The sequence below is a fragment of the Impatiens glandulifera genome, chromosome 8 (genome assembly GCF_907164915.1).
Source record: "Impatiens glandulifera chromosome 8, dImpGla2.1, whole genome shotgun sequence".
NCBI lineage: Eukaryota > Viridiplantae > Streptophyta > Magnoliopsida > Ericales > Balsaminaceae > Impatiens > Impatiens glandulifera.
Genome location: NC_061869.1, coordinates 8,458,986 through 8,519,933, shown reverse-complemented (window position 1 = coordinate 8,519,933; position 60,948 = coordinate 8,458,986). Strand labels below are relative to the sequence as shown.

The following is a 60,948-nucleotide window of genomic DNA, read 5'->3' as shown; positions in this document are numbered from 1 at the left end:
CGATTCAAATCGTCACTCACTATCATCAACATCAAACGACACTCTAGCGATTCAAACCATCACTCTTTGTCATCAACTTCCAGCGACACTCCGACGATTCAAACCGTCACTCGTTGTCATCAACATTCAGCGACACTCCGGCGATTCAAACCATCACTTGCAGTCATCAACATCCATCGACACTTCGACGATTCTAACGTCACTCGCTGTCATCAACATCTAGCGACACTCCAACTATTCAAACGTCATTCAATGTCATCAATATTTCATCCCCTCGGCAACATCCTCTCCGTTCTCATAGTTGTCCAAGGCTCTTCCTTTTAAGTGTCTAACATTCCCATCAAAGCTCTTCCCAAGTCGATTTGAGGAAATATGTGGCAAGTTGGACAATCTACATCTATTATCCAACTTGAGAGGGATTGTATAATTATCTCTCAATATTCCTTGGAAGGAAATGCCAAAATTCAGTAACAAATCAATCAGTCTAATTGATTTGCTTATTGACCGAGAACGAAATATTAATCAGTAGCAAATCAATTAGACTAGTTGATTTGCTAATTGATTCAAGATCTGCTGCTGATTGACAAATCAATTATAATTCATATGATTTTATTTGATTCACTGTTTAAATCATTTATTTTCTTGCAAATATAATTTTCACTATTTAGACTTCTTATGTAAACAACACAAGTAATAAAAATTCACTATAATTTTCTCTCTTTTAAATTTCTACAGGTTCACAAATGTCTAATTATCCAGTGGGAATGTAACATTTGAAAGAGAATTTATTCTATATGGAAAAAATTCGTGAGAATTCTAGATTAGTTGTGGGGATGGTTCTTCAATCAGTCTTTAGAACGACATTTGGTGTAATTTCAAAAATATAGTTACAACATATCATGAGCTTTCTTTCATTGTTATATGAAGAAATGCTACAGTTAAGGACATGATTGGTCCTCGATTTAGTGATTTCGCTTGCCGAATTAGATATGAAAGGTGATTAAACATTATAGAGAGTTCATCCCATAACATAGTCTTACTTTTGGTAAGACGTAAACGAGTATACCCGTTTAACAAAACGTTATGCATTGGAAAAACATGAATAATTTACATGTGGGGCATTGCTACAAATTATTCACTAAAATTAGTTCATATAACTTTTGTTGGAAGAAACTTTGGAGTTAATATTTCATCCAAGATCTCGTTTTTTTGATGAAACATTATTTACAGTGAAATTTTTACATATGATATATGCATGAAAAATAGTTATATTATGGTTAGTCGTATGTGTCACGAGAAGGTTGAATCAATAGCTCACTTACTTTTGTATTGTCGATGTGTGATTAGTATATGAAGTATTTTGTGCTGTATCACTAGGATTAATTGGGTGATGCCCGAGTCTTTGTGTTGAGAAATTTAGATTGATGCGACTAATACGGCACACCTACATAATTGAGTTATCATCCCAATTATTATTTGGTGAACTATTTATTGGAGAGAAATCGTTGAACTTTCACTGATCGTAGTCGTCCGATGCGTATCATTCATAATGCTATTTTTATGATGTTTTATGAGATTCATTCTAGATAGACAGTAGAGTTTGCCGGGGAGTTAATCATTCTTCTCAAGAACTTAATTACGAATTCGATAACCTATTAAGTTACGTTTTTTTATTTGTTTTCTCTTCATGTCATATATCTGTCGTTGGATTTCATCATTTTTAATATATATCTACATTTTTAAATATATATATATTAAACTTTTAATATATATCTACATTTTTAAATATATATTAAAGAATTATTATTATTTTAAATTTAAATAACCCACCAAAAAAATTAATATTAAACTAATTCTAAAGTTATGTGTGTATATATAATTAAATTATATTTTAAAATACTCATTAAAAAAATTGTTACATTACAATTATTATTATTTAACTATTTTTACATATATTATATATTTCTCACAAGTTTACTCGTAATTCTTATATAAATGCTAAAAATATCATATTACATTTAATTAAAAAAATGTTTTATTGTAATTTTGTTTGTGATATTAGTCATGGTAAGCAAATACACTTACCTATATATTCACAAACTAAACTTCAATTCTTTTTCATTCATTTGTCTACACATTGCAATCGAATCGATTTAAAATTGTGTAATTTAACACCACGATAAAATAAGATACAAAAATATATGAATAAATAATAATCAACACAAGATATAACGAGTTTTGGCCAACAAATGTCTACGTATTCAGAGATTGTCTATTTTATAGATTTTTAATAAAATAATGGTTCAAGTAACTCTAAGTTTACTTATAAAAATATATCAAAAGACATAATTAATAACTACACTTTTAATTCATTATAATATATATAAACTTTAATAAAATATGAACTCAAAATTCAATAAAATTTATCATGGGTAATAAATTAAAGGTAGGTTGGTTCTTAATATAAGAATTCTCTAATTTGAAACTTCAAATATTAAAAAAAATATTTATTTTTATTACTTAAGAATTTAATCGATAAAATCGCGAATACAAAGTGTTTTGTGGTATGGTTATCGACTATTTTTCAACTATAGACATTTGATTTCCACATTTACTATAATATATGAAAATAAAAATAAAATCATTGCCAACTTTTTGCTCAAATTGAATAAGAAAAATGCTACAATATAGAATACAGAATAAGGACTTGCTTGTATTTGTTTAGTATTGCATAATCAAGTATCTATCATTAATCAAAATATAAGGTCTTGGGTTGAGATTGATTTTTTTAAAAAAATTTAGAGGAAAAAAAAATAATAATTGTTAATGATTTTTAGGAAATAATAATTATTTTTGATAAAAAAAATTTAAAAGGTATTGATATATACATAAATAAAATAAAAATAATAATTTAAAATATAAGGTATTTTAGTATTTTTATTAATAAAATGAGTAATGAAATAGTTAAGAAGTAATTGATTAAATATTAATTTTGTTAAAAATTTTAAAGAAAACAAAGTCTTACAAGTAATTATTTTTGTAAAAGTTATTTTACTTGGAAAAATAAAATAAATGATGATAATAGAGACAAATAAGGCCCCCCTCCTGAAGGATGCTTTTGGTACAAGCTTTACGTCATGTCCATCAACAGGGTAGAGACAACTAAGCTACTCCTCCTCTCTACTATGATATCACCTCTTTGTTATCATATATATATATATATATATATATATTATTTTATTTTTTATTTATTTTTTTTTTGTAATGAATTATTTTAATTATAATGGATACCCAAAATGAGATTTATTCTCTGACCGAAACTTCGAACCAGAAAACGCAAATAAAAATTTTCATTTCCTTCTTCGAAACACGCATATATACGTTTTGCATAATTTTTTTTTACATTTCAGTTCTTCAACTTTTATTTAATTAATTTTATATATTAAACTTATTTATATAATTAATTTATATAAGTTATTTATATTTTTTTATTTGTTTATATATTTTATTTTTATCCTATATTTTATATTAAACTTATTTATATAATTTATTTATTAACTTAATTCATATATATATAATATTTTTTATATAACATAAATTTATAATTATATTAAAAAAAATTATAATAATGTTTAAAAAATATTTTAATATTTATATAATAATTATAAATATAATTATAAAAAATACAAAATACAAAATCCAAAATCCAATACAATAATACACAAAAACAAAGTACTTCATTAAATTAAAATAATACACAAACACAACAAAAATAAAAATACATTACAAATTATGAAACAAACAACTAATATTTAATAATTCAACAAATTTATTAATGAATTTTTATAATTAATTTACAATTAAGTTTAAAATAATTGGATGATATTATAATATTATGATGTAATTTATAAATTTTTAAAATATATGGAGTAATATTAAAATGTTATAAAAGTTTATGTAAAGAAGAATATTATAAAAATATTCTTTTAAGTTTGAGAATGATTTTTTAGTTGGAAAAAATCATTGTTTAACATGATATTTACATAAAAATGAGTTTGAAAATGAATTTTTCGATTAGAAATAATCTAATATATGATTAAATTATTAAATGCTTTCTTGCTAGAACAATGAAATAGTAATATATAGATTAAAAGGGATCGAGATAAGTCCGGGTGAGGAAAAACAACACTCACACCTTAAGATCGAGATTATATTTATCTAAGTGCTTCGAATTGCATCAAAAATAAATTTAACAGTTTACGATGTGTCAATCCAGAATATGGTATGGATAACGATTCAGAGATATTTACAAGAACATGACAGGTTTAATAATTTGAATTTGACCTGTAAATTTGTAATTAATTCAATTTTGTTTCGATTTATCTAACCTAACTCACCTAACTCGAACTCGAACTCAATCAAATATAATCTGATGTAATTAATTCACATATTTATATTTCAAATTAAAATAATATTAACACAAAATTAACATAATGAATAATGAAGTTAAATCATAAATTCACTCACATAAAAATTTACAAAAGAAAATGTAAGCACTAAGAATCTATATACCCAATTTATAAAATTCAAATAATTATTTTCATTTATTTTCGAATAAATAAAATCAAAATAATTAATCCAAGGCCAAAACCTAATAAAAACAATTAATTAGATTAATTATTATGATAATTAAAATCTAATTAATTAAGGAAAATGGCCAAAGAAAATAAAATAAAATTATATGAGATAAATGTTGTACTCATTTTATCTTAAAAATAATTTTAGAAAAATTAAAGGATTAAAATAAATAATTTAGGATGAAATGTATCCCTAAAAAATTATTTATTTAACCAAAATATACAGAAAATTAAAATAAATTGGCAAAATATTTGTCATATTTATTTTTAAAATTTTGTGTATTTTAAAACATCAAAATTAAAGTCAAAAAGGTAAAAGAAAAATCAATTTCGAACAATCCTGGAATTCGTAACCGGGTGTAGCCGAAATTATATGAAAATGCTATATTTGAAACTGCATCCATCGGATAAACACTGAATTTTTATCCAACACCTTAAAAGCGCCCACGTCACCCGTTGCAATGGAGGGAACACGCTTCCGCGCCGCACCCGATCAGCTAACGCTCCGTTAGCTGAATCGCAACGGAACGCCCAACGTTGGATGGAGTGCTCCGCGTCCGCGTTTATACTTAAAACAACATCGTTTTGAACCCCAATTGTCTTCTTCCCCGCGATCGCCGAAGGATAAGAACGGGTCACATCTTTGATTTCTCAAAGATGAAACTTTGCCTACAGTTAACCATTTCGGTTGATTCAAAGGCTGAAATGATCACCCTACCACAGTGATTATTTCCCCTTCATATAAGATCATAATCATGACCTATAACAACAAGTTGGATGAAGAACAACCAAAATACCCAAAAAGGTTTTTGGATGATTCAATTCACTTGAGCCCTCAACCGATTTTGAGAGGCTATAAATAGACTCCATCAAAAATTCTGAAGCCAAGAGAATCTATCTCTAGCTTCCAATCAAAAGCTTTCCTAAGGCCTAAGATGTGTTCTTCAATCCTTGTTATATTTCCACTAACTCTTTAATTCATAATTACAGTTTGAAATTGAAATTTTTATATTTCAGTTTTCATAAAGTTTTATGTTGTCTCGTGGTTGAATTTTTTGATTAGAAATCGATCATAGGATCATCTATAAGCTTTCCGTGAAAGTCAAAACTAATCAATCGATCTTAAAAAGAAAAACCCAAATTTGAATTTGGAAAATCTAAAAATCGAATTTTCTCTTATTGGGCTAATCATCAAGAACACCACCTTAAAAGGCTTCACAACATATTTTTAATGATGTTGGACAACTATTTGGATCATTTTTTATCCATTCTAATCAAAATCAAAAATTTAAAAATAATTGAAATTTAGAGTTATTGAATTGGTTCAGACGAAAAGTCAATGTTAATGTTTTGGTACCAATCATGTATATGAAGTATAAGGAAGCTATTGACAAACTCCTTACACTTCAAAACAACTTTAAAACCAAAAACTCGATTTTTGGCCATAAACTGTTTTGAATGAATTGGTCATCACCCAAGTTGATTGATAGATTGAGATGATGTTTTAAATGTTAATGTGAGTTTTGTGAAGCTACTCAGACCCTTGGATCGAATAATTCAATCCTCCACTAAAATTGCAAAACCTATAATTTTGATATTCTTGATGACCGAGAAATATAACCTAGAACCGATAGGTCCGACCGAGGCTTTTCAACCAGGACTGATAGGTCCTTCCGATGTTCTTCAATGAGGACCAAGAGGTCGGACCGATATTTTTACATCCGACCAAAAAATCGAACCTAGGACCGAGGAGTTTCGCACCCGATCGAGAACTCCTAAACCCAGGACCAATGACTTCCACCTATGACCGGGGCGTCTGACCGAGAATTTTAGTACCCAACCGAGAATTCTAGCCAAAGACCGAGAAGCCTTAGCACCCCGACCAAGGACCCATGGCTTTTTATCCCCCGACCGATAAAACAAACATAGGACCTAGGACATCGATCCCAATGTCTGTTTGGTCTCTATTTTCAAATTCCAAATTATTTTTTATAATTTTGGAACCTCAAATCATTTTCTAAAAATCCCGAAAAATTAAAAAATGATTTCAAAATATTTTTGGGTATTTCCACAAAAAATATTTTGACAAAAACTTGTTTATGATTTATTTTTAAATCATAATGCATTTTAAACTAATGTTCTTTAGGCATTTTTCTCCATAGTTATCATCAACAAAATGTACCAACTTTTAATAATTATTGTTACATTTTTTCAATAACACTAAAACCTACGCATGCCTAAGACCAAAAGAATAATTAGTTAAAATAAAACGTTATACAACTAATTTTCAAATGCCAAATTTATAAGTAGAGATCGTTTTAAATGGGTACGGAGGATGAAGCACGAAAGCTCTTTCCCGAATATCACCAAACTCGAACTAAAACGAAATCTGGCTAAAATACGTTTGTACACGTAAGCATTTTTATTGATTTAAAAAAATTGGTGACTTTATTTAAAATAAATAATCTTTTAAATTAATTATTTTAAATTAATTTAAATAACGAATTTCTAAAAAATCAAATTATAATTTGATTACTGCAAATTCAAATATTATTTAAAATTTGAACTCGAATTAATTATTTTTAATTAATTTTAAAAGGGGTTAGGAATTATTTAAAAATTTTTAAATAATATTTTATTTTAAAAAGATTTTTGACACGTAAGTAAATCGATGTTGAAATTTTTGAAAATCGATCTTTTTCAATAATTAAAAGATTTTTCTAGTGGTTAAAAAAATAAGTGGGTGAATAGAAAAGAAACACAAAACTCAACAGAAAGACAATTATATATCAGAGCTAACGAGTTTATTTTGAGTTATTTCCGATCAAACTGATTATAAGTTAAAAATGTGAATTTTATTTTGATTATAACCTGATTAATTATTTTGTGTTTAGTTCATGTAGTGTTTTTAATGTATATTCAAAATTGTTGGCAATAGGTAGCACCTTACCCATGTTACTCATATAATTTCTTTTTATTTATTTTTAATTTTTTTAATAAATATAAAAGTTTTAATATATTGTGTGTAATACTCATTTGTTAAGGTACGAATATAAAGTCTACTTAAAATTATCCCCAAAAGTTAAAAGGTATGGACAAATTTCATTTGGGTCTTTCTTTAATCAATTAATTTATTTTGATTCTTCTTATACTTGTATTTAATTTTGTTTAATTATTTATTTTAAAATTTATTTTATAAATATGCTAGAATTTATGTTTTTAATATATTTAGAAAACATTAAAAAATTGTCCATAGTATATATGCTATTATATCAATATATCAATGTGCAAAAGGCTCCTAGTTTTTCTTTGAGAAGTCTTAAATGGGGTGTGTTAATTTTTTTTAATTTGACTTGGTAATATTTATTATGCATGAATGCTATTTTTTCGTTAATATATTTAAAGTGAATTATTTGTGGGTAATTTGGAATAAGATAATTAAATCATCTATATATTTGGTATAATTTGGAAAATGAAATATATGTATTCGAATAATTGAACTTATAACTGAATAAATGGATGAGTTTAAATATAGAGATGTTTATGGATATTAATATTTGTTAAACTGAATTATTTGTTTGAATACAGATTTTGTTGAAAAATGTCTATCATAAACTGCACAAATTTATATTCTCTGTTTATATATTTGAAATTAATGGTTTGAAGTGAAGTGATAATTCGAACAAATTATAGAGAGAAAAATATATATTTTTTTCTTTGGAAAAATAATCATATTAGAGAGCTTTTTGTATCCAATGTGTAAGAGAGAGATTTTTTTTTTTTTAAGAAAATGACCATATTCTTGAAATTTTTGTCTCCGAAATTTTTTTTATATTTCTCTCTTCTACACTAACAAGTCACATCAGATTCGTCGTTCCAACTATATACAGTCTCTGACTCTCCGTTAATATTGAGGATCTATTTGTAAACATTATATTAGTAAAATGGAATCTTGTTATTTATTAGAAAAATATAAACAAAAATGTTAGTTCATCGAAGTATATATTTTTGCTTGATTCAATTTATTGTTTGCAAATAAGTCGTAATGAAAATAACTTGTTTTGATCAATTAAGCGAATAATAGTTTTAAAAAATGCTGAACCAAATAAGTTTATTTTCTTCTGTCTTATTTAATTTTATCTTTTCCATCACAATTCAGAATCATTAACTGATTATTTTATAATTTTCAGCTTTTTAAATTCATGTCACAAAGTATTATAAATATCACAATTTTCTTTTCACTTTTTCTTTGTAATGTTCAAAAGAAATATCTAGTATTAATAATGTAAAAAAATGTATTATTTAGCTGAAAAAAACCCAAATTTTAATGGTTTGTTCAATGTTGTTATATGTCACCCCAAATCACTCCACAAATTAAATCATTGTTTAAATCATTTAAAATATTTTAAATTTATTTTTTTATAAATAGTATAATAAGACAATTGGATTATTTAATCTAAATAATTTAAATAAAACACCTACCTTTGACATTGTTTAAAAATAATCCAGCAAATGCCTTCTTACTTGAAGGAATAGTTCGAATTCAGGTTATCTTTCTATATATAATGATGCTTAATTTTGAAAGTGTTCAGATTGTCGGGTCGAGAGCTGTTGTTAATTTGGATATACATGTGAGAGTAATTGGATATTTGGGTCGGATTTTAGGTTGACCCGCCCATAAACTTAAAACAGATAAAAATAAAATAAAAAATGCTATATGTATGTTTCAAACTCGCAACCTAACAAAAACAAATACAACTCTTTAACCAACAAGGCTAATAACACTTTATATTTTAAATTCAACACCAAATTTGATGAATGCGGGACGTTGTAATAATATAAGTTCAACTTTTTAACTAACTAATCTATATATATAATGATGCTTAATTTTGAAAGTGTCCGGATTGCCGGGTCGAGAGCTGTGGTTAATTTAGATATATATGTGAGAGTAAATTGATACTTGGATCGGATTCTGGGTTGACCCGCCCATAAACTTAAAATGGTTAAAAATAAAAAAATACTATTTTTCGAACTCGCAATCTAACAAAATAAGTATAAATTTTTAACCAACTAAGCTAATAACACTTTATATTTTAAATTTAACACCAAATTTGATAAACGCGGGACGTTGTAACACTATATTTTTATTCTTGTGTATCGCACAGAGATCTTCCTAGTTTAAATAAACAAACTTATTTAAAAACAATGATTGTGAGTGATTTTGAGAAGATGTAGATGTTTTTGTTAATATTACTGGAAGACTAATATATAATGATAAATAAATTTAGATTTTTTTAAATAGAGAATATTTTAATATTATAATTAATGAATTGAGTGAAATGATGTATTAAATGAAAAATGAAAATGAATTGAATGAAGTGATGTATTAAATGAAAAGTGAAATGAGGTTTGATGTTGGTTAAGTTACTTAAATATAGAGTATTTTAGTATTATAATTAATGAATTGAGTGAAGTGATGAAGTAATGGGAAGTACAACGTTTTATTTTGATTGAGTTATTTAAATAACTCAAACCGAACAAGAACCTAATGATAAATTATAACTTAAAAAAAAATCTCTTGAGAAAGATGAGATTTTTAAATTTTTTTTTTTTTTGCATTTAACCACAAAATAAAACAATTTAAATCGAACAAAAGATGTGGGCATGCGTGGGTTTGTAGCCCACTAGGAACCATCAATCTAAATGACAAGATCTCTCATGGAACCTATAATTTATATTGCCTTCCATTTCGTATGTGATTGGACTATCAAAGATACTCCTTAGAAGCAAGTTTAAAATGGACTTCTCGATGAATGTTGTTTTAATCTATTGTATGAAAACAACATTTTAACATGTAAAAATGGTTAATTTATAGAGAAAAATGCATCATTTTACTCTACTTGTTTTTCTTATTTGATCTTCTATACTATATAGTATATATTTTAGTTTTAATTTTGTTTAAAATCATCATTTCACTTCCTAGGTCAATATGTTTTACTTGATCTTTGAAAGATTATTATTTTTTCTCAATGTTATCTTCTTGTTTGGATCCAAATGATATCTAGATCTGGATGGACGGTAAAATAGGCAGTTTAAATTATTTAAATAACCTAAACTCAAAAAACATTTTTGACTCTTCTATCTAACATCAAACAAAATATTAAAATACTGTTTATTTTAAATTATTATTTTTTATTTTATTATTATATATTAATACTCATTATTTTTAAATAATTATAACAATAATCCCAATTATTTTTAAATAATTATAACAATAATCCTAATCTGAACCAGCCCATAGTTTCAATTGGTTGGATTGTTATTGGAAAATTAAAAACTCTCTATTACTTGACAACCAATGAGGAATTTATCTACAAGTACACATATTTTGTTTTTTTTTTTGTTTTTTTTTTTAATTTTATAAGACTAATTAAAAATATTTTAAATAATATAATTGATGTACTGGGTATTTAAATTGTTGAAAAGAAATCCAAAAATCAACATCTAACAAGCTCATGTTGAATCATAATTAAGTTATAAAATTTTAAGATAAATGATAAACTAAGTTTTGAATCGGATAAGATTATATAATATGTTTTAGTGTAATGAAAAGAAAGTTAACTTTCTTCCTAATTTGATTAGTGGGTTGAATTAGGTCTAAGTTGAGATGATGGAACCTGGGTGGTTCATGTTCAAATTGTTTTCTTGATGGAACTTTAGTTATATGTTGTTCGAATGGCATAAAGTTGTCTCAAAGTGATTGATTTATATGATTAGACATTTGTGGGAAGCACATGCAATGCCATGGATGGATGGACGAACCCTAGAAAGATAGAGAGAGATCATAAGATCGATGAAACATAATCTTTAGGATGGTGACACAAATCTGGACTTCTTTGGCCGACAAACCATCTCTTCATGCAGTCTAATCCAATGGTGTGGTCCGAGTGGAGTGGAGCCACTTTATAATTTCAATCGGACGATTGGTATCAACTGTTCAACCCTAAGCCTAAGCTTAAAAGATCCCCAAAATCAAATCCAACCAAGCAAAAGTACTATACTCAAATTCCCTCTCATCTACCTTCATAGATGGATATTAAAAAGATTTTTTAAGTTTTCATATATTAGAGTTTTTATTATTTTGGGTTTTTATATAGGGTCATGGGTGTGGCCCATTTCAAAAACAAGAACAATAAAAGACAAGAAAAATAAGAATGTAGCCATAAGCCATGCACTTTGTATACTATAAAAAAATATCTTGGATGTTATAGTTTATTATTTTGGGTTTTGGTTCTTAGGCCCATTTATTTAACTAGTTCATTTTAAATTTAAATTGATCATGATCTGACAAAATATTGTATAACTCATCATTAGTAATACAATGTAGTAATTTGCCTTACTTATTTTTAATTGACTAATTTATTTGTATGTTCTTTAACAATTAACACCATATTTTCACTAGTTTAAAAAATGAGTTGCAAGACTATATTAGAATATTAAGTTTATGTTATAGTTTATTATTTTGGGTTTTTGTTCTTAAGCCCATTTATTTAACTTAGTTAAGTTTCAAGTTAAACTGATCCGCTGGTAAGGCGTAAGTCAATTCCGATAAAGAACTTTGATTTTTTTTTTTTTTTTGTTTTGTTAAAAGTGTACTTAAGTTTGAAGGGAGAAATATTGTAAAAATTATTCTTAATAATACACGATGTATCTTATTTTTTAATTTAGAAAATTATATATAACGCAAAAGTTGGACCATTTCCAAAGAAGGGGTTTTCGACTCGATAGTCGTGCCCGTAATTTTTCTTCCTCTCGAATTCTGAGTGAGACGAAAACTAAAATGATAAGTATGCATATAGTGCATTTAAAATTATCTATTTAGACTAATTCTGATTTTTTTTGAGTCGTCATTAATTTAATTCCCTATAAATTAGGAAAAAAATATCACCAACTTTAGAGATTATGATATTAGTTCATGGCTCACATGTTCATCAAGTGATTGTTTTTTTTTATTTATTTTAGTAGATATGATCTCTAACAACTTGTTTATTATGATAATTTTTTTAAGAAAATTTCTTTCATCTTATTGATACGAAGTTTCAATATTTAGTTTGAACCGAATATCTGACCGAATTCATATTCATTCAAATCAGTTCGATTTTCAAATTTGCTTAAAAAAATAAAAATTCGAAGATTCAAAACCGAAAACTTGAATAACTCGAAAATCTAACCGATGAAACCCCTAACAAAAACCTTTAATACTCAATAACAAAACCTACAAACGAATTTTGAAAATTTAAAATTTAAAAATTGAAATTTTCATTTTCTATTCGTTTCAATCATTAAACTAATCTATAAAGATCAAATAATGCATATAGAACTGAGTCATAAACATGAGACTAAATAATGGACAACTAGAATGCTATTATCTTCTAATCGATTATTCAGCTTTGATTTTTTTTTTAAAAAGCCTAAAACTATTTGTCTATAATAATTCAAATTCAAATGATCAATCACCTCATCATATTGGTACGAGGTTTTAATATTTAGTCTGAATCGAATATCCGACCGAATTCGTATTCATTTAAATCGGTTTGATTTTCAAATTTGATTAAAAAAAATAAAAATTCGAAGAATCAAAACCAAAAACTCGAATAACTCAAAAACCCAATCGATGAAACCCCTAACAAAAACCTTTAATACTCAATAACAAAACCTACACAAACGAAATTTGGAAATTTCAAAATGGAAATTTTCATTTTCAATTTGTTTGAATAGTTAAACTAATCTATAAAGAACAAATGCTTATAGAACTGAGTCATAACATGAGACTAAACAATGGACAGCTAGAAAACTAGAATGCTATAAAGAACAAATGCTTATAGAACTGAGTCATAACATGAGACTAAACAATGGACAGCTAGAAAACTAGAATGCTATTATCTTCTAATCCGTCAATATCGATTAAGATAAAAAATGATTGGGGTGAGAGAGGCTCGAACTCTCGACCTCAGGATTACTCTAGCTATGAGACCTACGCGCTAGCCAACTGCGCCACCACCCCTTTGTGTTTTTCACAATAAAATCAAAACTGAAAACTTGAATAACTCGATACCCGAACCATAACAAAACCTACACAAACGAAATTTGGAAATTTCAAAATTGCATTTTTCGTTTTCAATTCGTTTATATCGTCAAACTAATCTTTAAAGATCAAATAATGCATATAGAATTGAACCATAACGACGAGACTAAACAATGGACAACTAGAAAACTAGAATGCTATTTATCTTTCAATCGATTTTTCAAGTTGTGAAAAAAAACATTGCTAAAAAACCCTAGAACTATCTGTCCATTATAATCCAAATTCAAATGATCAATCACTTCACTTATTTGCTAACATCGATTAAGATAAAAATTGATTGGTGGCCACCACCCCTGTGTTGTTTTGACGATAAAATCAAAACCGAAAACTCGAATAACTAAAAAATCGAACTGATGAACACCCCAACAAAAATATTTAGTACTTAGTAACAAAACCTAAATTAACGAATTTTGGAAATTTTAAAATTTTCAATTTTAATTCGTTTCTATCATCAAACTTATCTATAAAGATCAAATAATGCATGTAGAACTAAACCATAACATGAGACTAAACAATGGACAACTAGAAAACTAGAATGTTATTTATCTTCTAATCGATTTTTCAAGTTGTGAAAAAAAAACATTGCAAAAGTACCCTAGAACTATCTGTCCATAATAACTCGAATTCAAATTATCAATCACCTCACTTATCCGCCAATATCGATTAGATAAGAATTATTGGGGTCTACGCTGAAACTCTCGACTTCAGATGACTCTAGCTAGCTATTAGACCTACGCGTCACCACCCCTTTGTACCTCTTTGTATTTTTTATATTTATTATGTGGATTGATTTTTGTTGTAGTATTACTATCTAAATTTCCAGAAAAAAATAATATAATAATTAAAATAACATTTAATTTTCTTTTATCCTGAATAATAGATGAATTAAAGTAGTACCCAAAGAAATTGGATTGGCCCTTGATGTGCCCATTATAAGCACCATTTTGCATTCTTTGTTCCAATTTAAAATGCTTATTTAACCATTTCAATAAGCATTTTATCTTCTATTTGGTTCATCTAGATATAATATTCTATTTTTGGTTTATTGATTTAATGTGTAATCGAAGTTACTCTTTATAATTTTTAGTTTTTAAAAATAATATAAAAATATAATATTTTAATATTAAGATTAATAAAAACAACTTAACTTAGTTATTGTTTTTTTTTTGTACAAGTTAAGTGATTTAAGTGAAAAATTCAAATTTTGATAAAAACAATATTTAAATTATTTATACATGACCCTATGAGAGGAGTGTACCTATGTCTTTGCATGAGTATATTTAAATTATTTTTTCTTAAACTAATAAAACAGGACAATTTAAACAAAGTATACTTATAGAATCAAACCAAACAATTTATTAATTTGGCATCTCACCAATAATGTTTCCAACGTAACCATATGCTTCCATTATTAGAGAATAAGCTAAAAGTGCATATATAATAAATATGTTGAGCGTTACTACAACTTACAAAAATGAAGCCAACTTCAAAAACAAACAAAACCTATGTTCAGAAGCTTCATCGTCATTTTTAGTACGTAAATTGACCATCTTATCTTTCTCATACACTCAGATACATATGTATTATGTTCCGTACACGGTGAGATATTTGACTAGTGAAAACTCAAATTCTAACACCGCATTGAGATGTATATGAAGATCATTTAATTGTTCCACAATTACAATTGTTTAAATAGACGATTAAAATAACAAAAATAAAAGTAAAAATAACACAAATTAGTAATTAAACTAAAACCTTAGCGAGTTTGAGAGCCCTTTGGACTACAAAGTTTTCAAATTCTTGTTGCACAACTATAATGAGTTTCTTAGAATCTTGCAAAAGATCATCTTCCACAGAAAGTAAAACTTTTGAAGAATGAATTTGATATTGCTCTACCAGATCGCTGCAGTACTTTGTCACGCTAACGTAACATAATATCCTCGTAGACACACGAACACATAGACATTTGAAGATGCATGTGTCTTCAAATTGTAATAACATGTTTAAATAATGTTTCTATTATATAAGAAAAGAAAAGAAGAAAAACAAGATGAATCATTTATTTGTTTATCTTTAAATGATATTTTTTTTAATACAAAAAAAAATGTCACATCTACCCATAATAACCATGAGCGAGGAATGACGAATCATCGATGATTCGATGTAGAATTAATATTTTTAAAGAGGTTTCCATAATCATAAGACAATCATTGATTGATATGCATCTATCTCGAGTAGTTGCAATTTGAGAAAAAATATTTAGTGTAGCTTTCAACAAAACTTAATAACAATCATAAATTTGTTGGTGATAAGAAACATTAATAGTCAACCCATTCGTTGTAAAAGAGGCCGACAAAAGAGGTACCTCGATTGATTGATCAACAAAATGTGCGAAACACGAAATGTGCGAAACAAAAAACAAGCGTGGATATATAACAAATTTTCAATTTGAACGAGTCATCAATTTGACCCACCTTTCGGAAATAGTAGAGTGATTTCAGATAGAGTATGAGTGATGAACTTGGAAGAATCAAATTTTTTAACCAGTTTTATAAGTCTCAAAAGTGATAATGATCCTTCAAATAAAAAAATAAGACGTCAAAACCAATTTAACTAATATTTAATTTTATTAGCCATAACGATTGTGATATCAGTAATTATTACTCGTGTCGTGTCCCAAATTGATCACAATATGTTTTAACTAAGTGAGTTCGCAATTTTTAATTAGTTTGAAGTAAAGCGCCACCATTCATAAGTTTATTGGTAGAGTAAAAAGACAATCCAACATTGTTTTCGTTAAATTGGATTATTATCAAGAAGATTATGTATGTATTCAGACGAGATTAAATCAGGTTGTGGTGCCAGAGCCAGAGCCAGAACATCCATCATTAATGTGGTAGAAATGTGGTTATTATACCATTCATCGTATAATTGTATGGAGGTTAATCTTAAACCATGATTATTCAAGTTTATTAATGAATGCGAATGTAGTACGCCTAAAGTTAATGAGAACATAAAACCAACATGTAATTATGATAGCCGATTAGTGATTTGCATTCAAGAGTACCTTAACTAAGAAAATAATTATACATGATATTTTTAATGTTTAATGACTCATTTGATACTAGACTACAAAATTAGGGTATTTTGTTAGTGTTCATGAAACTTTGCTACCCATTTTTTTAATTTCAAATCTATAAAACTTTAATTAACACTTTATTTTCTTTTTACTTTTTCGTATATATTACTGCCATTTTATTCCAGTCAATGGAATATTTAATTCAGCTAATATATATTTTTAAATATTAATATAAGATAACTATTCTTAATTTTTAATTATCAATGTTTTCTAAAATTTGTTCAGAAAATCGATAGACGGAAAGTTAATCATTTTTCTTTACTTAATAACCTATGTAATAAATTGTTTGTATATTTTTTTTAATGTCATGTTTTATGTTTTATCATTGAATTTAAACAATTCTTTTTAATATAAATTATCATTAAAACAAAACTTAATAAATTAAAATATCTAAAATTTTAAGTCCTAGGTATCTAAATTAATTTAATAAAATGAAAAATTAATGTACAAAAAAAAGTACTTAATAGTAATTTTAATTCTTAGATTATTGAGTTTTATTCACATCTTAATTCTTAACCAGCTACATAAGCTTAATTTGAATGGAATCTATTATATAACAGTTATTAAACTTAATTAAAAAGAAAGACACTTCATCATTCATATTTAAGGCAAAGTTCCATAAAACGGTAGTTATACAACATAATTCAGATTTAAGGCAAAGTTTCATAAAACTATATATAGTTATGCAACAACATAACCGCAACAAGGAAATCCACCAAAATGTCGTTTTTGCAATAAAAGCTGAAAGCTACTTCAAGCTGATTGTTAAGATTAAACCGTAATGATCGCTGGGAAAGACAGGCAGCTCAAATTCATATACTGTCCCTTTAATTCTCTTCACTTGAAAATAAGTCAAACCGGGTATTGCCTCCAAGCCGATCATTTCGATTCCACTAACTTCAAAATTCTTAAGGCAGCATACAAAACGATCCAACCGCTTCTGAAGGGTACTCCTATTACCCGACAACATCTTGTTCGATTTAGTATCGTAAGTCCATCCATTTTCACATGGCCTTAGCATTTCCCAAGCATCAAACCATCCATCATTTGGAAAAGGAAAACGACCATCCAACTCATCTTCCCAGTTCATGTCTCCACAGAAAATGGCATTAGGATATTCTTTAAGGATGTGCATGGCTTCTTTCGCCTGTTGAACTCTTTCCTTGCTATACATTTGATCCCATTTAGATGGTCCAGGGCCAGGGCTTTTCAGATGAGAGGTGGCAATCAGTAAAGACAAATCAGGCTTGATCTCGAGCTCGGCTATGCAAAGTTCTCGACCCCTTTTGGAATTAAGAAATGGATATTTTCTGTAGGATATCGGTGTCAGTTTGCTCATCTGCCACCATTTGATGACAAGAAAAACATCATGCATATGCTATTACAAAAAAAAATGACATTTTTGTTTTGTTTTGAATCTCACCTGCATACAGAAATAGCGTTTTTTCATTGCCATTTCAAGTGAAACAGAGCAGCTATAAGCTTTCCACCAGTTGAACTTCTGAAAAATCTTATATATATTGGGGGTAATCTCCTGCAAATTTACAAAAGCACGTACCAGTAGTGGTAAAAGTTGATATATCCTAAAGATGATAAAAAAACCTAGAAGAAGACCTGGAAACATATGACATCTGGAGAATGATGACGAATGAGGCTTCCAAGGGCTCTCATCCTATTTTCAAGTTCCAAGTCTTCTCGAAACCAGACATTATAGCTCATAATCTTCAAGGGTTTTGAATCAGTGCTTGGTAATTTTGAATATTTGCTAGCTGTAAACCAAATCATATGTTTTTCTTTAAATCAAAATGTTACTAAACCAAACTATTTAGCAGTAATGAATTAATTGAATAACTATTTATTAATTATAGTATATTTATACAGAATTAATTATTATAATAATGTCAAAGACATATTAGATGGAGTAAAAAACAAATTAAACTAACCGAAAATATCTAATGTGTCACAAGTGTGTTAATGGGGTCAAAACGTGTTAAACATGTCAAAATCGTGTTAAACGTGCCAAAATATGTCAAACGTGCCAAAACGTGTCAAAAATATGTTAAACTTGTCAAAAATGTGTTAAACGTACAAAACGTATTAAACGTGCCAAAAAAACATGTTAAACATGTCAAAATTGTGTTAAACGTGCTGAAACATGTCAAAAATTTGTTAAAAGTGCCAAAATATGTTAAGCGTGCAAAAAAGTGTTAAACGTGCCAAAAATGTATGAAATTGATTAAAACAAGTTAAAATTTGTTAAAACTAAAAACGTACTAAGAGAGTCAAAACATGTCAAACTAATCAAATATTAGTTAAATCATTTAAAAATGTGTTGAATAAGTCAAAAACGTATTAAATTATGTAAAACTAATTGTTAAACGAATTAAAATGTGTTAATCGGGATAAAAACGTATTAAATATTAAACGAGTAAAAAACATAATAAATATGTTACAAACTACCAATTTAACCCAACTTATATTATTCATTAATATAAGTTGGATAATGAGTTTATCAAATTTAATATGAGTTGAATATGAGTTGGGTTATATGGGCTTGATTTACCATTTGCACATTTCAATTGGTAGTCTATACGTTTTCCCAAAAGAGTAGTCTTTATATAAAAAAGAAGAAGTATATGTTATGTTTTCTAGTCCTTTTCCCAAAATAGCATTCCTTTCAAGGTCCTGCATGCACAAGATATTCGGTTGAAAGAAATTGAATTTCATTAGTTTCTTTTATAAGTTTTGCAACAGACATCACATATTATTTGAAGTCTGGTGCAAAAACATAGCATCTACAAGTTGTAGATTTTCATTTAATAATACTAATCCTACTTCATTGATAAGTTTCTTATTACCATCTGGTAGAAAACATTTAAAGGTGTTTTTATAGAAAAAGGTTATGCATTAAATTTCTATTATTACAAATATGAATAGTAGCTAATTCAAGTTGTATTTAATTTGTGTAAATCATATAGACATAGCTGAAATTCATAACAGAGTTAATCTTTTTTTGAAAACTGTTTATTAGACATTTTGATTTTTGAGATATTCTCATGTGATCAATGAGAAAAATTACCTGAGTTAAAGTTGGAGCTTCTTCCAAAGTTCGGGCTATTGAATCCTTGATTGTCTCTAATGTACATAGCATTGAAGTTCACAGATTGTTCTTCAATGTTAACCTCTCTTTTGGCTTCCCCATATCTTCTTTGTCCATTATTCTTTTCATAACCATCTTTGATTTCAGCCCAGAGTTCTTGTGTAGTGTAGATTCCTCGGAAATATCCTTTCAGTTCTTCAGAGATCGAGTTCATAATCCAAGATCGAACCCTAGCATCTACAATCATCCATCGTCGAGCATCAAAGGGATCAGTTGGCTTAGGACACGATCCATCTAAAAACCCTAACTTATTTTTTGCCAATAAGGCTAACTTGATCGCTTTGCACCAGCCAAAGTAGTTGTCACCTATCAGAATCGTCGAACAGATGATAGAGTTGGGGTTGCCAACTCTATGAAGGGATAATTGATCAAAGTTGTATTTTTTCTTCTGATTCGATGTTGATCCGTCACCCACCACTACAAGTGGGTTCATCATGATGTTAAAACCAGGAATTTTTATCCAAGTGTTCTGATACTATGTGAATAAACCAAGCTATTTAGTAGGAATGAATCAAGTGAAGAAGACTGGAGAACCAGACAGATTAGGGTTTACAAAGAGAATAATAATATGTTTAGTCAACGTGAGGATCACTTCTAATAATAAAGTCCATTAAGGGGATGCTTGTATGTGAGTTTTTTTACTCAGGAATGAGAAAAAGAATAAAATAAAGTTTTTGGTTGATGAGTTTCATTACAATACTCATGAATCATCACTTCCTTTGTAAATTGGGAGGAATGAATCTCATTCCCTTGTAATGTATTTTCTGTCCACTTTCCCACGTTCTCTCTTATAATTATAATTATAATATTATATATATTTTTTCTTTTATAATTATATTAGACGTTTTTTTATAATTAAAAAAATAATTTATTTTAATTTATTTATTGAAATAAATTATTTCAATTATTTAAATAATATTGAGAAATTATTTAAAATAAAATAAAATTAATAAAATAAATATTTTAAAATAGTTATAATAATTAATAATAATAAAATTATTTTTATATAATTAATTTATATATTATATATTAATAATAAAATTATAATAAATTAATTAAAATATAAAAACTTAAAAATAAAATAACAATTTTATATAAAATAAATATTGAAAAAATATTAGAAAAATTAGATATAAAATATTTTAATAAATTTTTTTATTAAAAATATTATACAATGTTACAGTATATATTATTATGTAAAATATTATATTTCATTTGATTAATTATTAATATATAATATTTTAAAAATTTTATCTTTATTAATAGATAATTTTTATTTATAAATAAAAAATATTAAATTATTCAACTATTTTTTATATGTATTTAAAAAAAATATATATTTATAATATTATAATAAAATATTAGATATTTATATTTTATTAAATTAGAACACACTTCAATATTTTATATATTTTAAACAATTATAACATGAAAATAATAATATTTTATATTTTTAATTAAATAAAAAAAATAAAAATATTAATCTAATTCAATTACAAAATAATATTAATAATATATCTTTTATAAATCTAAACGTTGAATAGAAATATCCGAACACTATCAATGGTATTAAGAATGATTAATACTCATAACCAAACACTACACTTTTATCAATTATACTCATTCTCATTCCACACTTCTATCAATCCCATTCATATTCCGATTCCCTTATTTGAACCAAGCGCCCCCTAAGTATATAATAAGAACTTTATGGATGGTAGTTTTTTGTTTTACTATACAAGTAAGTTTGAGCCGATCTTTTGTTTAAAAAATAAAAGAAAAGCACAATTTCGAAATAATGCCATAAAGATCAGCATAACTATATTCAAGGTATGTATTACTGTATTATGATCGCGGTGAAAATCATATAGTTCAAAAAAAATATTATTAAAGAATAATTTCTTAAGTTTAATGTTTTCTAACATGTTAGAATCTTAGTTTAAGACATGATTTAATTTGTAATATATATATATATATATATATATATATATATATATATATATATATATATATATATATATATAGTTCAGTAAATGAAAATGAAGCTAAACAAGTAGAAGATGATGCTTGATAATAATAATAATAATATATTATAGAGTCAAAATTATCAGCAAAGTAATGATCCCTCTCTTAATGATGTTTTTTTGTCTTATTTCAATTAATAGATTATGATGTGATTATATTATTATTATATAATATATTAATGAATTGCCTCATCTTTATAAAGATATACAGTCAATTAAGTTTTTCCGCAGTTTATGAAAAATTAATTATATTTACCTACTGCCTAGTAATATGAACGGTAAAATATTATCACAGTAAGAATTTGTTTGATGATAGATAGAAGGAAATGTTTCATCTTAAATTATTATTAAGGTTTTATTTGAAAAAATAATGTTTATAATATTTTAAATTTTAATGAATATAATTAAGTTGGTTGGTTAATCAAGGTTGATTTGTTAATCACTAAAGTGATCTGATTAGAAAATTTATATTCATTACAAATTATGTTATTTGTTAATAATATACTTATATTATGATTAATTTGTTAGTCACCAAAATGACTAAATTAGAAGATTTATAGATATCAAATTAATCATAAAAAAATATTATATCTCTTTCTTTATTTTCAAATAGAAGACTCTTATAAAAAAGTTTTATAAAGTTTTAAATCTTTTTTTATTAATATGGTTGGTTAGTTATCAAACCTTTGTTTATATATTCATGGTAAATTATGGTATTATTTTAATTTTGATATTTGTAGTATAAATATTTTGTTAATTAGTCATACATGTGACCAAATCATGGAAAGATATATATCCCCAGCACTTTTTATATCAATAATAGAACTGGTTTCTCACTTAAAAATGTCGAATCAAGATCCAAAAACCTCAAGATGAAATTGGATTTATTTATCTTTCATTTTTAGCTTATGTTAGGCTTTGTTTGTTTTTGTAGCCGGCTTCATTTTTGTAAGTTGTAACGCGAGAACGGTCTCTTTCTCGACATATTTATTATATATGCACTTTTAGCTTATCTTATTCGAAGCTAATAATGGAAGCATATGGTTACGTTGGAAACATGATTGGTGAGATGCCAAATTAATAAATTGTTTGGTTTTATTCTATAAGTATATATATATATATTTAAATTGTCCTGTTTTATTAGAGTTAGAAAAAATAATTGAAATGTACTCATGCAAAGACATAGGTACAGTTACACTCCTCTCATAGGGTCGGTCATGTATAAATAATTTAAATATTAATGTTTTTATCAAGATTTGATTTTTTCATAAATCACTAATTAACTTATACAAAAAAAAAACCAATAACTAAGCTAAGTTGTTTTTATTACTTTTAATATTAAAATATTATATATTTTTGTATTATTTTAAAAAATAAAATTTGTAAAGAGTAATTAAATCAAGAAACCAAAAATAGAATATTACTATCTAGATTAACCAAATAGAAAGATAAAATGCTTATTGAAATGGTTAAATAAGCATTTTAAATTGGAACAAAGAATGCAAAATGGTGCTTACAATGGGCACATCAAGGGCCAATCCAAATTCTTTGGATACTACTTCAATTCATCTATTATTCGCGAAAAAATTAAATAAAGTGTTATTTTACATATTATATTACTTTTTTTCGAAATTCAGATATTAATAGTATAACAAAAATCAATCATTATATTAAATAACATAACAACAAAGGGGTGGTGGCGCAGTTGGCTAGCGCGTAGGTCTCATAGCTAGAGTGATCCTGAGGTCGAGAGTTCGAGCCTCTCTCACCCCAATTATTTTTATCTTAATCGAGGTTGACGGATAAGTGAGGTGATTGATAATTTATCATGGACAGAGTTCCAGGGATTTTTAACAATATTTTTAAATAAATTCAATTTCATCTTGAGGTTTTGGATCTTGATTCGACACTTTTAAGTGAGAAATCAGTTCTATTACTTATATAAACAGTGTTGATGATATATATATCTTTCCATAAAGTTTGATAGAGATATAATCAAATCGAGGTTGACGGATAAGTGAGGTGATTGATAATTTATCATGGACAGAGTTCCAGGGATTTTTAAATAAATTCAATTTCAAAAGGTTTTGGATCTTGATTCGACACTTTTAAGTGAGAAATCAGTTCTATTACTTATATAAACAGTGTTGATGATATATATATCTTTCCATAAAGTTTGATAGAGATATAATCAACTCAGCTTAATGTTTATGCGAATGACTATGGAAAGTAACATCAAGTCCACACAAAAAAAACTGAAAGTGCTAAGGAATACATGAAGTTCGTGGAAAAGTGTTCATAGTCTGATTCGGCCAATAAATCACTTGATGGGACACTGATGAGTACTTTAACCACGATTGTTTAGAGTTTAGGGTTATCGTCTTATGCATGAGCATATTATTGATATGACGAATATAGCAGCAAGACTAAAGATCATGGGAATGAATGTTTGACGGTTACCGTCTTATGCATGATCATATTATTGAAATGCTGAATATAACAGCAAACTAAAGATCATAGGAATGAAAGTCAATAATAATTTCTAGGTAACGGTCATTCTCAAGGTAACGGTCATTCTCAATTTCTTACCCTTAGAGTACGATCAATTTCATATGAACTATAATACTCTGAAAGATAAATAGAATGTGCATTATTAAAAACCATGCTAATTCAAGAGAAAGCGAGATTTAAGAAACCAATAATTTATTATGCACATCTCACGAGTAAGACATGAGCTAAAAGGAAACCACTTAAGAAAGACTTGATTGACAAGAATATATTAAAGATAAATGAATCTGTTAGACTATGTTATATTAGTTGATATTCTATTATTATATATGATTAAATGGGCCGAAGATACGGCCCATTAGGTTATAGTATGTTCATGTATATATATACTCTACACAAACCCTATTCAGGGTTAAGAATGAAATTACATTTGACGAGTTTCGATGCGGAGTTGCAGTCTTCCGGCGGCCTGACCACGGAGACGAGATTCGTTCAGCAGCTTGTGACGTTGCTGTAGCAAGCGGCGTTCGATGGAGTTGCTGGTTCGGTTCGTACAGGCGCGACTGGTGGAAGCCAGTCTCCGAAGGACCCATTTTTTTTTAGTAGTATTGATTTGCCCAGTCTCGTTATTACTCCTATTGTTTTGAAGGATAATAATTATGCTGAGTGGTCAAAATCGTTTCGTTTATCTTTGGTGGCTGGTCGTAAGATGGGTTTTTTAAATGGTACTGTGGTGAAACCAGAGAGTGATTTGGCACTATTGAAGGATTGGCATGTTGTTTAGGCAATATTAGTTCAATGGGTATTAAACACCATTGATCTTAAGTTGCGTGGTGAGATTCCTTACTGTGATGAGGTGGGCCCTTTATGGAGTCTACTTGAGGAGCATTAAGCTGTTTCGAATGGAACCCGTCAGAACTCCTTTCTTCGTGAATTGTCTTCTTGTAACCAGTCTGCGAAGATGTCCATCTCTTCTTACTTTGGGGTATTACAATGCCTATGGGAGGAGCAAGTTGTTTTATTTCTTCTTCCGATATGTGAGTGTGGCAGGCCCCCGACACAGTTGTAGAGTTTACGTGATATAGAGCATTATCATCAGTTTTGGGGGGGCTTGAGCTCTGAGTATTCTGCTACTCGTTCTGCATTATTGGCGTAGAAACCCCCACCCACATTGAACAGTGCTTATCAGACGCTTCGTGAAGCTGAGGATGCCCGTAATGCTGATTAGAATGTCGTCTCGCATGAACTCTTTGCTTTATCTTCTCGCCCTTCTAATTTGATTGATAAATCCAAGTTGGTGTGTTCTCACTGTAAGAAACAGGACATGATGTTGCTGACTGTTTTGATAAGCATCGGTTTCCGGAGTGGTTTTTTGAGCGACAGCGTAAAGGGCGAGGTGGTGATCCCAGGCGTAGAGGCGCGACGGTTGGAGGTGCCTCGACTGGAGGTTCGCAGGCTAGAGGTGCGCATGTTCTAGAGTTCTATTCCTATTGAGTATTAGGGGAATGTGTTCTTACTGCATGCTACTTGATAAATAAGACTCCTTCTCGTGTTTTGGGCTATCGTACTCATTGTAAGGTGTTATATGGTACCGCTCTCACTCTGTCTAACATGCGTGTTTTTGGTTGCCTCTATTATGCCTTTGATTTACACTCTCGTCGTGACAAGTTTGCTAGTCGTAGTCATAAGTGTGTGTTTTGGGGTTATCCCCTTGATAAGAAGGGGTGGAGGTTATTGGATTGGGAAACTAAGGAGGTTTTTATGTCTCGTGATGTTGTTTTCTATGAAAATGATTTTCCTTTTGCCCATGTGGATTGTCCTGTCTCTATTCCTCCCACTAGTGTTGTGGAGGAGGCACTAGACCAGGTTTCGGTAGGATAGTTCATGGTGTCTGATGAGCCAGAGAGGGCTTTGGGCGAAGAGGTTGGTGCATAGGATTCAGTGAAGGAGACTAATACACAGGGCTCTACTAAGGAGCCTGGTTCGCCGGTTGTGCAGCAGGCGAGCGAGTATAGCGTTGAACAGCCACAGTCGAGCGTCAAGAAGCCACAGTTGGGCAGAGGTATGAGGACTCGGACTCCTTCTTCTTGGTTGAATGATTATATTACCCCCTTCGACATCATTCATCTGGCTCTAACCCTTCCTCAGGTACTCGGTATCCTCTTGCACATCATTTGAGTTATAATTTATTCTCTATGAGACATTGGAATTTTTTGGCTTCCATTTCTATAGGCGTTGAGCCTAAATCTTACAGACATGCCTCTCGTGATCTTAGATGTCGTGCAACCATGCAGAGTGAGATACGAGCCTTGGAGGACAATGGAACGTGGAGTTTGGAAGATTTATCTCAAGGGAAGAAGGCATTGGGCAGTCTCTGGATCTACAAGATCAAGCACAATTTTAATGGGTCAATTGAGCGCTTGAAGGCACGTCTGGTTGTCTTTGGCAACCATCAACTTGAGGGGATTGACTACTCTAAGACCTTTGCTCCAATTGTCTAAATGAGTACTGTTCGGGCCTTCCTTGCAGTTGCTGCTATTCGGGGTTGGCACTTGCACTAGATGGATGTGCATAATGCATTTCTCCATGGTGATCTGACAGAGGAAGTATACATGCGCCTACCACCAGGTATTGAGTTCGGTCATACCAACAAAGTGTGTCGCCTGTGTAAGTCTCTCTATGGACTGAAACAGGCGCCTCGTTGTTGGTTTGCCAAACTGACAACTGCCTTGCTTTCTTATGGTTTTATTCAGTCTTGTTCGGATCATTCTCTTTTTTCCTTTGTGAGCAGTGATGTTGTCTTACATGTCTTGATATATGTGGATGACATGATAGTATCAGGGAGTGATTTGGGGATACTAAAGGCCTTCAAGCAATATTTATTATCATGTTTTCATATGAAGGACTTAGGAGATCTGAAGGACTTTATGGGGGTTGAGGTTGTCAGGAGTGCTGAGGGCATTTCTTTGTGTCAACGGAAATACGTTCTAGATATTATTTCCGAGTGTGGTTTTCTGGGTTCTAAGCCTGTTGGTTTTCCTATGGAGCATAATCATAGGTTGGAGGAGTTAGTGAGTGCGCGGATGGAGGATCCGGAGAGCTATCGACGGTTGGTGAGGAGATTGATATATTTGTCTTTCACAAGACATGATATAGCTTACTTTGTACATATATTATCTTATGCATGGCCCATTATAGGATCACTATTAGGCAGCATTATGGGTTGTGAGATATCTGAAGAATGCCCCAGGACAGGGTATACTCTTGAGGAGTAATTGTGATATTCGGTTATCTGGATGGTGCGATTCGGACTAGGCATCCTGTCCCAAGTCTCAGAAATCATTTATTGGGTGGTTGATGTTTCTTGGCTATTCTCTCGTGTCCTGGAAGTCCAAGAAACAGCCAATTGTGGCCTTATCTTCCGTTGAGGCTGAGTATCAATCTTTATCATCTTTGATTTGTGAGTTGAAGTGGCTACAAGGGGTCATGGTGTTCCTTTGAGTACCTCAATCGGGTATGCATGTGTACTCAGACAGCCAATCAGCTCTTCATATGGCTCATAATCCAGTGTTTCATGAGCGTAGCAAGCACATTGAAGTGGATTTACATTTCTTACGAGATCATATCCAGAATGGGACTATTGTTGCTTCCCATGTTCCCACGACTTCTCAATTGGCTGATATTCTCACTAAGACTCTTGGGAAACAATTATTCGACCATTTTAGATCCAAGTTGGGCATCTGTGATTTGCATGCTCCAACTTGAGGAGGGGTGTTAGACTATGTTATATTAGTTGATATTCTATTATTATATATGATTAAATGGGCCGGAAATATGGCCCATTAGGTTATAGAATGTTCATGTATATATATACTCTACATAAACCCTATTCAGGGTTAAGAGTGAAATTAAATTTGACAGAATCTTTTGTCGAAATCCACAAGAAGGGCCAGATAAAGACAAATGTCATTTATGCTGAAAGCGAGGGCATTAACAGAAAGATTGCCCGAAACGTAAAGTTTGGTTCGAAAAGAAAGATAAGCTTAAAGCTTATTTTTTGAATACGATGCAGGGATTTCATACAGCTCAACCCATAAAAAAAAAATTGAGAAACACATCTTTATGGGAAATCATGTCAAAGTTTCAATTGAGTCTGTTGGAACTTATCGTTTGGTTTTGGACACGGGTTACCATTTAAATCTTTTTCAAACCTTTTAATTACCTAGTATTTTTGGAAATAGTAATGATAGAGGGAACGAAGAATTTGCAATGAATGTGCACCGAAATGACGTGAAAAGGTGACTAAACTTAATGACTAAACATAATTTCAAATATTTATTTATCTATATCCTATTCATTAATAATTTCTTTCTTTTTTTATTAATAATTTATTTCTATTTTATAATTTGTAAATATATGTTTATATATTTTTTTATTTAACTTATTTATTTATAAAAAAAATTAGAGTAAAACAAAATAATAAATTAAATAAAAATATATATGTTTTAAAATAAATATTATATTTTATCAATATATATTTTAAAGAATAAAAAATTAAATATAAAAATTCTTAATTTTTTTTAATTAATTATTTCTCTCATCTATTAATATATATATATATATATATATATATATATATATTTATTTATTTATTTATTTGCGTTAATAATTTATTTTTGTTTTTAAAATGAGTAATAATAGAAAAAATAAATAATCAAATATATAAAAATATAATTTTTAAAATTATATATATATTTTTTACCCAAACTCTCTCTACTAGTTGTATTATCTTTTTTCACTGTTTTTTTTCCATATTTTATTAATTTTTTGAATGTATTATAAATTCAATCATTTAACTCAAAATGTTATATATTATACTTATATTAGTTAACTTTATTAAAAGTATTTTTTTTTATCTAGGTTGAATACTAATAATCATAATTTATGTTATATTTATCTTGAATATTAGTTTATTAAATATAATATATGAACTAATAATATTCAAGACAAATATAACTTAAATTATGAACTATTAATATTCTAACATATAAAAAAAAAACACTTTAGGATAAGAGGTAACATAATATGATAATATAAGAGAGGATAGTATTTTGAGTGAATTGATTGAATTTATAATATATTTAAGAAAATAAAATATGAAAATAATATTAAATAGAGAAAAGAGATAAACAACTACTGAAGTTTTGAGTAAATTATATATATATATATATATATATATATATATTTAAAACTTATATATTTATATATTTGAATTATTTATTTTTCTTATTATTACTCATTTTAAAAATAAATAAATAAAGTATTAACAAAGAAATAAATAATAAAATTTACTTTAATTTTGCAATATAAATAAATTATTAATGGAGAGGTAAAAATAAATTATTAATAAAAAATAAGAAAGATAAATTATTAATGAATAGGAGAAAGATAAATAAATATTTAAAATTATGCTTAGTCATTAAGTCTAATCACCCTCTTTTTTCAAATTTTGATATCTTTATCAAAACTTTGAGTATAAGAATTGATGTTTTAGTTTGTTTTAGAATAACTTTTTTGTTGGGTCGAGGATCCTTGAGAATGGTTTATACAAATTAAAGTGTTAGATACTCTATTTGTTGAAACGGTTAACCGTGCATTATTATGTAAAAAAATGTGATTTCGTTAATAAATTTTCTACTTCTTTGAGGCATAAACGATTGGTCATATATCCAAATAAATAATTCAAAATTTAGTATTCAATGGTACCCTAACTATGAAAAAAAAATATACATGATATTTTTAATGTTTAATGACTCATTTGATATTAGACTACAAAATTAGGGTATTTTGTTAGTGTTCTTGAGACTTTGCTACCCATTTTTTGAATTTCAAATTCTCTAGAAAACTTTAATGAACACTTTATTTTCCTTTTCCTTTTTCGTATATATTACTGCCTTTTTATTCCAGTCAAAGGAATATTTAATTCAGCTAATATATATTTTTAAATATTAATATAAGATAACTATTCTTATTTTTTTATTACCAATGTTTCATTAACCCTGTAAGAAATTATTACTAAAGAGAAAGAAGAAAATGTAATGCCTAGATCATTAGAACTCACTTATTTTTTTTTACCAAAACCAAATTTTAATAGATAATTATGTCAACATAGATGTTATTTGATATATTTTAAATAAATAATGAAAAAACCAAAGTAATTAAATATTTTTAATTTAAAAAGCTAGTATAACCAAAATAGATGAATTTAAATTTGGATAGATAATTGTCAAAATACATGTTATTTGACATATTTTAATTAAATTATGAAAAAGAAATATAAAGTAATTAATTTTTTTAATTTAGAAAACTAGCATAATCACACAGTAATGATTTTACTTACATTTAAAATCGAACTATGATATTTTTTATAAACTACTATTCTTACTTAACTGTCTTATTTAGTTCATTTGTTTTATTCTAAATGAAACCAATCATGTAATGAATTAATCTATGAAAGAAAAAATATATACATTTAAAAAGTAAAATAAATAAATAAATAGCTATTATGATAAAAAAAAAATGAATTAATTAACTCTTTGGGATTACTTCACTTACAACAATGGCAAATCCCACGTGGCAATTAAAGCTCCAAGATTCAATGGGTCTTTTGATTAGCCATTTGCTAATGTTCTATTAATTTGAGTAATTAAGAAGTCTAATTTAATTATTAGGGCTTGTTTGATTATAAAATATGATGTGTGTTTAGATAGTCAACCATTCCCACAAAATACGGCTTAATCGGGCCATGTTATCGTTTTATTCCCAAAAGTTACTTAAAGGCGTTATTAATTATAATATCAAAATTTTAACATAATTAAGTTTATTAATATTGTCCAAATGAAATAGCACAAAATCTATTATCCAACTCATTTTTAGAGAGATCTAACTATATCAATATCAAAAGTCACATAACAATAAGATTGAATATGTTAATTAATTAAACACAACATAACAATATTTTATCAATTCAGGATTTAAACTTATTCAAACAATCTCAAATAAGTATATTTGAATTTTAAATTTAAAAGTGTAATAATTTTAAATTTTATTTCTGATAAAGTTTATTCTTTAAAACTCTATAGTATTTTAAAAGTATTGCATTTTATTAAATATTTTCTGAATAAAATCAAAGTTATTAAAAAGTATAATATTTCCTGGTCAACTATAATATTCTTGTAATTAATCAAAATATTCTGGAAGCTTGTTTAATATTTTGGGTTTTTCCAAGAATAAAAAACTTTTTTTTTAAAAAATAAAAGTAAAAATCTTCTATGATGTAATCAATTATTTCTGTTAAATATATTAATACTTTGGTTAATAATAATTAATATTCATAAAATAAAAGTATTGGCTATGACTTATATAATAATATGATAGTATTCTCTGAATCCAATTCAAATGAAACGAATTTGATTGGTTTATTTCATTATTTTAAAACAATATTATATAATTAATATTTTTAAAAAGTAAAAAATATTTTAATAGATAAATTACTATAATGCTTAGTTCATTATTTAAAAAGTCCAAATTGGTTGATGTAACATATCAGAAATATATATCTAATTAAAGCTACTTATCCAAAAATTAAAATAGTCCTGTCTCTTTCTCTCTCGTCTTCTATTTTGTCTCATTCTTGTTTTTTTTTTTTTTTAATTCAAAGCTCGAGTCTTTATTTCATGGCGGAGCTGCCGATGAACATTTCAAAACACAACCCATATAATTATAAACCCTAGAATCTCTCTCTCTAACAATCCCTTCTTTCCCATCTCATCAAGATTTGAACTTTGGATTTGGATTTGGATTTGTCCTTAATTCATGGGTATAGGATGTTGTGGGACTACCTGGGGTACCCGAAGACGTCGGACTCGGACCACCATCATCGAAGAAGGTCCTCCACCGATTCAGATCGAACCGGTTGACGTTCGCCGGAGTCATCCTCCTCCTTTCCCGGAGATTCTCTGTAACGGTCAAAATCCGACAAGGACAGTGATGAACTTGGCGGCGGCGTTGGCGGCGGAGCGGCAGATTCGAGCTGGTGAAGAATCGGACGGTGAGGATGGTGTCGAGGAACCTATGACGCCGCCGTCGAGGAGGGTGTCGTTGATGAGACTGATAGAGGAATCGGACGGTGTGGATATGGTGGCGGAGGGTTGTGATTCGGTGTGCTGCGTGTGCATGGGAAGAAAAAAAGGTGCGGCTTTTATACCGTGTGGACATACTTTTTGTAGGGTGTGTTCGAGAGAGTTGTGGGTGAACCGTGGATCTTGTCCGCTTTGTAACCGTTTGATTATGGAGATTCTCGATATATTCTGATCGGACGGTTCCTAGTATATCATTCAAAGGGGTATTTTTTTTTTTGTATGGTTAATGGTTGCCAACTTTCATAAATTGTGATTTTAAAGATTGGATACTCTCTTTATCATAATTGTTTAAAATTGTAAAAATGTTTTTTTTTTTAATTTTTTATTTTTGAATATAAGATTTTTTTTAAGAGGCCATGTATATTAAAAATTAAAAAAATCGTTTAAGCACAAAATTAGAGGATAACACGATAAAAAAAACGGTACTCAATATGTTATCGAGCTCGTAAGTACTCGAAAACTGACTTTCCAGAAATTACATAAAACATTGTAATAATATTATTATGAATAGATAAATAATTGGGAGAGAGAATTTGTGAAAATGAATGATGTGCAATCTAATTTGTTGAAAAAATAATAAATTTTCTCTATATTCTCTCTATTCTCACTCTTTATCCTTTTTCTAGTGACAAGTCCTTCCTCCATTTTCTCTCCTAAATTTCCTCCCCTATCACTTCTTTTATGAATAATACGAATCGAACGACTACGATCATTTAAAGTTCAACGATTTCTCTCAAACTAGATAGTGCACAAAAAAAAATTAGAAAGACAACTCAAATACGATAGATTTTTAATGTCTCAGCATCATATGAAAAATAAAATTTAAAAAGTGTTTTCAAATAAAACATATATATAATTATTTAATTAGTGTATAATATTTAAATATCTTTTAATATATATATATATATAGGGTAATGCTTATGATAGCTTCTTAACATTAAAAATAATAATAATAAATTATCTAAAAATATTTCAATTTTCAAGTAATTAGATATAGACATAAGACTTTCACCAAATCAAACAAACATCTAATACAAATTAAACAGAAAAGGAAAAGAAATTTCATATCTGAAATAAATGTGATACCTCTTCTTATTTACTAGAAAGGGAAAGGAAACATGTTTTTCCCTTTATTTATTGAGACATTTAAATGTGATACCCTTCTAACATGTTCATATGTTATAATCTACTTTCTTTTATCAATATTTTTTACAATTTAATATTTTAGAAAATAATTTAAACATCATCTAAATTAAATAAGACCATTTTTTATAATGATTTGAAATCTGCATCAAAATCCTTAAAATTTTAACAAAGAAATTGGATATTGATTCAACAAAATAACTTCTAGACCCAAAACAATAAAAAAATCATTTCAATTGTGATTATAATATTGAATTTTGCTAATATCTTTGTAACAACTTCTACAATTTACAAAGTTCTAAAAATTATAAATCATATTGAATTTTATTCTCTTTAAAATAAGACATATTAACCACATGAACAAAAACCACGGTAGTGGGATACGATAAAAGGTCCATTTTCACATCGCCCTAAAAACTTACCGAACGATAATATGTTAGGTTCATATAATTAACGCGTTTATTGTGTAGTCTAAGTTGCTGCTAAACACTATCTAATAGTAATATTAATCTACACTGAAATCACATTGTTGGTATGGTTTTCATGACACATCAAGACCATTCCTTTGGTATAGGTTGGAAGAAGACATCGGGTCCATTGACAACCAGTTGACAATGGCTCAATCGAGGGGACAATCATGATAACATTTCCTTGGCGTCTGATCACACCCATTACACTAACGGTGCTCCCTTCGTTAATGTACCCTTCTTCGAGGCGCATCACCCGATCATCACTTGAAAGGTTGCGATCCGCGAGCCAACATAGAAAACTTGGCGATAATTCTCGATTTTCTTCCTTATTCGCATCAAACACCCATTTGTCTTCAACAAGTACAACAACCTTAGCACCAGAACCAGCTTTTACTAAAGCTCTTAACCCGGTTTGGAAATCGGATACATAGAAATCAGTCACGTATCTCTTCAAAATAACATAAAAAAAATTCTCAATTTCATTGCTAGATTGAAATTTCATCAAATATGGATATTGCATTACCTCAACATATCTACATCCCCACGAGAAGGATTTGTGCTTAGGGTTTGCTGACTTCCCATCCTTTCCTTTGTACTCTTTTAATTCTGTCGAAATGTATACGCATCTCGACACCTTTCTAAACGATGTTTCGAGTGGAATATTGCCGCATGTCACTATCTTAACAATCAAACGAGGTTGAACGAACAAATATTTTAAAATTTATTTGAAAATAACTTAACTTATGATAACATTTCTAATAAAATAGACTTGAATTTGTAATAATTAAGTTAACATAGTATATACCAAGATTATTAAATAATTAATAGAGGAAAGAAATTAAGGGATTAATAATTACCCCTGAAATCTTCACATATTGTCCATCAATGGCGCCTCGCAAATCAGAATTTGGGTAATTTTTCAAGAACCCTAATAAACCTTTCTTCTTCCAACAGAAATTCCAAATCAATGCCATTATAACCAAAGCCAAAATTCCCCCAAACCCGGTTAAAAATACGGGTTCATCAAATACCACCATTAAAAAAGCTCCAACCATCAAACCCATCACCATCAATACAACTAAAAAACATATTACCAGTTTAGACACCTTAAACCCAATCTTCATCTCCTCAACCAAGTTCGTCACAGATGAACCGTAAACCGGTTTGCTACTTGACCCGACATTTGAATCGAACTGACCGGGTCGGCAAGTACCCAACGGACTTGACGTGATGAGACCGGTTTTCTGAATTGGTGACAATAGCGGACCTGAGTTCCTGGCAGATTTGGTTCCTCCTGGAGATCCGTAACCGGATCCGTATCCGTTGTCAATTTTTTGGGGAAAAGAGGATGATGGCAGTAATGTTTTCTTAATAGGCGTGAGTTGATCGGAGGAATTGCAGATGTCGAACATTTTGCCAAGTTCTCTAGACTTCTTGATGTCGCCGCCGGTGTACGGAACTTCACGCGCCGCCATTGTTGGCGATCGGGCTTTGAGCTGTTCGGGTTGACCCGATACGTAGAGGCCATTGCTTAGCTGGTGAGAGATGATTTTAGAAGAAACCATTTTGGAGAATCTTGAAAAGATTGTTAATTTAAAATGTGGGTATGGGGAATCAATTGGATCATGTGCAAAGTTTTAGAGAGAGAAAGACGGCGGTGGTTGTGGGCCGGCGGCGGCGGTTACCGGCGGTACCAGTTTAGTTTAAGAGGACGAATATTGATCCATAGTTTTGTGATAATGACATCTATATAAGGGAGACCCGGTTTATGTTTTGTAGACCGGTTTTTGTTTTTTGTTTTTTTGTTTTTTTTAACCCTTATATCTTTATGTAGAAATTTCAATATCTACATAATCTATTGTTTTCTCAAATAAGATTGGTTAGAATCTAAAAGTGGATTTCAAGAACTAGATGTTGTTTTTGAAATTGGGATTTCAATAGTAAAATTTGTGCCTATTTAATTCAAACAAAACAAAATATGAATTATTGTTAAATAATCATAAATTTAGATATGCAATGAAACCTCAAACAAATTAAGAGAATATAATGTTAAAATTTAAACGAAGAAAAGTTAGGCATCTTCTATATCAAAGTGTTTGATTTTATCGAATTTCAGCATCATACAAAATTTAGTCACTGTGATTTTAATATTTACAAGATTTAAGTTAAATATTTTTCATAGAAACACCATTTTAGTAAGTCTTAAAGCATGTCTCACAAATGTTTAAACACTTTGTATTACTCTAAATAAAACTCACAAGTCATCAAAATAGTGCCTTAGGAAAAATAACATTAATTCATATATTATTATATATATATTTATAGTAAAGTGTAGAAATAAAATAAAATTAATTATTTTTGTTTAGTTTTATGTAGTCATTTTCAGAAAATCCGCCACAAAATATTTTCAAATCAGTGACTTTTGATAAATAACATTTAAATTATTTGAAGTTGAGTTAAAGCTCGTCAAAAGACTAGTTTCTGGCCGTGTCACCGGAGACTAGCTAGTTAAATTAATGTTTACTAAAATATACTCTTTAATTTAATTGTTTTTTTTATTGATAATTTGGTCATCTAGATAGTGATCAAAATATATTTAATTTAATTATTTAGTGAGTTTTTAATTAAGTTACTTAGAATTCAAACTTATTTTCCTTTCTCTTGTCAAAGTAATCTTATTTTATTTTAAAACAAATTCAAAAAGTTGTTTTTAATTAAGTTATTTCAAAGCTAGTATTTTATCATGTAGGACATTTTTGTACATGTATCTACAATATTTGTTTTCTCTCTTTATTGGTTTTTATTAATTTTTAATGTCATTCTTTGTTTGATTATATTTGAACGATTCTCATTATTTAATATTTAACGAACATTTTAAAAACTATTTTTTCGTAATCAACATCAAAATCATTTTTTAAAATTATCAAAGTAAAAATTAATTTTGTTTTCATTGCTATTAAAAATATGATTGAATTAGATGATTTTTTTAATGTGTGAGAAGTGAATGATGAATGTGATTTTTTTTTTTATAAATTTTTATATCAAGTTAAAATAAAATTGATTAAATGAAGTCGAAGAGTTCAAATTTCAAATGAAAAAAAAAATTCAAACTTTCTGATTGATGAAGACAATTTTTTTCTTGCAAAAAAAGGATTGATTTTGTTAAAAAAAAATTTAAGAAGTGATAAAGGTGGAAATTTGAAGGAGGAATTGAAGCAGGGAATGATGTGTCACTATATCACTAGTTGAAAAATTAATAAAGGTGAGAGAGAAGATAAATAAATTTTGTTATTTTTTCGGTCGATTGATTGGTCCTATCTTTCCCTCTCTTGAATTTCTCTTCCATCATTTCTCAAAATATTTTTTTAAAGTAAATAATTTATATGGACTTAAATAGATATTAACATGTTAAAGCACTTTATTTACCCTATCTTATTTATTTTTGTCATCATATAGGTTTTTGTGTTTAAGAAGACATTACATTCATGCATACTTAAGTTAGCTTGATTATGCTTACAAGGCGAATAAACTTTAAGATCATGCTACAATTATTTAAGTGATAAGATGCTATCAATATTATTTATCATTGTTTAATTGAATAAGATTTTATATATATATATATATATATATATATATATATATATATATATATATATATAAAAGTAATCATATTTATGAATGTTTAATAAATAAGTTGAATAATCTAATATAAATAAATTAAAATAATTAAGCATTTTTAAACAGACTTAACATTAGTATTTATCTTATAAGTTTGAGTGAATACACGAAATCAAAATAGCCCTAGTCATTGTAAACTAATGATTCCAATATTCCATTATAAGAAGAAATCAATGTGCAAACAAAAAATAAATTTTAAGGTATTTTTCTTAGACTTGATAAATTAAAGTTTTATTTCGTCTGTAAAAAAGGACAAGAAGTGAGTGATTAGGCCCGATTCGATTTTGAGTTATTCAAATAAATAAATAAATAAAAAATCAAACATCACTATATTTCGTTCATCAATCAATCCCTTCATATACTAAAATATCTTGTATTTATTTATATATATATACATCTTTTGAACTTTTTTAACAAAAAAAAAAAAAAAAATCCTCACCAATCAACATTTTTTCTTCTATAGGTTATTTCAATAACCCAAACCGGAGTCATTTTAATTAAAGACTTAAATAGTTAGTTTTAGTTTGATAAATTAGTTTTGTAAAAATATATTGTCAAGCCAAGTATTCTGAAAAACATTGCAAATGCTTAAATGAAATTAAATTTGACCAAGACTATCATTCAGAGTAAAAATAGTTGACTTCAAGAGCTTGTTCGGATCCAATTTTTAAATAACATGGGTGATTTAAAAAACAATGATTTGAGGGATGAAAGATTTTTTTTTTAGTAAAAGGTTTAAAAGTATTAAAATATAATAAAAAAATAAAAATTTTAATTATAAAAATTTTAATTAATAAATTAAATAATATGATTAATAGAGATTAAAAGAATACAATTAAATCTTTTTAAAGTAATATCCGATAAAATAATAACTAAATTTTGTCGGTCCCAACTTGGGCCAATGTTGTAAAATAATATTCTCACTAAAAGAATAAGATAATAAAAAATTAAAAAATAATTAAGAGACCAAGTTATATGTAAAGTATTAAGGATTATATATATATATATATTGTATATGAGTTACAAAATTCGATTCTTTTGAAAATATGAATATATAGTAGCTTGGTTTTTCCAAAATTAACACAATTCTTGACTTTATGTACATAAAAGATAAATAACTCCCGATATATTTTACCGGTTAATGTAACAAGTAATTATTTAAAGGGTTGATTGCTTGAAATGACTACTTTGATAACACGCTTGGGATGACATTGCTATCGTTTTTGTACATAATTTATGTACCATTCTATCGTTTACTATATATAGTTAATCACAAAGTATTATCATTTAATTTTATGTTGTATGATCATGAATTTATATTTTAAAATTACAATAAACTTTAGATGATTGAGTTTCTATACAATGTACACAACACATGTTATACATGTATAACGGTGCAATATTTTATATGCATAAATTTAGTTTTTTAGATATAATTAATCATAACAAAAGTAATTTAGATCAAATACATTGCATATGATTGATTATATTATTTAAACATAATGTGCTGTATTGTAATAGTGTATAAAACTTCAGTAAAGTAATAAAATATTATTATATCGATAAAGTAATAAATTCGGTAAAGTGACCCGGTCCCAAGGGTATATATATATATATATATATATATATATATATATATATATATATATATATATATATATATATATATATATATATATATATATATATATAATATTTAATTTCAAAGTGTTCAGATTGTCGAGTCGAGAGTTATGATTAATTTAGTTATATATGTGAGAGTAAATCAATACTTGGGTCGGATTATTAATTGACCTGCCCATAAATTTAAAACGGTTAAAAATAAAATTAAAAATGTTATACACATGCTTAAAACTTGTAATCTAACCAAATAAATATAATCATTTAACCAACTAAGCTAATAAGACTATGTAACTAACAAAAATGAAAAGAGACTCATGTGTCAAAGGGGAGATTGCGACTTGTACTAAAGTTAGTGCACAAGTGAGATATGAAATTCAAATTTTGATCTCTACTTTGACTATTATTATATAAATAATTTGATAGATTTTTATTATTTTTGTATTATTTTATTATTATATGACACCCACTAGTTGAACTATTTGACCCACCGGTTGAACCAATAACTTAATGATCTAGTCCCTTCACTGGGTTGATAACCGGACAAGGTTTCAAAATTATGCTTGATAGGAAACAAATTATTATTTTTTGGGTTAGGCTTCATCCCAATAAAACTCCTATGTTCTCGAGTAAAATGAGGTTGATAATATCATAATTTTTCCAAATTGACAAAATTTGTGTATTGTTATTCTAGCATATTTCTTTTTTGTTTTTTCTAATTAATTTGTCTAATTTGTAAATGAAATGATATTTACAAACGTTTTGGACATATGTCTTTTAAACTTAGTATTGTTTCGAGATCTAGACATTTTAATTTGTCAAAAGTGGTTTGAATTATTAAAATATATGTAACCTGAAAAAATACTTGAGAAAAATTGAAAAAAATAGATTTAATATTTATTTTTTATAAACTTTGATACACAATAGATTTATATACGTATTTATGTTTTAAATTGAGTATTTCCAATTAAAGAAAAATATTACGATAAAAAAATAAACGTACTTTAAAATTGAAATCTCAAATGTCAAAAATTGTGATAGACATGTCTTATATGATATAATTTAAAATTCAAACTTACTTAATCAAACGTTTCAAATTCAAGTCTTAAATAACAATTTAACCAAAAGTGGAACAAATTCACCAGCTTCTTTACCAATAAAATAAGTTAAAAAATTTCAAATGAGCAAAACCAAACAGAAGTTAGAAAAATTCGAACCTCACCTTCCAAAAGAAAAAAACCATTCATTTCTTTAGATCGGCTAGAAATGGGGAAAAGAGACTGACCCTTTGATTACAACTTTCAAGGACAGCCGAAGAATAGAATCATACAAGGCCGGTCCAATGAGTTGAAATTAGAACAATCTTCTCATTCATAATCGAGCCAGAGAAGAGAAGATCTAAGAAACCATAAATACTTGATCACATGAAACCAATGTTGGGACTAGGTTGTATCAAGAATGCATTCAAGAAAGGCTTAAACAACTACCATGCCAAATACATCATGACCGATTCAATCGTGCCTCTTTATCATGTCTGCTTCGGCGGAATGATCTTCTCCTATCTCGTTGTATTGCCCGAGGAACTTCGCCATCTCGAGCACCAAAAACAACATGCCAAAGAACATTGATATTATTTTAGCATGACACCCTACATCCATGCCAAAAAAACATTGAGATTATTCAAATGTATAAATTCAATTTACTCATTTCATTGCTTTCTATCTGCAATTAAACTTTGAAATTTCAATTAATATTCAGTCTTATGTTATCTGTTACATTTACAAATCTCAATTCAAGATCAAAATTGACAATAACAAAAACAAAATTTGCATCTAAAGATATATTGCAGGACTGTTGAGTGCCAAAGCTAGTTGTCCTACTCTTCCACCACCCAAATTCTTTCTACAATTGCAGTCTTTGAACACAATCAGTGGCACCGGCTCAAATCCATCTGATCTTCGCTTAGTCGCAGGAACTAAATACGACCCTTTTTGTAATGGGGACTCGTTAATGGTTCGCTTAAACGCACTAAACCATTTGGCTTTCATATACCCATTGGTTCGCCAAGGTGGTATTGACATTTCCACACTGTACAAAGAATTCTTCATTGCTTTGCTCATCAATTTCACTATCTTCTTCAAATCATCCGCCTTGATGACCAATATTGAAGGAAAAAGATCCAATAATGAACTGTATGGTTTCGATTGTCGAGCAATTGAGAATTCATTTCCAATGTCGATTTCAACTATGTAGCGATTGTCGGATGTTTTGATGTCTATGTAATCATATGATCCTGATGGGTGTTTTCCTGTTCTTTCCCATTTCGATTTGCAGAGACCTGATTGAAATTAAGTTAATTGCTATTTAAAAGATAGATATTAGAAATAGATTAGTTGCTAAGTTGGGTATACCTGCATCAAATCCTCTGTTACGCAATCTGTTCATCAAAATGCGTTTTCTTTCTGATGAAGAACTTCCAATCAAATCACAAATCTCTGCTTGTATTTCTTCTTTAAATTGATGGTTGTTTCCCAATAAGCTTCTTAATTCCATCTTCATGGCGGAATATGAATGGATTTCTGTCTCTGATTCACTCAATTCTATATCATCTTCATTATTCTCTGCCTCTCTCTCGATGAACGAATTGACCAAATCGGAGAGATTCATCGACCCTTCCGGCGAGTGTTCGCTGCCGCTGCTCTCAGAGACCGTCGACATCCTCTTAAATCTCATCGGAATCCCGTTCGCCATAATTTCTTGAAAAAAAGACAGGTTCTTTATCCTGTTATATACAAATTGTGTGCTGATTTAGTACATGTTTCAAGAAGTGAATTAGGACGAGAATTCGTTCAGATTCATTTACCGTTTCTATTTCTTATGTTTAGTACGTCTCGATTCTACTTGTAACACGTGGGTTATTTTAATTCCTCCTTTGGAAAGGTTAAGACAAAATAAACAAATCTAACATTTTCTTTGAAATTTCATTTTTTTTTTTGTTAGAAAAATCATGAGAATTTAAATTATTTGACTAGTAGATAATGAAATAGCTTGATTTTGAATAAATTATGATTTTCGCATTTTAAGTTAATAACTTGAATAAGTTTAAATAAGTTAATTAATTGATCTATTTAGTATTTAATCAATTGAAAATAGAAGTAGATTAATTCCACTTGAATATACACTCATTTGAATGAAAACTTCAAGAATCTAAGTTAGGATTAGTTTGGAAAATTTTGAAGTGGGCTTAAAAATTAGTGAGAAATTTTTAGATAAAATGAGTTGATAAAAGTAAGTTTTATTATTATTTTAAAAATTAGATAAATAAATAATATAATAAATTTGGAGGTAATGCTATATTTTTATCGTAAAACGAACCCTAATACATCCATGTTATCTATCCATGTTATCTGTTTAATAATATCTCACCTAATATTAATATTAGTTTAAAAAATGTATATATGTTATTATAATGAAATCTACTACATTACAATATATGTCCATGCACAACATGAGAATGTAGTTAAGAATATAAAGACAATAGTAAATGACATTAGAAACATTGCGTGGAAGATTAAACATATTAGTGACATATTTTTATCTTTCTTAAACACTATTTTGCTATGGAGGAAGCACTATTATACCAACTGAATGGAGCGCGCGAAAAGTCTAAAGTCGCATACCAGATTGCTGGGAAAGAGACGTGGAAGTTTTTCTGTATAAATTATGTTCATATAGTAATGCGTATGTTTTTTTATTGAGTCGATATGAAAATGTCTATGTAAGAGTTGTAATAAGTTATATTAGATAATTTATTAAATATGCTAAGATAATTTTAGTTATAGAGTTATTTCTATTTCTTTTAATATTTTAATAGTTTAAGGACTATTTTGTAATATGTAAAAATCTATGGTTTGAGTTAATAAGATCGACAAATAGTCCAGTATGATTCATTACGTTTTTCTCAATTTTTGTTCTCTCTTTCAGAAGCATTACACAATTTTTTTAATTAATTCTGAGAGTTGGTATCAGAGTAGGATGAAGTGTCTTCTTCTTATAGTTCATCAAATACTACGGTGAATTCAGAAGTCACTCAACAACTACAACCCGACAAATGTTAAGATATGGAAGAAAAAGTGTTAGACGAGACAGAGAAAGATAAAAAACATAATAAAAAAAAGAAACATATTATTCAAAGGAAAAGAGAAAACTGAAAAGTGAAAAAAAAAGTCGAGCCAAGAAAGCTGAAAAAGAGTTTCTTTATGTGGGAAGCAACGATCAACCAGGAATGACGATTATGACTACACTCTTTACAAGGAAAAACTATCTTAGTTGAAGCAGCACCAATATTGCGCTTATTGCTAAATTCAAACAAGGGTTTATAGAGGGCTCAATTTCTTGTCATACGATAACGATCAATACAAATAGAATAAAACAGATTCACTTGTTCGCTCTGGGATTCTAAACTCACTACGTGCAAACATTAAGGAGGATTTTATTCATACTAAGACCGCCATTGAGCTATGAGAGACACTTAAAAGGTGATATCAAGTCAAGAATTTTTTTTTTTCAATTGCAGAAAGACATAAACTCACTAAAGCAAGGTGATTCTTCTTTCTCAAAATATTTTTTAACTATGAATAGATGGTGGGATGAGTATTATGTCGTGATCACCTTGTCAATCACGATATTAGTTACACAATAATAGTTGTTTATGAGTAAAAAAGAGAAGACAATGAGAATTACATTCAAAAAAGAAGAGAATAGAACAATTCAAAAAAGATTAAAAAAAAGGGTTACTAGAAGAGTAGAGCTCTAGTACTTAGAAATATATTATATATAAATCAATCCACAAAATACCATACTCCTCTCAATGAGTGTTCTATCCCTATTTAAAGTCTAACAAATTGTAAAATAATTGACTAAAAAATAAAGGCTAGATAACCGTTTTTAGTTATAACCACCACATATAACCAATAATCTCATAAACGCTTCGACCTCAACTCTTCTCCACTACAACAAGTACTTACATAACTACTCTCAACTCAGCATACCTCAACTACGTTACAACTCATTACCTGATCAATAATACATGTAATAGATTCACCATGGTTGTGAATATTAGAGTCACAATATCCTTTCCCCTTAAAATTTCATTGCCCATGTCGAACGTGGCTTCTGCATTGAAACTACTTGCAGAATTCAGGAATTTGAGAATGAAAAAAAGTCCATTCTTTCCACGTGGCATCCTCCCTCGCAGCATTTATCAAATCAACGAATACCTAGGCAACAATTATTCCATTCTTTATGATTAATCATCTCTAATATTGCCTCTAGAACCAACAATATATCACCATCCTCTACTACTAAGGGAAGAGATAAATTGACCATCCACACCTGATCCAATTTGGCCCTCAATAAGGTAACGTGAAAAACAGAATAATTTTTACATCCCTCTGAAAGTTTCAATTTATAGGCCACCTCCCAATTCTTTATTCAAGAAGAATTGAACTCCTTATCACCAGACATTCGAATCTTCTTGCAGGGTACCCTTGCTTTTATAACTTTTTCTCGAAATCAAGACTTACTAGTCCATATTTAGTCATCCAATCAACACCCAAAACTATATCACAACATCCCAACTTGATCGTCCGGAAGTCTAGTAAAAATCACGACTATGCTTTTTTCAATCTAAATTTGTACTTAAAATCGACTAAATATTATGTCGCCTCCTATAATATTCACCCCCATTGGCACTATTTTCTTTATAACTCAACCCAACTTAGATGCAGTACATTCGTCAATAAACGAATGTGTACTACCATTATCGATTAATATAATGATTTTTCTTTTCTTGAGTTGTCAAATAAATTTTAGTGTAACATTGTTAGCACTCCATTAAGAGCGTGCATTGAAATTGAATCCCCATCATTAACCTTTTCAACTTTGGCCTCCTCTTTAGCTTTAAGACATTCATTATCGTCATCGTAGACATATTCGACTTTGACCTCCTCTTTAGCCTTAAACTAGTCGTTTATATCGTCTTCTATTTTCTCAATACTAAATATTTAATTATTATTGGGACAAACGTGATCTTTGGAATATTTTCCATCACACTTGAAACAAATGCTTCTTTTTCTCTCATTTCTACAAACGGAGATCACTTGCTGGTATTTCAGTAGTACTCTTGTTAGTAGTTGGTTTAAACGTACCTTATTGGCTATTACTCCATGGAGGTTTTGGTTGTGTTACATTTGTAGTCTAACTTGAAAATTTGGTGCACAATTTTTTATCTTTATCGCGAGGTTCGAGGAACTCGTCCTTCTCCTTAACTAGTTTTATTGCTCGATCTAATGTCTCTAATCCTGTCATCTTCAAAACCTCATTTAATTCAGGTCGTAAGCCTCTCATGAAAATCTTCACGCAATACTCATCGTTATGTGGAAGACATTTAGCTTCACCCAATGCTCGTAGTTCTCGCCATTGATTGATATAATTTTACAAGGTTCCTGTTTGTCTCAACAAATTAAATTCTATGATCACATCTTGGTGTCTCCCTTCTTGAAATGTCAATATTACCTCTTTGAGAAATTCTTTCCAATTTCAATCAAATAATCACAAAACCAAAAATCAGCCTCACTAGAAAAAAAATAAGAAACATAACTTACCTTTTCTTCTTTAGGCTGAAGTGATCACAGTTCTTATTGACCATTCTAATTCATTCCTTAGAGTTTGAACTATCAAATTTGTCTAGATCCATCCGTGATTATTTATTTGAAATGCCTCCTACTGTCCGTATCAAATTTGGAAATTTGTCTAGATCCATCCGTGATTATTTATTTGAAATGCCTCCTACTGTCCGTATCAAATTTGGACCTGTAACCTGCTTCTGGTTACTAATAAGAGTTTTAGTTTTGCCATAATTTTGTCTTAAGGGTATGCCTATCTAACCTTTTGTAAATATCATCTTTTTCATAAGTTTTTTTTGTGTTCAGATCTCGGTTGTAGTGGAGGTGTATTCGAGCTTCTTCCTCAATTTTTGGTTGATTTATTATTTGTGTTCGAATTCTTAAATTCAATCAATTATAATATTATAGACTTGTACTTCTCAATGCTATCTTTCTAAATACCCTCACAGTGACAAGTGATTTTAATCTGCATTGTTTCAATATTTTGATTCTCCTAGATATTTTCGTCCTAATAATTAGAATTATGTATATATTAATTAAAATTAATTTACAAATTATCATATAAAATAAATATAAACATTTATTTTTATTTTTAATATTCATATAAATTAATAAATATAATATATTATCATAAAATCAAATTAAATAACAATTCAAATAATATCTTTAACAAATATACCGAAATTACAATCTGATTGGATGAAAAATAATAAAATTTCCCTCCTCACACTTAATATTTTTTCAGCTAATAATATTATGTTACTTTATTTTCTCTCCTAATTTCCCTCTATTTATTAAAATTAATTTACAAATTATCATATAAAATAAATATAAAAATGTTGTTTTATTTTTAATGTCCATATAAATTAATAAATATATTATATTCTCTTAAATCAAATTAAATTACAATTGCCCATTTATTTTGTCAAATCAATCTTCCACCTCAGCTACTTGGTCAAAACACAACAATGCTTTCGCCTTTTTTTCTTAATAATTAAAAAGTTATTTTTATTTGATACTATTTTAATTATTATAAAATTACATTTTTAAAATTATTATAAAATTACATTTTAAAAAATAATAAAATATAAAATATTTTTATAATTTAAAATATATTATAATATTAAAAACATTACAAAAGAATAAATTTAAGAATATATAACTAATTTTCCTATATTATAGGAAAATTTTAGAATATATAACTAATATTTTTATATTATAATAAAATATAAAATATTTTTATAATTAAAAATATATTATAATATTAAAAATAATTTTATAATTAAATATACAACTAATATTCCTATATTATAGTATATTATATAAAATTTGAGAAGTTAAGGCTTTAAAAATAAAAAAAAAATATATTTATTAATTAAATATATAACTAATATTCCTATATTATAATTATATTATATAATAATTAAAAAATAGTTGGGCATGCGGCGCTGTCCTCCTTCTACTTTTACATACAAATACAACTCATAAAATTAAAAAAAAATAATGACATGCTCTTTTATATCCAATGCGGACACAGATCATGAGCTGCATATGCTCTAACCTAATTTCACTTTATTAACTCTCCTAATTTCCCTATATTTATTATTTATAATAGGTATATATACATAAATTAAAATTAATTTACAAATTATCATATAAAATAAATATAAAAATATTATTTTATTTTTAATATCCATATAAATTAATAATATACTATATTATCATAAAATCAAATTAAATAACAATTCAAATAATATTTTTAACAAATATATTGAAATTACTGCAAAACATCTGATTAACCGCAAATCACTCCATGTGTCACAATTACATTTAATACAAAATAATAAAATTTCTCTCTTCACACTTATTATTTTTTAACCAATAACATCATGTCATTTTATTTTCTCTCATAATTTCCCTCTATTTATTAAAATTAATTTACAAATTATCATATAAAATAAAAATATAAAAATTTTGTTTTATTTTTAATATCCATATAAATTAATAAATATACTATATTTTATTAAAATCAAATTAAATAACAATTCAAATAATATCTTTAACAAATATACCGAAATTACATCTAACAACATAATGCAAATTACAAAACCACTCAAATTATGTGTCACAGTTATAATCTGATTGAATAAAAAATAAAATTTTTCTTCTCACATTTATTTATTTTCCAGTCAATAACATAATTTCACTTTATTTTTACTCCTATTTTCCCTCTATTTATTATTTATAATAGGTATATATACATTAATTAAAATTAATTTACAAATTATCATATAAAATAAATATAAAAATATTATTTTATTTTTAATATCCATATAAATTAATAAATATACTATATTATCATAAAATTAAATTAAATAACAATTCAAATAATATATTTAACAAATATACCGAAATTACTTGAAAACATCTAACAATATACCGCAAATCACTCCATATGTCACAATTACAATCTAATCTGATTGGATGAAAAATAATAAAATTTTCACTCACATTTATTATTTTTTTCAGCCAATAATATTACGTCACTTTATTTCCTCTTCTAATTTTCTTCTATTTATTAAAATTAATTTACAAATTATCATACAAAATAAATATAAAAATGTTATTTTATTTTTAATATCCATATAAATTAATAAATATACTATACTCTTAAAATCAAATTAAATAACAATTCAAATAATATTTTGAAGAAATATATCGAATTATTGCAAAAATGTCTAACAACATACCGCAAACAACTCCAATGTCAATGGAAAATATATATGTATTATTTCAATGAAAACTAAATATTTATATATATTTTTCCGAAACCATTTCAACTTAGGATTAATTAACCAGTCTCTTGCCTACTTTAAGATATTCAACCTTTAATTAAGGATAAATAAATTATTGTAAGTAAATATAAAAGCAAACAACACTTGAAGTTTCAAACAAACAACGAATATAAATTATATACATAGGTTTAAAACTCCAAATACTACGTTATTTTTATCATTCTATTTCTTCTTTATTCTTGATTCCCTTAGAGAAGAAAACTTTATATTATATTCTACACGGCGAGATCGATATTAATGGCTTTAGATTATGTTAAGAATTTCAGTATTAATGATGATCAGACGTTAAGAAATATGCAATTTGATGAAAACTCTGATCAAGAACCATCAAACTGGATTTCAATTTTATAGACTATCTCGATTCCATTGACGACTGGTCCTTCAATTTAAACAAAAATAATCCAGATCAATTAGGTACGTAACATATATATATATATAGATTTGTTATTTTCAAATAATTTCATATGTTATTTACGCATTCATTAATCAAACTTTTATCGTTATAATTATAAATCATGATCCAGAACGAGATACGGTTCCTATTATACCATGGTCTAGTCCCACAACAATGGTTGCCGCGATTCCTCCATACAACTTTCACCATCGTAGTAATAATAATAATTCTATTGATATGAATCTACCACGAGATATAGCGACGGTTGCTGAAGATCCAACTCAGTCGCAAAGTTTACAAGATCTTTTGGAGATGAGTCCCTTGGCCACATCACAAATTATGATCGAACGACTTTCTGATAATATCCATAACCTTATGAATCTACCACGAGATATAGCGACGGTTGCTGAAGATCCAACTCAGTCGCAAAGTTTACAAGATCTTTTGGAGATGAGTCCCTTGGCCACATCACAAATTATGATCGAACGACTTTCTGATAATATCCATAACCTTATGAATCTACCACGAGATATAGCGACGGTTGCTGAAGATCCAACTCAGTCGCAAAGTTTACAAGATCTTTTGGAGATGAGTCCCTTGGCCACATCACAAATTATGATCGAACGACTTTCTGATAATATCCATAACCTTATGATTACTCAACATGGCCAAAGCTTATTCTTCAAACTGATTGAAAATTGCAACCCTAATCAGCTCAACCAAATTGTGACCAATTTGGGTCAGATGATCCCTAATGTTGCCTTAGAGATATATGGGTAACTAATTAAATAATAACATATTTGTTTAATATAATTAATTGGTTTTAAGTTTTTTAACATTTAATTTTGTTTTATTTGAAGGTCGTCTTCGCTTAAAAGATTAATACTTATGGTTAAGAATTTTAATTGTATCAAGTTCATGATCACTGAGATTATATCTCAAAGAATAGTCGAATTGATGACTCACCCAATAGGCAAAAACTTAATTCTCGAGTGTTTCGCTCACTTTGATTATCGATCAAACCATGTATGTACCTACTTTATCTTCTTTCTTTTTGCGACAAATGTGGAAAGAATAAATTTATTATCTCATTATTGTAGGTTTTGTTTAAAGCCGTAATAGTCAATCTTTATCAAATTGCAACGACTAAATACGGATGTATATCAATCAACCAGTGTCTTAAAATGAGGATGTGTCCATTTAAAAACACTCTTCTTGATCGTATCATCGTCGATTCACCTTATCTTGCCCATAATCATCACGGGTACACTGTTATATTTATGTTTTTATCGAATTGTCAATTAAAAAGAAAAAAAATAAATAAATTATTCGACTTACACTGTTTTTCTTCGTTATTTCTCCCAGAAACTTTGTCATGCAGACTACGGTACAATTTCTAGGTATGGAAGTAGGTGAATATGTATGTGCACGCCTAAAAGGCCAATACGTTGCATTATCGATTACGAAGAATGGTAGTCATTTGGTAGAGAAATGCATCAGATACAATCCTCGAGGGATATTCTATCTTGTTGAAGATCTATTGGAAGATCCTAAAACACTAATGAAAGTTGCTCAACAAGAGTTTGGTAACTTCGTTGTCCAAAGTGCACTTGAACTCACTCAGGTTTTTAGATTAATTTTAATTTTAGTTATTTTTTGACTGTATTGTTATTTATTCCTCTAATTAATTATTTATAATTACAGAATCAACCAGAAAATGAGGTAGAAGATCTTCATATGCGTCTCTATGCAACTCTAGAATATGAGTTTTCACAAGCCATAAACATTACCAAGTACGGGTTATATGTGACTAAGTGTATGAAAAAGATTACGAGAGTCTTTATCTAAAATATAATGAAATTGAAATTAAATTTTTATTTAATTTGTACCTGGTTAGTTAGTCTTTTTCGCGACAACGACAACCCGTTTGTTAGTTTGTATTAAAACATAAATTTATTTTACATTAAAGTTATGACATAATTCTATTTCATTTTTAAGTGTTAGCTGCTGAATGCTATAATTTATTGATAAAAATAATTTGTTATATGTTATAATTAAATGTTAGATTAAATAATTAAAATATTTATTTTAATTTAATTTTAATAAGTATATGTATGTAAGTACTTGGATACACTTTTTTTGCCTTCACATTTTTTTATAATGTTTTTTTTATTTAAATTATTCTTTTAAATAAGATTTTTTTTTCTAAAATAATATATATATATATATATATTAATTTATTCTCTAAATGAATATCATTCAAGATAAGACTTAAGAATCAAATAACATGACCCATTTAGTCTTGGGTAAATTGACTTTTGAGATTATATTTATTTTAAAAGAAATATAGGTTAAAATAATTTAAGTAATGAAACTATTGCTTAAAATATCAAAACCATTTATTAGTATTACATTCACGCTAAAATTCTTAAATCCAAAAAGTGAAAAAATAATCATTGTTATCAAATATCTCATTGATTATAATATACTAATTCTAAAATACTTACCATCAATATTGAATATAGAATAATATTCAATCTTGTAAGTGGTAATAGTTTTTATTTCACTGAAGTAAAATTTTAAAATGTGGCTACAAAACACAAACTCAAATTGAATCGGATGTATATATATTTATATATGTATAAAGATATAGAAAATGAACTCATTAATAAGTATAGAATGTAGTTATTTGTTAATAGCGTTTAAACTGTCAATTCATTAGTTTTGTAATAGTTATTTAAAAGTTATGTATTATATTAAGATTATGACAATGTAATTTTAATATTGATTGGGAAATAATAATAAATTTTTTGTTTCACTTAAAATCAAATTAAACAATAAGATAGGTTAAATATTCAAATATAAATGTCGTGACAATATTATTGCTTTATTTTTTTTTAGTGTATATCGTATTTCATATTCGTACAAAACATATTAAAATTGATTTTCACCTATTCGTTAGAGAATTTTTTTTCGTTAGAGAATTTTTTTTTTAAACAATTACTCATACAATATATCTATACAAAAGATCAACATGTTAATATTCTTACTAAATAACTTACCTCCTATATTTAATCAATTATCTGTTTATTAATTTAGTTAGTTGTTTAACTATTAGTTATCTAGAATTTAGTTGATAAATTATAGTTTAATTAATATTTTTATAATTAACGAAATACAATCAATAATATCTTTTTTTATTTAAACAATTTTTTTTTTTGGAAATTTAATGTGTTTTTAAAAGGAATTTTAGATCATTATTACTTTTAATTCCTAAAGGAATATAATTAGTTGATCCCAATTCTAGGATGTGTTTGGTAATTATAAAGTTAGAATTGGGAGGTCAAATGACCCTAAATATAATCTTAAATATGCTGATGAACCGCGCATAAATTAAATTGCACAAATAACCACTTCAAAATATTCTGATGAAATTATCTCCAATTCATGCGAATGACAGGATCGTCACGTGAAGGGCATGATCGTCACGTGAAGGGACAGAATCGTCACGCGAAAGGGCATAATCGTCATGCGAAGGGGCAAGATCGTCACGCGACGGGCACGATCATTCTGGACTTTTCACATGTCTTACTTTCGCGTGACGATCTTCCCTTCCCGTTACACAATTTAATTTATGCTTATTTAACCCATTTTTTAGAGTTATTTAATCAAATTTCTCAATATATTGGGATCAATTAATTCAAGAAAACAATTAATTCTTTATTTTATTTTATATTAGAGTGAAGACTAATATATTAGTGGTTACCCGTTAAAATATTATTGACATATCATTTATACAAATAATTAAGTTTATTAAAACAAAAGTATAACACTTAGATTACATCTCCCTATTTTTATACTATGGCAAAATTATTTATTGTTACAAAATTTCAATTACAATAAATACCATAATGATACAAAACTCTTAACTAGGTCTAAACAAGGTCAATGCAAATATGAAATAGTAGATTAATCAATCCGACGTCGTTTAAGTTATCCCAATTTCTCTAACCTTTTCTATATCGGCAGCACTCTATTATTTACTTCTCTTCTCTCTCCCAAAAAACAAATCTCGCCGGCGCCGGCCAATTCGTGAAGAGTGAAAGAAAAAGAGAGAATGGCGGAAGATCTAGTTCTTGATACAGCCATCAGAGATTGGGTATTGATACCTCTTTCAGTGGTTATGGTTCTCATCGGGATCCTTCGTTACTTTGTTTCCAAGCTCATGCGTTCTTCTCAGACACCCGATGCCAAAGTCGTAAAAGAAGGGTTCGTTTCTATCACTTTCTACATGTCTATTTGTTTCCAGATGTAAAACTAGAATCTTTTGGCTGATTTTCAGGCAGATCATTGTTAGGGCTAGAAATCTGCGTGCTGCCGCCAATTTCATTCCTGCTAAATCCTTTCGCGCTCGGAAGCTGTACTACAGTAACGAGGTATGTTCTTATGCTTCCTTCCCGTAATTTAGTTTTGATTCTGAATCCATAAAGTGAAGTTATGGTCTGATGGATTTAGTCTACTGAAATTGGATTTAATGAATTGGGTTTGTGCTAAATTATCCAAGGATGCATTTTAATGAATTGGGTTTGTGCTAAATTATCCAAGGATGCATGATTAGCAGAGAGATAAGAGACATACATAACTCTTTTGTTACTACATTAGATGCATCACCTTGAACTCTATATACTGTATCATATTTTTCATTCTTTTTTTGATGAGAATAGTGTAAACTTATTAGTATGTAATGCAAGATAAATTTACAGACATCCAATTCTGATAGAACTGTTTTCCTTTTGATGTATTATTGCAGGAAAACGGGTTGCTTTTTGTCCCCAAAGGCCAGGCACAGAATGCACAGGCACAAATGTTTTCTGACCCAAACATGGCAATGGACATGATGAAGAAGAACCTTTCGATGATTATACCCCAGGTGATCTATTTTCTCCATTACTTGTAATACTTTTTTTTTCCCATCAACTGCTTCAACTTAATTAGTCGACTAGATTAGATCATGATCCCATCTCTCGATGTAATTATTTTAATGCCTTCTTTATCTTGGCCAGACTCTTACTTTTGCTTGGGTCAACTTTTTCTTCTCCGGATTTGTGGCAGGTATGTCACTTTGGTCTTACATTGAACTTACAATCTTGAAAATTCTATTGAGGATATCAGATTAAACTCTTATCCTACATATGTAACTTTATATGATCAGAAGCTTTCTTTAGAATTAGTTCTTGTTCTCTTTTCGAAGTTGAAATCTTAGTTCACTTTGGTGATTGCTTTGGACTAACCCATTTTAATTTGATTGCTTATGTCTGATATCAGCAAAGATACCATTCCCTTTAACTCAAAGATTTAGGTCAATGCTACAAAATGGTATTGACCTGAGCACTGTGAATGTAAGCTATGTTAGCAGCCGATCATGGTATTATTCCTACATTTGACACTTTCTTTTCCTCCTCTTATCTTACTCTGTTTGTTATTTATGTTTTGATCCATTTGGAAACACTTATTGTTTTTGTTTCTGTATCTGGATTTGTTTTCACACACAACTAAATTTAGTCAAACATATTCAAAAAATTGTGTTTTCTAATGGGCCCATTGTGTGAACTTTGCTAAACTTTGTTGTATATTTGACCAGGTATTTCCTCAATCTTTTTGGACTAAGGGGACTGTTTAGTCTCATCTTAGGAGAAGAGAATGGTTAGTATTGTTGCAAAGACTAAACTACTTAGTGTTTCAAAATACTAAAAGATCATATTGATGTCTGCTTGCCAACATGAAGAAATTTACATAATAAGTGTTCTAATGCAGCTATGGATGATACTCAACGAATGATGCAGATGGGTGGATTTGGATTTGATCCCTCAAAGGTATTGTACTTTACCAAGACCAGCTGCATATCTTTTCTTTCATTTGTCATTCCATTTGAGCTTCCTGTTTTGTTCCTCAGTTTCTTGTTAGCCACCTAGTCACTCTGCTAAATGGACAACTTTTCCCAGTTGTTTATGCTCTTTGTTGAATTTATGGCTACCCATAGGTTTCACAGATCATAATGAAAAAGTTGAATTCCGGACTTTGAGTTTATTTTGGTTCTTACTAAGGCCCGTCAGTTCTTATGCCCCTTTCTCTTCTCTTATACAACTCCAAATTCATTGTTTGTTTGATGACTTAACATAAATGGAATTGGAATTGGAATTGTAATTTTAATTTTAATTCCAAGTTTGCTCAAAATTTCCAATTCAATTGAAATGTGAATGATTTTTTAAGTTTCTATTCCATCCATGATACTTCGGAATTGCCATTCCATGATTTTGCCAAACATGAGAAATAAATTGTATTTCAATTCCAATTCTTATAGAATTAGAATTAAAATTCTAGCTCCAATTATGCCCATCCAGCATAGCCTAATTCTTTTTATGGGGCTACCTGAGATGTTGGGCTTGGGATTGTATATACAAAGGCTGCTTCAGTTTCATAACATTTTTCAATAGGATAATAGTATTGAAACTACTCTATAAGGTGGATTCACTTTTTATTTTGTTCAACATGTGAACATCAATGAAGCTTTCTAATGCTAAAGAGTAGACTTGTTTTATAAGTTGAGTTTGTTCTAACTTGTCTCTTCAGAGTTTAAGTGCCGAGAAAGATGGCCTGGACATAGTTCAGCACGAATGGGCTATGCCGAAATTCGAGCAACGAGCTGAAGCAGTTTTGCGGAAACTTGTCAACTGATGATCGAATGGGACCAACGCCTTATAGTTCATTATGAAGATTCTTGAGGTATGCATGAGTTCTTAAGGTGGCTAATGCGCAATACTATTAACAATACGTTTCAGATTATTTTCGGTTACTAAGCATACTAGGAGCCACCACTAAATTGGGTTCTTTGACTATGGTATTTTTTGTGCAAACTAAGACCTATTCTCTCTTTTATATATGCCCAAACGTTATGATGTTAATTTTTTTTTTAATTTTATTACTGAATTAGTTCTATTTTGTTTGTGATATATAAGTTCGGTTTGATGTTTCCATATGAATCCTTGTTAAGAAATATAGCATCTTTTGAGAATGTTACTGTTAAGCCAATTATCCCTCACAGGGGATCCAAAGACTAAAAAAATGGTTGGCCATAGGAGTAACTTCAAATATTCAAACAAAATCTTCTATTCGAATATATTTGTGTTTTATATTAAGTATTTTTTTTTTGAGATATATATACTTTCAAAATTATCAAATTGTGTTTGAATGTCTTAAAAATGTGTAAAAATAATTAAAAAAATTGAAAATAAAAGAATTATTATTTTAAATTCTTAAATGTTAAGTACGAAATTGGCAAAATTATAATAACTAAACATATAGCCGTGCATTTGCAAATGTATGAGTAATATATAATATTACGGTAAAAATGTAATAACATTTTTAATTTAATCTTGCATATATATCCAAATTAATCACAACTCTCGACATGACAATCCGGATATTTTGAAAATTAAACATCATTATATTAGTTAGTTAAAAAATAGAGATTATATTCGGTAATTTAGACACTCCTTTGAAAATTAAGCATCATTAAATATATAGATTAGTTAGTTAAAAAGTTGAATTTAACTATTAAAACGTCTCGCGTTCATCAAATTTTGTATTGAATTTAAAATATAAAGTTTTATTAGTCTAGTTGGTTACAAAGTTATACTTGTTTTTATCAGGTTGCGAGTTTGAAACATACGTATAACATTTTTTTAAACCGTTTTAAGTTTATGAGCGGGTCAACTCACAATCCAACGGGAGTATCTGTTTACTCTCATATATATATATATACTCAAATTAACCATAGCTCTCGAACCGACAATCCGAACACTTTGAAAATTAAGCATCATTAATTATATATATATATATTTGATAGGAGACCCAAATAACAATTGAACCTTCTTTTTAATATCACTTATTAATTATAATTTAATTATATATACAAATAATAACATATAACCAATATTGTTTTAAAATAAATTTTATTATTTGAATATTAGAAGTTACTCTAAAATTTATGATACAAATCACCAACAATTTTTTTATGTGATCGAATTTGTAATTGTGACATGGGGATCATTTCAATATTTTTTTTAAAACTAAAAACTGCAAATTTCTTACTTTAACATTTAACAATTTAAATAATAATTTTGAAAAAAAAAAAAAATTATATTTACACATTCTAAGGCATTCAAAATCGTATTCGATAATTTTGAACGTGTATCTTGAAAAAATATTCAATATAAAACACAAATACATTCAAATTAAAGATGATATACATATAAATATAAAATATATCTTTATTCAAATTTTCTCATTTTCTTAGATAGTTAGATTGCATTTTTTTTAAGTCAATTAAACCAAATTTCGATAAATTAAAATCTATAATTCTTCAAAACAATACTTAATTAAAAAAATAGGTGCATAACATTTTTTAATATAATTTATTTTATAACATGATACATTAATTAGAAAAACGAAAATAATACGTTAAATAAGATTACGGCGACGACGACGAACAACATCAATTGCGATTAACACATAACTGAGTCTAGATTTATATGTTTGCCATATTATATATTTAAAACCATGATATTTGTCAATATAAAGAACATCTTTAACCATAAAATAGTCTAAAGTCATTTATATGTATACAGCCAAACATGCTAGTATTTTCCTTATTTTTTTTTATGATTTAAATTATGATTTTCTAATGTGTGAAAGTGATTACATTCTTTTCATTATGTGTTAACTAATCTGATTATCAATTTGATTTACACTTAATTGTTTTCTTTTTCATCTTGAGTCATTTTTTAATTTGCTAACTAATTATCACTAACCAAATTTTAATGATCTGATCATTATTAGCATGGTGTTAAAATTATAAAGTTTTATGGATGATGACATCCTTTTTTTAATAATTCACATGTTATTCAAAATTATGAAGTTTGGAACTGATAATTATTAGCATGGCAACATTTGTTGTATAGGTTAACAAGGCTCTAGATGTTAACCATGATTTAGCCCAATAAGAGGTGTAAATATAGCTTTTATTTATTTATTTATAAAATGAAGATTTTTTGTGTGATTTTCTTAATCATAGGTTAATTGGTTTTTAAAGCTTAAAGTTGTAGGGATACATTTGATCTATTTTTAGTTTATAATAATATAAAGATTTTAAGTATAATTAGTGATAATTTTATAACTAAGTCTTAATTATTTATTATTTGTCAAATTCAACTTAAATTTGATTTATGTATGATTATAAAGATTATTTATGTTTTTTTACATTAGTTCTGCTGTCACACTCACATGTCTTAATGTCTGTCAACTTCTTAAAACTATTTAAAATCACAGAGAATAACTTTTTATCAAGAGAGAATAACTTTGAAAATTTTTGAAGATAGTAGATACACCCTCATTTTAATTTTGTCTTAAAATTCATATATCAATAAAATTTAAAAAATATTTTAGATAAAAATTGTTAGACTAAGTATAATGAGAGAGATCTGGTGTATGGACTATCTCTTCTATCACAAGTCAAAAAACAATAAAAGTTAAGATTGAGAGAAGATTTTTGCTTATGGTACAGGATATGGTCCATATTATGGTACAACTTCAAGCTCAAAAAATTAATTTTAATAGTAATAAATGTAAAATTATGTAAGATTTTTTTTTAAACTTCATTTGTTAGAAGAATGATAATTAAAATTAAGATACCTATATAATTATAAATAATTTTATGAGATACTAGGATTAAAGTTAGAAACCAACTTAGATTGGGTATAAAATATTTTTAACATAATCTTATAATTATAATTGTAAAACTAATTTATATGTGTAAAGCGGTGTTTGATAACTTGAGTTATCACTTAAGGACTTATTTAAAATGAGTAAGTTTGATAACACATATTTATAATCACTTATTATTATAGACTTAAGTAAAAACACGGTAAAAATAATAAGCTCAAATATGAAGCTTATTTTAAAAGAAAGAAAAAGTTTAACACGGTATTCTAAAAATACCAGTATATCCTTTTAAATTTAATAAAATTATTGTTATATATTAGGATATCCTTTTAAATTTAATAAAATTATTGTTATATATTATAAATTCGTATTACTTTTCCATTTTTTTATTTTAATTCATTTAATTATTTTTTATGAAATTACATTTTCAAACGTTATTCAATAAAAATAGGATTATATTTAAACTAATTATAAAATAAAAAATAAAAAATAAAAATAAGATATATTTCTTATCTCTTATATTTATTTATATATATAAATATAAAGTCGTATTAATTTTCCAATTAATAAATAAACTTCCTTCTTCTTCTGGGATAATTTTTTTTTTATTATCTCTTATATATACATATATTCATTTCTTTTATTTATATATATATATATATATATAAATTATCGAATAAAAATATGATTATATCTAAACTAATTATAAAATAAAAATGAGAGAAATATATATATATATATTATCCCTTATATTTATTTATATATATAAATATTTATATTTATTTATATATATAAATATAAAATCGTATTAATTTTTTAATTTTTTCTTATTACATTAACAAAATATAATTTAATATAGAAAAATGATTGGGAGAAGGAATTTGAGGAAGGGAATGGGGAGGTAATAATGTGGCATAATTTTATTAGCCAAAAAAATAACAAATTTTCTCTCTCTTCTTTCTCCTCACCTTTTATTTTTTTTCCAATCAGTGTAGTGTCCCAGGGAAATTTGATGAAATGGCCCCCATAACAGGGGAAATTCCAAAAAGGGCCCCCGCCTACTAAAGTTGGCAAAAAGGGCCCTTTTGCCCTGCGAAATGTCGGAAATACCCCCTCGGCGCCATTTCTTACGCTCAAAGACGCGAATTATCAATCACGCGATTTAATCTGAATCGCGTGAGTTCATCACCGCGATTTAGATGAAACGCGTGATTGGTAATTCGCGTTTTTAAATGTACGCGATTTACCATGCACGCGATTTAATCTAAATCGCGGTGATGAACTCACGCGATTCAGATTAAATCGCGTCCATGGTAAATCGCGTCTTTAGTCTTATATATTACTTTTCTGCCCTAATTTAAAACAAAACCACCCCGATTCTCCCTCCCACTCCGACTGCGGCCGACTTTCCATTCCCACATCCATCAAGATCATCGTTCCTCAACATCATCGTTCCTCAACATCATTGTTCCTCAACATCATCGTTCCTCAACATCATCAAGATCCTT

The 60,948-nt window shown here is 28.0% G+C and overlaps 7 protein-coding genes and 2 non-coding genes across 9 annotated transcripts; 5 read left to right on the top strand and 4 right to left on the bottom strand.

Annotated features, from left to right (window-relative positions):
* Nucleotides 1–13,618: 13,618 nt before the first annotated feature.
* On the bottom strand, nucleotides 13,619–13,701 carry TRNAM-CAU. The gene is given in 2 exon segments: nucleotides 13,619–13,654; nucleotides 13,664–13,701. It is a non-coding gene; the product is annotated as a tRNA-Met (tRNA).
* A 3,968-nt stretch (nucleotides 13,702–17,669) lies between these two features.
* Nucleotides 17,670–20,517, bottom strand: LOC124912889. The gene is made up of 4 exons (XM_047453526.1): nucleotides 20,001–20,517; nucleotides 18,536–18,714; nucleotides 18,345–18,455; nucleotides 17,670–18,260 (listed from the first exon to the last, which is right to left on the bottom strand). The coding sequence occupies exons 1-4, from the start codon at nucleotides 20,515–20,517 to the stop codon at nucleotides 17,670–17,672; spliced, it is 1,398 nt and encodes a 465-aa protein (XP_047309482.1).
* Nucleotides 20,518–23,795: 3,278 nt separating this feature from the next.
* TRNAM-CAU lies at nucleotides 23,796–23,878 on the top strand. The gene is given in 2 exon segments: nucleotides 23,796–23,833; nucleotides 23,843–23,878. It is a non-coding gene; the product is annotated as a tRNA-Met (tRNA).
* An 8,521-nt stretch (nucleotides 23,879–32,399) lies between these two features.
* LOC124913440 (LON peptidase N-terminal domain and RING finger protein 2-like) lies at nucleotides 32,400–33,033 on the top strand. Its single transcript, XM_047454023.1, has one exon. The coding sequence runs from the start codon at nucleotides 32,489–32,491 to the stop codon at nucleotides 32,984–32,986; it is 498 nt and encodes a 165-aa protein (XP_047309979.1). The 5' UTR covers nucleotides 32,400–32,488; the 3' UTR covers nucleotides 32,987–33,033.
* A 1,434-nt stretch (nucleotides 33,034–34,467) lies between these two features.
* Nucleotides 34,468–35,992, bottom strand: LOC124912888 (uncharacterized membrane protein At1g16860-like). The gene is made up of 3 exons (XM_047453525.1): nucleotides 35,285–35,992; nucleotides 34,951–35,106; nucleotides 34,468–34,875 (listed from the first exon to the last, which is right to left on the bottom strand). Exons 1-3 carry the CDS (start codon nucleotides 35,990–35,992, stop codon nucleotides 34,468–34,470), a joined length of 1,272 nt encoding a protein of 423 aa, XP_047309481.1.
* A 5,157-nt stretch (nucleotides 35,993–41,149) lies between these two features.
* Nucleotides 41,150–41,357, top strand: LOC124911160. The gene has a single exon (XM_047451609.1). It carries the CDS (start codon nucleotides 41,150–41,152, stop codon nucleotides 41,351–41,353), a length of 204 nt encoding a protein of 67 aa, XP_047307565.1. The 3' UTR covers nucleotides 41,354–41,357.
* A 104-nt stretch (nucleotides 41,358–41,461) lies between these two features.
* Nucleotides 41,462–42,493, bottom strand: LOC124912573. The gene is made up of 2 exons (XM_047453212.1): nucleotides 42,137–42,493; nucleotides 41,462–42,063 (listed from the first exon to the last, which is right to left on the bottom strand). Exons 1-2 carry the CDS (start codon nucleotides 42,474–42,476, stop codon nucleotides 41,558–41,560), a joined length of 846 nt encoding a protein of 281 aa, XP_047309168.1. The 5' UTR covers nucleotides 42,477–42,493; the 3' UTR covers nucleotides 41,462–41,557.
* A 7,341-nt stretch (nucleotides 42,494–49,834) lies between these two features.
* On the top strand, nucleotides 49,835–51,508 carry LOC124912887 (maternal protein pumilio-like). The gene is made up of 3 exons (XM_047453524.1): nucleotides 49,835–50,436; nucleotides 51,026–51,284; nucleotides 51,365–51,508. The coding sequence occupies exons 1-3, from the start codon at nucleotides 49,835–49,837 to the stop codon at nucleotides 51,506–51,508; spliced, it is 1,005 nt and encodes a 334-aa protein (XP_047309480.1).
* A 2,191-nt stretch (nucleotides 51,509–53,699) lies between these two features.
* On the top strand, nucleotides 53,700–56,700 carry LOC124911461 (ER membrane protein complex subunit 3). The gene is made up of 8 exons (XM_047451946.1): nucleotides 53,700–53,929; nucleotides 54,003–54,096; nucleotides 54,471–54,590; nucleotides 54,724–54,772; nucleotides 54,986–55,085; nucleotides 55,302–55,363; nucleotides 55,475–55,533; nucleotides 56,291–56,700. The coding sequence occupies exons 1-8, from the start codon at nucleotides 53,778–53,780 to the stop codon at nucleotides 56,393–56,395; spliced, it is 741 nt and encodes a 246-aa protein (XP_047307902.1). The 5' UTR covers nucleotides 53,700–53,777; the 3' UTR covers nucleotides 56,396–56,700.
* Nucleotides 56,701–60,948: the final 4,248 nt, after the last annotated feature.

Coding starts and splice junctions, on each gene's coding strand:
- LOC124912889 (XM_047453526.1), bottom strand. CDS start 20,517: ATGATGAACCCACTTGTAGTGGTGGGTGACGGATCAACATCGAATCAG. Junction 18,715..20,000: donor AAGCTCCAACTTTAACTCAG/GTAATTTTTCTC, acceptor TTTGATTTAAAG/AAAAACATATGATTTGGTTT. Junction 18,456..18,535: donor CAGATGTCATATGTTTCCAG/GTCTTCTTCTAG, acceptor GTAAATTTGCAG/GAGATTACCCCCAATATATA.
- LOC124913440 (XM_047454023.1), top strand. CDS start 32,489: ATGGGTATAGGATGTTGTGGGACTACCTGGGGTACCCGAAGACGTCGG.
- LOC124912888 (XM_047453525.1), bottom strand. CDS start 35,992: ATGGTTTCTTCTAAAATCATCTCTCACCAGCTAAGCAATGGCCTCTAC. Junction 35,107..35,284: donor AATATGTGAAGATTTCAGGG/GTAATTATTAAT, acceptor TTGATTGTTAAG/ATAGTGACATGCGGCAATAT. Junction 34,876..34,950: donor GGGGATGTAGATATGTTGAG/GTAATGCAATAT, acceptor GTTATTTTGAAG/AGATACGTGACTGATTTCTA.
- LOC124911160 (XM_047451609.1), top strand. CDS start 41,150: ATGAAACCAATGTTGGGACTAGGTTGTATCAAGAATGCATTCAAGAAA.
- LOC124912573 (XM_047453212.1), bottom strand. CDS start 42,476: ATGGCGAACGGGATTCCGATGAGATTTAAGAGGATGTCGACGGTCTCT. Junction 42,064..42,136: donor TAACAGAGGATTTGATGCAG/GTATACCCAACT, acceptor AATTTCAATCAG/GTCTCTGCAAATCGAAATGG.
- LOC124912887 (XM_047453524.1), top strand. CDS start 49,835: ATGGTTGCCGCGATTCCTCCATACAACTTTCACCATCGTAGTAATAAT. Junction 50,437..51,025: donor GTTGCCTTAGAGATATATGG/GTAACTAATTAA, acceptor TATTTCTCCCAG/AAACTTTGTCATGCAGACTA. Junction 51,285..51,364: donor GTGCACTTGAACTCACTCAG/GTTTTTAGATTA, acceptor TTATAATTACAG/AATCAACCAGAAAATGAGGT.
- LOC124911461 (XM_047451946.1), top strand. CDS start 53,778: ATGGCGGAAGATCTAGTTCTTGATACAGCCATCAGAGATTGGGTATTG. Junction 54,097..54,470: donor AGCTGTACTACAGTAACGAG/GTATGTTCTTAT, acceptor GTATTATTGCAG/GAAAACGGGTTGCTTTTTGT. Junction 55,086..55,301: donor TATGTTAGCAGCCGATCATG/GTATTATTCCTA, acceptor ATATTTGACCAG/GTATTTCCTCAATCTTTTTG.